Raw genomic sequence first — 71,273 nt, 5'->3', positions numbered from 1 at the left:
CCCTCTGCCTATGTCTCTGCCCCTCTCTCTCTCTCTCTCTCTTTCTCTGTGGCTATCATAAATAAATAAAAAAGAATTTAAAAATATATATATATAACTGCATTTCACAACTTCATTGATGAAGCCACATCTAACCAATGGCATTGGTCAACAATTTGTTCAGTGTACCCAAGAATAGAAGATAAAGGGATACATGTATCAATTTTCTTCTTATTAGAGATTTTAGAGTTTTTATATTCACCATCTAGATTACAACATACCTACTACACCAGAGTTCCAAGGAAATTAGTCAGACCTTAAATTAAACTTTAACCTTGTTTCAAATTAAAAATACAATTTACCACATTAGTTTCATATGTTTCTAGTTCCTGGTCTCAAAAACACTAACAGCTCCTTGACTACAGTAGTTGAAATTCTACTTAGCACTCAATAACTGACAAAACTTTCCCAGCCCCCAGGCAAGGCTAATGGATGGACCCTTTTGCTGCCACAATGCTTTGTAAAGTTTTACAAACTTGTTCCTCCATCCCTTACCAGCCCCCCAAACTCTGAACTCCCCCTAGGGCAATATTGTATTCATTTCTATCCTGACATTTACCCCAAACATGGGCAGAACCAAGCTCCCTGCACACCTTAAGCCTTCGAAACACGGTTGTACTGAATTAATTTCTATATAACCTGTTTCTTGAAGTATAATGTGGATATAAGAAGGTGCACAATCAAAAAAAAAAGTGCACAATCATGTTTGCATGTTCAAAAAGTGAAAGAGAATCTATTCAGCACCCAAAAAGTCCTGCACCACACCACGGTCCTCTCTCCCCAAACAACATGGCTTTTCTGCCTCCTAACACTGTACCTTGGCTTTGCTTGGTTTTGAACTTTGTATGCATGGAATCACAGGAACTCTCTTGGTTTTGCATGGACTAAACACTAGGCTTGTGAGATACCCACACTGTTATGTGTAGCACTGGTTTGTTCATTCTCATTTGCTACATAGCATTCCATTCTGACTGTGTGCTTATTTATTTACACCCTACTGATGATGGACATTTGGGTTTTCTAATTGGGAGATCTTATGAACAGAGTTGCTAGGAACAGTCTTGGATTTTTCTTCCTGCTAAGTATTTACCTAACAGTACAATTGTTCAGCTTGGTGGATCCTGCCAAACAGCTTTTATGGTGGTTGTGGAAATTGACAAACTGACTCAAAAATTTATATGAAAATATGAAAGGCCAAAAAAATACCCAAGACAATCTTGAACAAAGCTGGAGGTCTCGCACTGCTACATATTATAAAACTACAGTAATCGAGACATTGTAGTTTGAACACAGACCAATGGATTGGAAGAGAGAATTCAGAAACAGATTCATAAATATAGGTTAGCTGATGTATGAAATAGGTGACACTGCAATGCAGAGAGGAAAGAATGATGTTTTCAATAAATGGTGCCAGATCAATTGGATAAACACATGAAAAAAATTTGACCACACATTAAAATCAACTCCAGATGGATTATAGATCTAAATGTTAAAAGTAAAACAGTAAGGCTTTGTAAGAAGAAAAAGAAGGAGAAGGAGGAGGAGGAGGAGGAGGAGGAGGAGGAGAAGAAGGAGGAGGAGGAGGAGGAGGAGGAGGAGGAGGAGGAGGAGGAAAGGAAGGAAGAAAGAAAAGAAAGACACACAAAACAATATGACTTGGGGTAGGCAAAAATTTCTTATAAAGAGGACATAAAAGACATTAACCATAAAGGAAAAACGTAATAAACTGGAGAACTTTATTTTTTTCTAGTCCTGTCTTTTTTAAAATTAATTTTTAAATTGGACTACTTTAAAAATAAGAACTGGGGCAGCCCAGGTGGCTCAGCGGTTGAGCATCTGCCCTCAGCTCAGGGTGTGACCCTGGGGTACCAGGATCCAGTCCCACGTTGGGCTCCATGCAGGGAGCCTGCTTCTCCCTCGGCCTGTATCTCTGCCTCTCTTCGTGTGTCTCTCATGAATAAATAGATAAAATCTTAAAAATAAATAAATAAATAAATAAATAAATAAATAAATAAATAAATAATAAAAATACGAACTGTTCATCAGAAGACACCATTCAAGGGCTGAAAACACAGAGCACAACCTGAGAAAGGGTATTTGCAAAACTAGAGCCAACAAAGGATTTGTAAATAAAGTTTATACAGAACTACATATCAATTACAAAAAGACAATTCAATGGGGGGGGATGGAAGAGGAAGACAAGACGAAGGAGAGAAACTTGAATGGGCAGTTACACAACACACACAGAGTATTTCTAAAGGGAGAAGAAATGGGTGGAAATATCAGCAAGGGAGACAGAACATAAAGACTCCTAACTCTGGGAAACGAACTAGGGGTGGTGGAAGGGGAGGAGGGCGGGGGGTAGGGGTGACTCGGTGGCGGCCACTTCTTTTTCTTCTTACAGGCTCATCCTTGACGGGATGAGCACTGGGTGTTATTCTGTATGTTTGCAAAATGAACACCAATAAAAAAAATAAATTTATTTTTTAAAAATAACAATAATAAAAATAAAAAACTCTCGGAAAAAAAAAAAATAAAGAGCCAAGAAACATATGAAAAAGTGTCTAAGATGGGCCGCCCGGGTGGCTCAGCGCTTTAGCACCTGCCTTCAGCCCAGGGCGTGACCCCGGGGTCTCTGGATCGAGTCCCGCGTCGGGCTCCCTGCACGGAGCCTGCTTCTCCCTCTGCCTGTGTCTCTGCCTCTCTCTCTCTCTCTCTGTGTCTCTCTCATGAATGAATGAACAAAATCCTTAAAAAAGAAAGAAAAGAAAAAGTGCCTAAGAATTGCAAACCTCAAGTACCCAGGATGCTCCAGGGAGCAGCTACCATGCAGGAGCCAGGTGGTCGTGCGCACACGAAGGCGAGGAGCTGCAGCTCCCCACACTGCGGCCGGTTGTGAGTATCCATCGGGCCGCTGGATTGGTTTCTCCAGGCCGTGCCCCAACTTTCCTCCGTCCCGGGCTCCCGGGGGAATGGGCTGGCGGGCGGGGGGTGGGGGGGCGCCGTGGCTGGGCGCCTCCGAGATGGTCGACCCCCGGCGCACGCAAACCTCTATTGTCTTCTTCCTCCTCTGTCCACTCGGGCGGGCATCAAGCGCACCCTGGGCCCTGCGGTCACCCGCCCCTTGTCTGCAGGGGCTGTGCCCCAAGGCCTGCAGGGGATGCCCGAAGCCCCAGGTGGTACCGCACGTGCGGCGCTTCCACGCGGCACGCACCTGCGGAAGTCGGCCGGCGACCGCGGAGGACCTGGGCGGCGCAAGACGCGAGCAACAGATCACCAATAATAAGACAGAGCCGCTGTGACGACGTTCGGTGATGAAAGTCACGTGAGCCTCTCTCCCTAACGCTCTTACTCACCATCTTCCGGTCACGAGGTGAGGCGAGAGGATGCCCGCCCGCCCCCAGGTGGCGGGACCAGGGAGGCGGTGACGCAGGCGCGCCGTGACGTCACGTCCCTGGAGGCCAGCGGTCCGCCGTCCGCTGATTCGTCAGAAGGAAGAGCATCCTCCTCCTGGCCGCTGCTGATTCGTCAGAAGGAGGAGCACCCGCCTCCTGACCGGGGATGACGCCATCCCTGAAACTTGGGGAAGCAAAACCTGCAGATCGGAAGGGGAAGGCGGTGTTTTCCCGCTTGGCCCTTGGCGAGGAATAGGGAACGCGTTGGGGGAGAAGGTTCATTGCTGACCTGGCTGGGCTCATGAGCTGTAACCGACATGTAATTCTTATCTCATGCAAAAACCCTAATTTTCCGACTCCTCCTAAATAGGTTCCCGAAATGAATTCCTAGAATCCCAAGCCCTGCTCACTTTTATTTCTCTTCAGGGGGGCAAGTTGCAAGGTTGTCTTCCTGAAAGGCATTGGTCCACCAGAGGTGTACACACAGGCCCTTGGTTGGGTCCACTTGGTTAGTATCTTGTTTTACTTTGATCTCTTTCATCTCCAGGGAAACTACATTTTTTAAATGCATTTGTTGGTGATTTTTCTTGCGGCGGTTCTCATTGTCACTTCACACATTTTGTCCACTTTACTATTAGATTTTTCTTATAATTTCAAAAAAAAAGGCTCCATGTAGCGAGGATATTAATTTTTCACTTGCTACATGCATCACACATTTTTGCCTCGATAGTTTTCCCCTCTAATTTTATTTGTGATGGGTTTTTCCCTTCATACATGAATTTAAAGGGTCTATATAGGAAAATCTGTCCCATCTGTTGCGACCTCTGTATTTTTGCAAAACACTTAGGAAACCTCTTTTCCTTTTCAACATTATAAAAACGGTTATATGCTTTTTTCTAATATGGTTTCGTTTGTTACCTTTATATATTTAAATGGCTTGAAGTTTATTTTAGATGAGGTGTGAGATAGCTCCTAAGGTGTGTGTGTATGTGTAAACTTTTTTCCGAATGCTGGCCAGTTGTTCAAGCACATTTACTGAAGAATGTGCGTTTCCCCTACTCATTTGTGTGTGTTTGGATGATGTAATTGAATAGAGAAATTTGGTACCAAAAGTACCTCCCTGGCCATCTAGTAGGACAGATTGACCTCGAGTGGCCAGGATGGAGCTGTGGACCCGGAGGTTCAGTTGTTCTAACAGAGAAAGGGTGAGTGCCTGAATTACAACAGGCAGGCTCACAGAGGTGAGGAGAGAGGGCTAATAGCCATTGTCTCCCCCCTCTGGTCCCCATACCCCTCACCTTGCTGCCTTTCCCCAGCTTGTAAGCTTCAGCCACCATTAAGGGAGGGAATAAAACCCAGCAGCTAATCATGGAGAATCCAGAATCAGATTACTGCACTTCAATCCTGACTTCCCCACTCACATTAGCCTTGTGATCTCCAGCAAGTGTCTTGATATTTCTCGTCCTCAGTTTTCCCACCTGCAAAGTGAAGATCATTGGAACACCGATTGCTGAGCACATCAGGAAGGATGTAAGGAGGGACGCCTGGGTGGCTCAAGTAGGTTAAGCATCTGCCTTCAGCTCAGGTCATGATCCCAGAGTCCTGGGATCAAGCCTTACATGGGCTCCCTGCTCGGCTTCTCCTTCCGCTTTTACCCCCACTCATGCTCTTGCTCTCTCTCTTTCTCTCTCTCTCTCAAATAAGTAAATAAAATATTTTTAAAAAGAAAGATGTAAGGAGCTAATTCTTATGAAACTCTTATCCTTCTACCTGGCATAAACTAATCTCTACTAGTCCATAATATTAACAGTTCACTTATTTTTTTTTAAGATTTTATTCATTTATTCATGAGAGAGACAGAGAGAGAGAGAGAGGCAGAGACACAGGCAGAGAGAGAAGCAGGCTCCACGCAGGGAATCCGACGTGGGACTCGATCCCAGGTCTCCAGGATCAGGCTCTGGGCTGAAGGCGGTGCTAAACCGGTGAGCCACCCAGGCTGCCCAACAGTTCATTTAAAGGAAAATTGTGACCACCATTTTCTCCATGGAACAAAACTTCAGTCCTATCTTTGGAAGGGTTAGGAGGCCTGAGTGTAAAACAGAACAATGAGAGGAGCAAGTGGAAGGGGCAAATTGTGGAAAGGATTCCAAGTCCAATGGTTGAATGCATTGGTCTAGAAAATGCTTTATTTGGGAGACCTCTATTCTTTAAGATACACTTACATAATAAAGCCTAAGAATAAGGACTACTGTTAGTAAAATAAATTAGCATATTAATTAACGATGGGCTATAGTCCCTCCCTCCTATTTTTAAACCACTTATCTGTGTAGAGCTTCAGTCAGAAGGGGAGCCACAGGTATCTTTCTTTCTTTTCTTCTCCTATTTTTTTGGAGAATGAGATAATACCTACAGTTGATTGACTCCATTAGAGATACAGTACTAAACCCTTTAAAAATTATCTCACATAACACACCCTCTGTAATAATTCTGAGGTTATTAGCATCTGCAGTATACAGACCAGGAAAGGGAGTTTCCTAGAAATAAGGAAATAAGAAATAAGTACTTTGCATGCAGCCGCCATTACTCAGGGCAAAGATTCAATCCCGGGTCTCAGTGATTCCAACACCCAAGTTCTAAAGCCCACAATGAACACATGACTGTTGAGATGGAATTTTAGAGACTAGGAAGTTCAGCTTGACAGATGGGAGAAATTCCTTTCTGAAGGATTTAGTGCCTTCTATTTATATATAAACTGGTCAAGTCTGGAAGGACTTTGGAAGTTACTTAACTCAGCTTCCTCATTGTACAGATGGAGAACCTAGAGCCTAGAACAAAGACCTGTGCCCCAGCCACCTGGACACTGACTACTCCCCACTAGAGTCCCAGGTCTCTTCACCCTGTGCAGTGCTTGTGATCCCCCATATGGCTTTAAGGTCAAAGCCCCAGAGATGGAGTGGAAACACAGTTGGTGCCACACAGGGTTCGCAGTGAAGAAGGAATGGGCCTGGCCCAAGAAGATTGCAAATCAGCAAGGGAGAGGATTTGGGCCCACAAAGAGCAAACAGAGTGAATGAGGAGGTGAAAAGCGCTTTGAAGTCTTTCAAGGGTTCCATCCCTCTGGCCAGAATCTGGGAAGACTTCTTGGAGGAGGTTTGCAGGAGAGCTGGGTCTGCAGCACAAATGACAGGAAGGGCATTCCAGATGGAGAAGGCACACCTAGAATGAACTACTAATCATGAAAGCTAGTATTTATTAAATTAAACCATGCAGATTCAACACGAAATGCCTTATATGTATGAATTCCTTTAAACCCCACATCAGTACTGTAAGGTGGGACAAAAATTATCCCCATTTCAGAGAAAGAGTAATTGAGACACAAAGGATAAGTGACTTGCCCAAGGACACACTGGTCCGGGATGACCTTTCATGACAGCTGGAGTGACTCTTGCATTCTCCACACTTGGTCAGCAAAGGGGACAAGGATGAGGGAGTAGGAGATTTTTTTTTTCTAGAACAGGTCAATTTCAAGTTGACCCCAGGCTCTTCACTGGCCATCTTGGGCCTCCTGAGGTAGACAAGGAATACGCAGTTAATGAGAGTCAGGACCTAGACCCACTGGCCTGCCAGGAGACCTTCCAGAGGCCTCCAGGATTGAGCTAAAGGGTCTTGGATGAAGGACCACAGAAGCTGCCTGGCTTACTCTGAAACCACAATGTCCAGGAACCCATCCTGAGTGATCTTCCACCAACCCCAGGGGCTCTATGGCGCCAGGCCTTAGACTCTGGCAAATATTTTGCAAATGCCAACCATAGCTGTGGCTTAGCCCACCTGGGGGTAGTGGATTTGGAGGTGAGAGCACAGAGTGCCACAGAAGCCCAAGTCTGGTTCCAAGAGCTGCAGGGCCTAGGGCCAGCTCTGACCCTCTCTGGACTTTATGGAGCACCTAGAGGGAAAATCCTGACCTTGTGGAGTTAGGAATCAGTGAAACCACATGGATGAGCACAATGCCTGGAACCTACAGGTGCTTAATAAATGCTGCGTTCTTGCACTGGACCTTACAACTCCTCTTCTTTTTGGAGCAGGCTGAGAGCAAATAGACCCAGCCCAGACTGTGGTTCCCTATCTTCCCTAAAAACAGATCCAAAGGCCCTTTGAGTGTTGAGAATGCTACTGCTAAGCAGTAACATGAAACAGGAGACAACAGTAATGACATGGGGAGTGACAAAGTTCTCAGAACTGACGTAAAGTCACTCATCAGAGGTATGCCTGGGCTGGCTCCATCAGAAGAGCATACAGCTCTTGATCTTGGGTTTATGAGTTCAAGCCCCACAATGGGTGAAGAGATTACTTAAATAAATAAATAAACTTAAAAACAATTTGAAATACGTTTACTCATCAGCTTCTTCCCACTCTGGTGATAGTGGCCTTCCTTGGACTACACACGACTACAAAGGTGGAGCTTTCTTCAGCTCTCCTCCATCCTAGACTTTCTCAAGTGCCATCATTCATCCATTAACCACTTACTGAATGCTTACCCAAAATGCTGGACACAAGACGACTCAAAGGCCAATGGGAAAATAGCCTAAGTATCCATTGATAAATAACAGATAAACAAAATGTAGTATAGGAATACAATGGAATATTATTCAGCCTTAGAAAGGAATGAAATTCTGACACCTGCTACATCATGAATGAACCTTGAAGATGTTATACTAGGTAAAATAAGCCTGCGCAGAGGAACCATATTATATGGTTCCACTCATGCGGGGGACACCGAGTAGCCAAATTCATACAGAAAGGAGAGTAGAGGTCACCTGGGGTTGGGGGTTGTGGAGAGTGGGAGGTTAGTGTTTAATGGGTGTAGAGTTTCAGTTTGGAAAAATGAAAAGTTCTGGGGATGGATGGCAGTGATGGTTGCACCACAATGTGAATAGACTTAATAACACTGAACTATACAGCTAATAATGCTTAAAATGGTGAATTTTATGTTGTGTGTATTTTGCCACAGGTTTTTTTTTTTTTTTTTTATGTCTTTGAGTAGCTGATTGGGTAAATAAACTGTGGTACATCCAGACAATGGAATATTATTCCAGTGGTAAAAAGAAATGAAGCTATCAAGCCATGAAAGGATGTAGAGGAACCTTAAATGGATATTAGAAAGCAGAAGAAGCCAATGGGAAAAAGGCTACATGCTAAATGGCTCTAACTACCCGGCATTCTGGAAAAGGCAAAACTGTGGAGACAGTAAAAGGAACAGCCATTCCCAAAGCTCAGGGGACAGGAGAGGGATGAATAGGCTGAGCAAGCAGGATTTTTAGGACAGCGAGGATACTCTGTATGATACTGCAACAGTGAATACATGTCATTATACATTTGTCCGAATCCATGGAATGTACACCGAAGGTGAACTGTAATGTAATCTCTGCACTTTGGGTGATTATGTGTCAATGTAGGTTCATCAATTGTTAGAAATGTGCCAGCCACTCCAGGGAATGTTGATAATAAGGCAGGGAGGCTGTGCGTGTGTAGGGGCAGGGGATATTATGAGAAATCTCTGTCCCTTTCTTCAATTTTACTGTGAACCTAAAACTGCTCTAACACAAATTCTTTAGAAAGGAGACAGGAGGGGATGCAAACGAGAGCTTTCCTGCTCCCAGAGATCTCTGTCTGGTTGGGATAGACAGACAAGCCAGCAGTTACAAAGCCATGTATTAAGAGATCCCAATTATACAGGTGGCTGCAGGTGTCTCAGACTGGCCTTTCTCCAAAGGCAGAAAGTTTTCTGGAAGCAGGGAGTCCCTTCCGTGTGGGGAGGCCTGCAACCTGGGAGTGGCCATCTCAGTGGGTCCCTGACTGTCATTGGAGAAGTCCCTTTCAATACGACTAGTAGGCCAGTGGGGTCCCAACCTTTCCCACTCTGGTAGCTATCAACTCCTCAACTGGAGTTCACTTCTGTTAAGTGAGCTTTGACCTTAACAGAAATAAATGTCATGGACTCAGCACTCCCCACACTCCCCAGTGACCTACGACTGCTCCTGAATTTCTAACCCGGACAATGGCTCTGCTTCCTCTTTTCAACCAACCTCCTCCTACCTTCTTTCTAAAGCTCTCAAATCTATCTTGACCTTTTCTTGCTCAATTCCAGGGCCCTTGGCAGGAAGGGCTGCAAGGATGTCAGCAGGGCCTGATTCTAATAAGCCTTTTAATTCACCCAGGCCAGTCACAGGGCGGGAGTCAGAAGTGAGAGTAAGATGCCCTGAAGCTTTAGGGACAAGATATGCAAACCAAGAAGAGATAGGATGGCTCTCTCAGAGCAAAGCTAAATTTGATTCAGGATTAAGATAATCTCAAGAAGGAATGTGCCCATCAGAAATGGCTGGGGGCCAGAAGAAAAGGAGTGTCATCTTGGGATTTACAGAAAGAGTAGATTCATTCATTCAATTAACAAAGAGTTACTAAACCTTTACCAAGTACCAAGAGCTGTCTTACGTAGGAGGACAAAGAGCGAACCAAACAGACAGGAGTCCTGCTCTTGTGTAGTTCATATTCTAGGGAGGAAGTCAGGCAATAACAAACAAACAAATAAATACATAATAAAACTTTTTAAAACTAAGAAAAATAAATGATACGTCAGATGATGACAACTGATGTGGAGAAAATTAAGGCAGCAAGAAAAATGGAGATTTCCAGGTCTGGGAAGTGCAGATTGCAATATTTTAAAGGCCTGTTATAATATTTTTATTTTTTTTTAATTTTTATTTATTTATGATAGTTACAGAGAGAGAGAGAGGCAGAGACACAGGCAGAGGGAGAAGCAGGCTCCATGCACCGGGAGCCCGACGTGGGATTCGATCCCGGGTCTCCAGGATCGCGCCCTGGGCCAAAGGCAGGCGCCAAACCGCTGCGCCACCCAGGGATCCCTTAAAGGCCTGTTATGCCAAGAAGTTGGTACTTGAGCAAAGACGAAATGGAGAGAATCCACCATTTGCATGTCTGGAGAAGAGTCTTCTAGGGAAAGGAAGTTGCAGATGCAAAAGAAGTCAGGTAGAAGAATACTTTGGAGGAGCGCAAGGAGGCAGTGCTGGAAGGGAATTCGCAGGTGGGGAGTAGGGTTCAGGGTCAGGAAGGAAGCAGGCAGCTACATTGTCTAGCACCTTGCTTCCCACAGCTGACTTGATATAACTCAAAGGCAGCTCCCAGCACTGGGAGAGGTCGGCACCAATGGATTTTGAGCCTTCCCTTCCTAAGGGCCCATGGGATACGCCAGGCTGTCTGGGGCTGATACCTTTAAAGAGTAAAGGTAACTGACCTCCTGCTTGGTTTCCAGACCCACGAGGTAACCTTCCAGTCATACCTGCCTGCTCACGGACAGGTCTTTCAGAGGAAGAGAATGCCAGCAAGTGGGACATTGTCCTTACTATAAATCGGTCTGTAATATGGCACGGGATGGGATGGGATGGTACAAAGCTATATGATATAACACAACACAATTATTCATATCCCAAAACTCGGATAATGTGATTCTATCCCCAAGAGCTGAAACAGCCCTAAATGGATGGGATCCAGTCTCTAAACCTGCCAGCAGTCTGCCCAAGGCCACAGTGCCCTGTCCACAATCAGCCCACTCTGCCCACTCGACAGTCAGCCAGCCAGCTGCACTTCCCTTGGTACTATTCTGATTTCACCACTCAACTTTTGATCCAAACCACTGTGCCTCATCTGGCCTCAGTTTACTCAACTATAAAATGGGCATGATGCTTCCAACCTCCAAGCAGGCCTGCGGGGTCATTAAGACTCATGACTTCCTATCTTGCCCTTCTTTTCCTTACATGGACCCTCGTCCCTCCTTTGTGAGATGGCTCCCAGAAGTGCCTCCCAGCCTCCCAAGATCTTATCCTCGTGTCCATCTGGCATACTGCAGACAGACTCTATTCTAAAAGGAAGCCTCCATCATGTCTCTCCCCTGAATAAAACCAAACTCCTTTAGCGTGCCCCTCGGACCCCTCACTCTCTAGCCTGACTCGTAAACAGAATATTCATCGTTCCCCCAGTGGGATGTGCATCCTTGCCTTTGCACATTTCCCTCTGGGTCAAATACCCTTCCTCTTCTCTGCCTGATGAACTGCCAGGCATCTTCCAAGTTCTAGTTCTAAGGCCACCTTCCCTTCAAAGCTTCTTTCTGCCTGGTCAGTTCTCACCTGTCTGCCCACAGCACCCTATGCTTTCCTCTATCATAGCACTTGCTGCTACCCTACTTAGGTGTTTTCCCCCTACTCAAACATGAGCTCCTTAAGGATAGCGAAGGATCATCTTCTCATACACCATATTTTATCAAGTTTAGTATAATAAATTTTTATGTAAGATTTTAAGTATTTAAAAAAAAGTTTAATTATATCTAAATTCAATTTGCCAGTATATAGTATAACACCCAGGGCTCATCCATCACATGCCCTCCTTAATGCCCATCACCTAGTCACCCTATCCCTCCTCACCCTTCCCCTTCTACAACCCTTTGTTTGTTTCCCAGAGTCAGGAGTCTCATGGTATATCTTCCTCTCAAATTAAGATTTTATATATGGTTTAAGTTTTATTTATTTAAGTAATCTCTACACCTAACATGGGGCTTGACCTCACCACCCTGAGATCAAGAGTCACATGTTCTACCTATGGAACCAGCCGGGCACCCCCAACAAATTTTTAGTGTTACCATTATTTCGTGTACCATTAAGAAAGAAAAAATGTTGCCAACTCCATCATGACAAGCAGCCTTCTTATCAGTGAGAATTTCTAGTTCATACTTAGTGAAAAAGCTCTTTCGAACTTACTTAGAAATCGACTTTAGTATCACTCATCACTCTCATGCATATAATATATATTTAAATCTAAAGTTAATTGATGAGGCATTAACACATCGTGACTAGCACCTGTCCAGTAGCAACTGTAAGAGCCATCGATTGTAAGCCTATCCCAGCTTCAAAGATGTTAAAATATGAAAACAAAAACAAAAACAACTGTGTCCTAAACTCAAGAAAATACAAACTATCCCTTTCTCATAGATGAGTGCTGGGCCCACACTAGATGCTCAATCAGTGATGAAGGCTTGCTGCTGGTTTATGACATGCTCCCGGCCAATCTAGAGTGAGAACGGTCATTTCCATATTGCCCGGGACCTCTCACATGTATTCAAGGCTTCCAGAGGACAAGTTGACACCAAGGCCACGGTTCAGGAGGTCATTCAGGAAAGGGCCACAGGCAGGGGAACAGTACTGGGGCCTCGGAGGAGCTCCTGGATTCCTGATGAATAAGATGTCCAGGAATGAGATGGTCCCAGGCAGATAGGAAGTGGATGTGAAGTTCCTCAAATCCTCAGATGTTCAGCAGTCCAGCTAAACTATGGGCTTCAAAGCACAAAACCTGAGCCCTTAGAAGTATATTTTTTAGGGCAGCCCAGGTGCCTCAGCAGTTTAGCGCCATCTTCGACCCAGAGCGTGATCCTGGAGACCCGGGATCGAGTCCCACATCAGGCTCCCTGCATGGAGCCTGCTTCTCCCTCTGCCTATGTCTCTGCTTCTCTCTCTCACTCTCTCTCTCTCTCTGTCTCTCATGAATAAATAAATAAAATCTTAAAAAAAAAGTACATTTTTTAGTTAAATGTAAGTTTTGGACACCACATCCAGAAACAGCAACAAATACGGTGCTCTGTCTCAGGCTGCCCTACTCTTCCTCAGTTGAAGCATGAGCTGGAAATAGGACTGTTTTTTGGGTAGTGAGAGACAGGGAAACAGTTATAACCTACGGAAAATAATTGTGTGTTCAGGCCAGAAATGACCCACTGTGTCTCCATGTGAAGGTAATTTTGTTTGAATGAGTTGAACTAAATTCATTTTGGCCAATCTCGAACTTGCAACACACGCTTTGGCTGTCCTGAGCCTTCCTCGGTGCGCAGGGGAGCTTGCCAGAACTCAAGGGAGTTCAGCCAGCCCAGATACCAGCCATCACATACAAGAGGCAGGAGAAGGAGGCTTAATTGTGTCCTGGGAAGAGCCCTGGATTCACAGGCAGGGGCATCATGAGCCTGCAGGGGCTTCTTGGGTAAAATGGGGCCTAGAACACCTTCCCTCTGGGCAGGGGTGACAGTGCTCCATCATATAGCAACCATTAGGGCACGGGGCTGCCCACAGGCCCTGAGTTAACCTTTCAGTTGCTGGATCATAGGGAGGACCAGGGGATTCCAGGAGATGGAGCAGTGTGGTGAGGAGCCCTCAGGACAGTATTATTTACCAACTGCTACAATATCGATATAATATCATATGAATGGCATTCTGTCTATGGACCTCGAGGATTAAATGTGATCACGCAGATGAATGAACAAGTAACTGAAAAAGTGCAGGGGCATCTGGGACTGTGCTCAGGAGTTAAGAGTACTCTCCTCTCCTCTGGTAAATATTTACCGAACATTTGCAGCGTGCCAGTTCTTGTGCCAGATGCTGAAGATGAAAAGCTGATTCAAAATGAACTCTTTTTTCTGAGAGTCCCGTTGGGACTATAAGTGATGGGTGAGAGGCATCTGAGTGGCTCAGTGGTTGAGCCTCTGCCTTCAGCTCAGGTTGTGATCCTGGGGTCCTGGGATCGAGTCCCTCATCGGGCTCCCCGCAGGGAGCCTGCTTCTCCCTCTCTACGTCTCTGCCTCTCTCTGTGTCTCTCATGGATAAATAATTAAAATCTTTTAAAAAAACGAATAAATAGATGATGAGTGGGAAGGGCCTTCCCCAGTGCAGGGAATGTTAGGAGCAAAGGCACAGAAGAAAAACCAAAAGAAAGCAAAACCAAGCAACCAAAACAAAGCAAAAACCCCAAAACAACACAAGTGAGCAAACAAACAAGAAGCAGCATACCTTGTCCTGGAAGCTACAAGCTGTCATTGTGGTCGACATAAAGTTTGAGGCTGGAAACAGCAAGGCATGGAGCTCATGGAGGCATAGAGTGATGGCCAGTCTTGTCAGAGTCGAGCACTGCTCTGTGGGAGAGGGAAGGACGGGCCGCAGCAAGTTGTTTTCACACTAAAATTATCACTCCAGCCTCAGCGTGAGAAGGGTTCCGGGGATTTAGAGTGGAGTCACTGAGGTCATTTAGGGAGTGATTGCAATAATACAGGCAATGATGATACAGCCCAATATAAACTGATTAAATAAGTAAAAAATAGGAAGTATTTTGGTGGAAGAGTGAGAGACAGAGAGAAAAGGGCCAAAACTAGATCAGCGGACCTAGGACTGGAGAAAAAGTGACATATTAAAGACATCCTTAGAGGGAAGGTTAGTAGGATGGCAGATTCTTTAAGAGGAGTAAGGGAGAGTGTAGTCAAAGGGAACTCCCAGGTTTCCGGGCTGGGTGACTAGAGATGACAGTGTTACCAAGATCAGGAATGAGGAATTTCTGGGAAGTCCAGGTGGGCAAGTCTTCTTCACCATCCCACTGGTCTTCCCAAGATTGGCTTTGGGTCACACTCTCCAAGCCATGAGCCAAGAAAGGTAATACTACAGATTCCAATTTCTTTACCACAATCTTTATTTTAATGAGCTCAACTTGTAGTTTATAAAGGTGATAAGGATTCCACCCAGCATTATCATTTTTCCCCCTTTGTTCATGAGGTGGAGCCTGTGTACAGAAAAGTGCATGAATCCTAAGCATACAGCACAGAAAGCATGATGTTCTGATGGTATTAAAGACCTTAATAGGGATCCCTGGGTGGCGCAGTGGTTTAGCGCCTGCCTTTGGCCCAGGGCGCGATCCTGGAGACCCGGGATCGAATCCCACGTCGGGCTCCCAGTGCTTGGAGCCTGCTTCTCTCTCTGCCTCTCTCTCTCACTGTGTGCCTATCATAAATAAATAAAAATAAAAAAAATAAAAAGTTGTTTAAAAAAAAAAAGACCTTAATAATACTCACGGGCCTGCATGCACACACACACACAGACACACAACCCATAAAAATCAAGGCAGACTCCTCTCCATGAACCCTCATGTCTGGAGGATGGACTTTGAGCAGTCATGGGTCTGACCACACCATGAAGACCAACCACCCTATTTCACGTGGAACATAAGACCCTTTGGGATCTGACCCCTCCTCACTTCTTCTCCCTCATCTATGGCCAACACCACTACCACCCCCATCCCAGATCCAGCCCTGGCCTCACTAAGTCTGAGTGCCCTCCAATCCCAACTGCTTGCCCATCTACCCACACCTGTCATAGTCCTCATGCCTATCCCCACTTGTTCGGGTCCATCCAACAGATTCTCTTTAAAGGCTTTAAGGCCCTTCCCAGAGGAAGCCTTCCTCCTCTGTTCTCCTATACCCACTTCCCCGACACACTGCCTCCTGACACACACCCCCTTACTGTGTCCTATTTCAGTGACTGCTTATGTTTTGATTTCTAAACTCCATAATAGCAGTTACACTGCAGTCTCTCCAGACTGAGTCTGAATATTGAGCATCCAGCAAATGTCTGTTTTGGAAGGAAGGAGGGAGGGAGTGACGGAAGGGAAGAAGGAAAGAAGGAAGGAAGGAAGCAGGAAGGGAGGGAGGAACATGTGAGAGAATCCACTCTTATTCTCCGTTCCTGAGGCTGACAAAAATGTGCTTGCTAGGGAAGGACAGGAGTGAGAGGCCCGGCTGTGAGTCTGAACTCTACAAGTGACCAACTGCAGATCAGGGACAAAATCGGTTAACTTCTGTGAGCCTCGGATTCCTTCCATTTTTCAAATGTCCATGATCCTCAAGCCAAGAATTTAGAATCATAACAAATAGTATGTTAGCGATCTTATTCTTCTATTTCCACCGTCTCTCATTTGGTCTCCACTCAAGTGAATAGAGACTGATGCAAACCATATTTCTTTTCTTTTCATTTTCTATGCCCCAAAACGTACAACCGAGGCCAGTGAGGGAGAGGAACAAGAGATGCTGAATTCTTTCTACACATGATACAATCGAGTTAAATAGTATGGGGTTTTAATTGTTCTATGTAGGAGCTGCATCAATAGCTCGGCCAGCATGGGTCTGTTGGCCCCCTGTCTTCCTCTACAAGGGCATGAGCCCTAGACACCCTGGAGGGTAAACCAGCTAACCGCCCTGCCTCACTCCCTCTCTTTTACGAGCCTCCTCCATTCAGACCCCATTTTCTGGTACACAATTCATTTTATTAAGCGGCTGCAGCTGCAATTAGGAGTGGGAGAATCGAGGCATGTGTTTGGGTTCGAGATGTGTCTTGTGTGATTTTTCAAATACTTTGGGTTTGGCAAAGGCCAAGACACATTTTGTCAAGTTCTTTTTCCCCTTCGTTTTTAAACCCGTGTGCATTCAAGAGAAATGTGGTCCATCTGATTCTTATTCGTTTTCGCTTAACTCAACAAAAAGTTGTCTCAGAAGAGCTAGAGAATGTCCAAGCAGCAAATCCAGCCTCTTTCATGGAAGTCTCATTAGAATCTCTTTCTCTCAACCCCACAACAGTTTGATATTCTCCAAACAGGCCAAGAGTTTTCATTTCTTTGTGTCTCTGCGCCTGCTCCCTAAACTGGAATGCCCTTCTTTTTCACCTCCTTCCCTGCCTTCTGATGCCTCTGAAGACTCTCTCCCTTGCCTAACTTGCAAAATAATCCGCAAGGTCCTCTGAGCTCCTGCTGTACTTGTAGCCCTAACCAAGCCCTTTGTTCATCCTGCTTTGCGTAAGTCTATTGTTAAACCAGGTCAGACAAAGCCCTCCCCAAAGCCCTCCCCGATGTCTGCTTCCGTGTGAAGCCCTTGACCTTAATTAAAAGGCTTCGCAAGAAATGGAAGGCAAAAATTGGCATTTGTGATTAAAGCAGTTGCCAAAAGTTTTGTGGTCTAACATCGTCCCTATGTGGGCTCCAGGTGAGAAGTGAACTTGGGACTTGTAGACCTGAAATAACAACAGGTTTCTTCCTCTGTGATAAGAAAGGCTATGGAACTCAGCTTGTTCCCTTTTTGCCTTGGCTACCAGGAAGCTTAGAAGCAGATCTGATGTTCAGTCATAGCAACTGCACTGCGTGCTAGCTTCCTTCTTCTTTTTTCATGGACTTGGTTTTCTATTTCTATATAAAGGAAAAGAAAGCATATCAATCACTGTGAGTTACTTCAAAGTTTTGCACAGTGCCGGGGAAAAGGAAAAAGTAAACACAATAAGAAGCTATCCGAGGGACACATGGGTGCTCAGTGGTTTGGCACCTGCCTTTGGCCCAGATCCTGGAGACCCAGGATCAAGTCCTGCGTCGGGCTCCCTGCATGGAGCCTGCTTCTCTCTCTCTCTGCTTTTCTCTCTGCCTGTGTCTCTGCCTCTCTCTCTGTATCTCTCATGAATAAATAAATAAAATCTTTAAAACAAAACCAAACAAACAAAAAAAGAAGCTATTCGAGATGGTTTCCAGTGCGGGGGGAAAAGTAAAAAGTAAACACTCTAGAAGCTATCAAGATGGTTTCATCTATGGAACAGATCTGCTATTTAGGAGCAATGGGGAAAGTTTTTGCTTTCAGTCTTAGATTTTTTTCATCGACAATTTGAATCTTTTACCATGTGCATGTTTTAGTTGATACAAACTTAATTTTCCTTAAGATTTTATTTATTTATTTGAGAGAGAGAGAGAAAGAGCACGCGAGCATGAGTAGGGGGCAGAAGTAGAGGGAGAGGGAGAAGCAGATTCTCCACTGAGCCAACATAGGATCCCCAACATAGGGCTTGATCCCAGGACCCTGAGATCATGACCTAAGCCCAAGACAGACACTTAACTGACTTGAGCTGCCCGGGTGCTGCCAAACTTCATTTTTTAAACTTAAAAACTAATTAAACTTGATCATTAAAATCATAATGGTCTCAATTCTGACACCCATCCCCCCCACACACACACACCAGGAACACAGCCTACGTCACTCATATTCTCTGAATCTGCCTTCATAGTGCAGGGCATTCTGTACAGAACCGACTTTACCAAATGTCTGTTAAGTGGATGAGGGACAAAGTTCATCCAAGTGAATTTAGAAGCCAAAGAGAGAGCCCCCAGGCTCTGGATCTCTAGACAGTCCTGAATACAAAGCCTGGCTCCAGCTGGCCGCATAGCCCTGAGGCCAGCTGTTACTCAGATCCATCTCAACCCCAGCTTCCCCATCTGTAAAATGAAGCTTTAACTACTACTGACTATTACTGTTTCAGGATTGTCCGGAGGATTGATTCAAAGAGTAGATGCTTGATTAGGGCTAATTCCCTACTTAAGAGTATTTTACTTTTTCCTTCCTTCCTTCCTTCTTCTTTTTTTTTTTTTCACTTATGAGTTTTCAAAAAATACATTCTATATTTCAAACAGGCAACAACTGACCACCAAAAGCTTCATCTCAGGGGAGCGCAAGCGGAGGTATGTGGGTAGACTGTCATTGGATGGACAGAGCGTGCTCTTCAGAACCAGATAAATGGGAGAAAATGAAATTTTAAAAGAGAGAGAATCCAAGCCCAAAAGCAGACGAACGAAATGGCCTTGAACTGCTAGTCACAGAAACCAGTTTAGATAGACAGAAAAGATTCTGCTCTGTTGCTGAATGTAACACAAGTGATGGAAGAAACAGGTCAGCTTCAGTTTTTAACATTCTAAATTGCCCTAGAGTTATAGCAGAATGGCTTTTATAAAAATAGAGTATAAGTACCACTCACAGGACTCAAGAAGACTTTAAATGGCACCCAGAGAAACACTGATTATTTTCACTGTTGTGCATTTATTGTATTATATGGTATAAAACACTGAGCTAGTACATCCAAATTGTGATATTACACGTATCATGAAATATATTTGAAAGTTTTAAAAATGAGTGGGTTTAAAGAAAATATTAATCATATCATGACTGGTAAGATAAATCTATGACAAAACATTTAACACTGTTCTAGGATCACTGAAAGCATGTAAAGGACAACATTAACATGTGCATTTTGAATAACCATTTGATTTAAGGGAAATCACGACACTGGGCCCCTCAATTTTCTCCCCCAAAAGACTTTTCCAGAGATCACCAATCCCACCTATACACTCTACTTTGGTGCCCCTGGATCTCACACATTCCACCTACACTCTGAACTGTCCTACCACCATGTTTTGTTTTGCCTGAACCCCACTCTGAGGAGTTGGGCATCCTCCCTGCCAGGTACATCTCAAACAGAATCAATCCCTCTCTCTTCTGGGCTCCCAGGCAACCTTTTGCATCCCACTTGCTATTATGACACTTCCCACCTTGCACTACAATTTCTTTCAGGGGTGTGTCTCTTGGGTGATGTCCTGTTCATCTCTGGGCCTTAAGTCCCTAGCCTGAGGCATTAAATAACTTAAAAAATGAAATACTCTTAAGAATACCATTGAGGCCATGCTAGTTACAGAAATGTAAGGCACAAATACTGGGTCTTAATCATTCATCAGGGATCAGAGTTCACAAAGAGAATATGACTTTCATCTACCCTCCTTAGTCACCCCAACCAGACCAGCTGCCCCTCTTATAAGCTTTGCTACACTGTGCATCCTCCGTCCCAGCAGTTTCTACAATTTGCTATTACCTTTGTGATCATTTAATTAATGTATTTCTCCTGACAATACTGTAAGCTCGCTCTGAGTAGGGCCACGTCTATCTTGTTCACCATGAAAGTTCCCAGTGGCCAGCACTGAGCCAGACACATAGCTGGCAGTCCCTAAATATCAGCTGTATGAAGGAGTGAATGAATTTTTCTCCCTGCACACACACACACACACACACACACACACACACACAAACACACACACTCACAATTGGACTTCTAGCACTTACATTGTTGTAGAGATCATTGAGTAGACAGATGGTTGACACAGAGACCAGTGTAAACTCTCCTGTTTGTTTTTCAGGCAGATTACAGCGGAAACATGATGCTTGCCAGCTAGAAGGGGAGAAATTCAAAATGGTAAACGGAGTAGTCTCCTCACAGGGCTCTATGAGGGCTTGACAAACAACACGGAGCCAAAATAAAGTTTTTAAAAGTATATTCCAGCAAAAGAGTATTGACCGTGTGCTTTCAAGAATTTTCCCAGCCATCAGGAAGAAAAACGTTAAGGGCTGGAACTTTAGGAGGACGAAGGCAACCAGGGAATCCATTCTACACACTGAAAACTGCGCTTAGCTGGGCGAACACTGGGCCCCCCAGAAAGAAAAGAGAAGAAAAAAAACAATCGGTGTTATGTGAAAATGAAGGCAAAGCCGCTCTAAGAACTGCTTTGGTCTGGCCAGACAACAGATGTTTTAAAGGATCAAAGTTACTTTGCAGCAGAGCTGCCGGGAGAGTGAAGATGAAATGTTTCAGTCTTGAGAACTAGCAGGTTCCTTGCTTTTTTCATTTCTCAGCACTGCAAATATGTAAGGCCGAGGCCATCCAAAGTCAAGAGCAGATCCAACCATGCAGGTTAATCTCGATGCTTCTGGGCTACGGGGGACTTGCTCCTTCTGGCCTTCGGGTTATGGTGGAAGAGGCCAAGGTGCAGACTGAGTGAACGGCTGCCCCAGGCTCACATGTGTGGCAGCCGAACCCAGGCCAGAGGTCAAGCCTTCCGGCTGCGTGGCCTGGGCTCCCATCCCTACGTACCCTGCTCCGTGGCTACACAAGACGGAACACCAGGCCTCTGGCCCGCCTCAGCCGGTAGGCCAAACAGCAGAGCTGACTGGCTGCGGCCTTGCTTTCGGGTCAGCTGTTATAAGCGCACTGGGTTAGCTCACCTATGGTCTATTATCTCTCCATGGTTTTCCTATCCCGCAGGCATTCTAGAGGCATCTGCAAATGGTGCCAACTTGGAATACGAGCCGTGAGTACTACCTTTCCCTAAATATCTACTGGTTTCAGGCAACCTGAACTGATCATGTCCCAGCGATCTTGAATACCAGAAAGAGTATTTTGGCTGGTCCCCTGAGTTCTTTGAGGGCAGGAACCACTTTTTATTTATCTGTGGCGCCCCAGTGCCAAGGCTACTGTCTAGCTTACGGTAAAACAGCAAAATGGGAGGTTGTCTTAAAAAAAAAAAAAAAGTGCGCAGGACCTGAAATCCAAGCCAGAAAAGAGCTGTAGTTGAACCCATGGCCAGGAGCTTGCAAAGGTGCCCAACCCTACTGGCCTCAGTACCCACACCCATAAAATCACACAAATGCCAACTCCTCTACAGAATTGCTACGCGGGCAGAGGGGCTAGCACTGTGTGCAGAACACCAAGTGCAGGAAAGGCTCTGTCAACCGTAGCCCTCCGTCCCTGTGGAGGCAAGGAAGGGAGGGATGAAGTCAGTAAAATTTTGAATTGGTTCTTTTCTAGGAGACAAGGGAGAAATAAAGAAAAGGGAACAACAAATGCAATTGCCCAGCCCCTGAGTGGTCAGACTTTCCTTTGCTATTTATTGTCAGAGCTTCGAGCCCTGCTTGAAAGCCGGCCCTGCCTCATCCCGACTTCTGCTTCATCTCCCAGTGAAGTCATAAAGATGGGCTTACGCTCTGTCTATTGACACAGAGAGCCTGTGAGTCACAAATTCAACAGGATGACTTTGCTGCAGTGTGATTGACTGGAAAATGTGCCCTCATCTGAACGTTTTTTTTTTTTTTTCAAGCAAATGGACATGCTTATTTTTGCAACATGGAGTGCAGGCTCTTTATTTATTTGACGTTGGTCTCGGTGACATTCCAGCCGGCCCAGGGAGGGCTCCCACGTTCATGATTTGCCTTATGAAATGACATATATTTTCCTCCCTCTCTCCCCTTCTCCCTTCCTGCTGACTATTATATCTAAAGCAAACAGTCCCAGCACAATAGTTAGATTGCACTTGAATTTGGTGTTTACTTGACATTTACACACTGGCCATGCTGGACTGTTCACTCCTTCCAGAACAGGGGCTAAGCCAGCAAGCATTGTGCTGGACTTGTGCTCAGGCCTGAGCAACACAAGATCCCAAAACAGTGAGATGCCGCCTTGAGAGTCGCAGCTGAAGCTGCCAGTTTTCACTCTTAGCCTGAATTCAGCGTTTGCTGCGGGGAGGAGGTATCAGAGGGTCCTCAGGCTTCCCAGGAGGCACCCCCCTTCCCCACACAGGGCCGCCTGGGCCTGCTGATACCATTCTTCCTCCCTTTAAATCCAACTCCCATGCTGCCACAGTGTTCACTGTTAACAAATCTCATCTGGTCCCCAGAGTCAAATCCCCTGGGACTGGGTGCAGATTACTAATTTGATTAGCTGAATCTCCAGCTCTTCCCAATTCCTCCTTGTAACGGAGTTAATAATTCCTATCTCGGATTATTGCCGGCATAACACACGCAAAGTACCTGGGGCAGGTTGAAGCCCTTAGAAGGTGCCCTGAGACACTTGATGGGATGAGCACTGGGTGTTATACTATATGTTAGCAAGTTGAATTTAAATAAAATTTTTTAAAAAGGTGCCCTGAAAATGCTATTTCTCATCCTTCTTCCTGAGGTGCATGCTCCCAGCTTCAGAAGGGAAGGGGCTCCAGGAAGGGCAGCTCGTGGGGTTCCCGTGTCGGAGCAGCTTGATGCAGGGAACACTTGTACTTGGCCAGGAGTCAGGACAAGCGTTCGGTGGTTGCAGCTCTGCAGGCATGTGGCATGGACTAGTCACCTCCACTCCCTAGGCTTCTGTTTCTGTGGGTGCAAAGTGGAAGCCGACGACGATGACGCTCTAACACTGTACAGTTTCTACGCTCTCGGAGTGCGAAGGAAGCCCAAGCCAACTGCCAAAAGAGGCTGACGAGCCCCAAAGCTGATATACGTCAATACCAGCGTTTAAAAGGAGTAGGGAAGGAATGAGATCATAACCCTCAGTGCTACTCAGCATGTGAGGAAAACAGTACCTTGATGCTTTGCAGATGGGAATATAAACTGCTGATGGGAATGTACATTTTTTGAGGAACAGCTTGATAATATCTGATGATGTTAACCTAATGAAACAATTTCCATAAGTTGAGCCTAAGGAAATGAGTGAGTATGTCTAAAGGTGCACATAGGAATTTTGTAATAGTGAAAAAGTGGAAACAATCTAAATGTCCGTCACAAGGGATGGATTGATACCAATATTAGGAAAAGTATGAGTGTTTAAAAGTATAAAGTATGTTTATATATTAACATGGATATCTATGGTAATACTATTAAGTGAAAATAAAAGCGAATTTACAAAGCTGTGTGCAAGTGATAACCCATAATTTATTGAAAAATAAATTTTTGTCTTTATATATGTATAACAATTCTGAAAATTTATACACCAAACTGTTAATCACAGTCATAGCTGGATTGGTAGGATGCGGATTTTTTTTTTTTTTTTTTTTTTTTTACTTGAAACACATTTAGGGGCGCCTGGGTGACTCAGTCGGTTTTGCATCAGCCTTTGGTTCAGGTCATGATCCCAAGGTCCTGGGATCGGGCCCTGCATCAGGATCCCTGCTGGCAGGGCGAGAGCCTGCTCCTCCTTCTCCTGCTCCTGCCTGCCATTCTTTCTCTCACTCAAATAAATAAATAAATAAAACCTTTAAATACACACACACACACACACATAGATTTTTTTTTAATAGCAAACATTAACTTTTGAAATCAGAAAAATAAATCTAACTTTAAAAAATAAAATAATAAGAGGTATCTGGCTGTGTCAATCAGTGGAGCCTGCAACTCCTGATCTTGAGGTTGTGAGTTCAAGCTCCATAGGGCCTAGAGTTACCGTTAAACAACAACAACAAAAAAAAGTAAAATAATAAAAGGAGTAAGGGATTTTTGTTTGAGCATGGTGTACTAAACATGTTTTCTGATGCTCCTTCCAAGACCCCATTTAAAATACAGTAAAATAATCGAAAAAGCAAAACCAACCAGGACAGAGGGTGGGAACTGGAAGGCAAGTGGACAAATGGCCACAAATTTAGATCACAGAAAGTGGAAAACAAAGCAGACTGATTTCAAGGTACAGGACCCTTGGAAGGCCCAAGAAGCGGAGACACCAAGTTACCCGGAAAGTTAAGTGCATATGGGAGTGAAAACAGAATTACTGTTTGGGAAAAAAAAATAATAATTATTGCTTGAAAGCCTATGTTAGCAGCAATTGGGAAATCCACTCATCCACCCATCCACCTATCCATCCTTCCATCTATCCAAGCAGTCGGGCCCTAAGATTTCTCCCTAGCCCCATGCAGCTGGGTAACTGCTTTCTCACTCCAAGCTGGGCAGAAGATTAGACGTTTACTCTCCAGAGAACTTGATGTAAGAACTCTGGATTCAGGGAAGCCCCACACAGCTGAGGACAGGAACAAAGATGACTAAGGGGCAGGCTACGTACAGAGTAGTGATGCCACAGGCCTCCTTCCCTGCGTGGGCTCTAAGAACGCTGTCTCACTTAGCTTGCTGCATAACCCTGGACTAGTCACTTAACCATTCTGCGCTCCACTTCTAAAATTGCAAAATGAGGTACAGTTACTAAACACATTTGTACTGAACACCTATGATGTGTCTTATAACTGTACCGTATTCTGAAAATAGAGTAAGTCAGGCTGAGTCCTCGCCGCTTGAAGCCTACATACTAGAGTACCAAGGGCATCAACCAACCTCACAGGGGTGCTGTGAAGGGGACAGGACTTACTGCATATATAGGCCTCAGCCTAGTACTGGCTACAGTGTCTCATCGTTGTGAAGTTAATTATTAATTTGAAAGTCACTACTTAGCTCTGAATCCTGAAGGGAAAACATAGCAGATCCTTCTAGTTTTCTTCCAGGAAAGACGGTGTTAGAATTTTGCCAACATTATCAGCTGGTACGTAATTCTTCAATTATGAACTTGACCTTGAAACCCCCCCTCTGCCCAATCTAGCTCTTGCCTGGCATATGAAAGGTCAACTGTCACTGTCTTTCTAGATTTGACATAGCCCAAAAAGCCCTTTGCAAGTCATGATGTGCACCATTACAAACTGATACAGGGCCACACTTGACAACAGCATCTTTGTGAAGTTTCAGCTGAGGATGTTCCTTAGTGGTTGCATCTGCAGGGATGCCGGGACATTTGGGGGGGAAGAAGATTCTGTGAAGAAGTATTTTAGTCTTCTTTCTTATTTTTAAGTGATCTCTATGCCCAAGGTGGGGCTTGAGCTCTGGCCCATGAGGTCAAGAATCTCTTGCTTCACTGACTGAGCCAGCCTGGCACCCTGGCTTTTTGGTTTTCAAATCCAGACACTGTATCATTTCCCCGTGTTGGGGACTGCAGAACCCATTTCAAGTTTATCAGGGGGAGAATTGTGTCAGGTTTCACTGCCAGAGGGGAGAAGCAAACATTCATGGTACCTTTCATAACCAAATAAAACCTCAGCTTTGGGAGGCAGGTATATTCACAGTCCCATGACACAGATCAGGAAAGTGGAGTGGAGCCGGGTGACATCACTCACTCAAGGTCATGCAGTTAGTAGGAGGCAGTAAGAGGGCCTGGGTGGCAGCCCCAGCCATCTCCCCCAGAGTAGCCACACTCACTACTTTCAGTTCAAGCCCTTTCCTTCCTCTCCCACAACCCTTTGAATTCGGCCAAGACACCCCCTTTCACTGAGTTATAACAAGAAGGCACAGAGAATTCAACTCAGATGGTGACACTGTAAACTGCATCCAGATAGCCCAAAGACCTTGGCCAGTCCTTTAAGAAGCCCAAAGGAGTTGCTATTTGAATGGAAAACCAAGTTTGCTGAATGAAACAGAGAACATTGAAATTCAACAGTTCAGTGTTTCCCATAAACACTTGGCTCTGAGAGCTTTGTTGGGTAAATGTAGCAACCAGAAAAATTCATCAGTTAACTGACAACATAGACTGAATGCAGTCTGAATAGATTACCTTCTTGAATCTCTATTAAAATGCTGGGAATTCCTCTAAGGTTAGGTAACTCTTCTTGGGTTTCCTCTTTCAAAAAAGCTTCTGGTCATCCCTTGATAGACGAGCGTGTGTCTAGATTTGAGTTATCAACTTTGAAAAATGCATTGACCACAATGAGATATTTAGTGCTGCCAGAAATTAATTTTGGCCTTTTTTTTTTTTCCTTTTTTTAACACTGGCACTGGCCATCCTCCTAGCTAGCACTATCCACACCAGACAGTACGTTAAAATTGATTAACAAACACAGTGTTTGTGAAAAAGAGTCAACCGCAGGCACAGGGTAATCAAATGCATTGTTATTATTATTTTTTTAAAAATCATTTCCTTGGCTCAAAGTACATAATGTCAAATTGGCAAAAATAACCTATCCTCTTGTCCGGCCCACAAACGGAGAAGAAAATTAAATACAGAATTGTTTGTTTCTTGTTTGCATTTCTCAGGGTGTGAAGCATTCATTTTTGAACCTCCAAATCCCTAGACTTTCCATAATGCAAATTTTTTTTTTTTTACCTCCATTCTGACTCAAACCAAGGAACCATGTTTTCCTACGGCTGTCCTACTCTAAGACTCTAAGGGACTAAGGCTTTTAAATTAAGAAAATGGAATCTGAGAACATGTCTTAGTTCTTTCCCCTGCTCATTCTCCCCAGGAAAGAGTTTAACGAGCCAGGGGAATTTGGTGAACCAAGTCAAGAAGAAAACTCTAGCCATGGGTTTTTTTCTGTTGATTTGCCTTGTTTGCTAGTTCTTTTACTCTTAGATGCTATTTTTATTTTCAGATGCATATAGTATCAGAAGATTCTTTGGTGCTTATAAAAACAATCATGCTCGACAAAGCTGGTAAACGTCAGACCCTAATCTTTTAAAAGAAATATTACCACCATGTATCCTACTTTTAAAAGATACTACGCTGTACTTAAACAGCCTAAAGAGAGGGGTTTTTGTATCTTCTTAGCGTCTCAGAATAAGACAAAGACTCTGAAAACCTGAATTTAGCTAACTGTTGCCAGTTCAAACAGCTTTAAGATAATCCCATTAAGTTTAGAACTTCTTTTTAAACAGCTTAAAGAAGGTAGAACTTAAAATTTGGGAGCTCAAAATGTCACTTAAGTGATCAAACCTAAAAGTTCCTGAGAAAGATTTTTAAATTTCTGAGAATTGATTTTTAAATGTCTGTGACTCATTTTCTGCTCTAAAAACTTCAATACCCAATGTTTGGGTTTTGAAAGGCAATGGATTTGGCTACAGAAAAGAGTTGACTCTCTCTCCATTTGGTTTTGGTTTGGCTTTTGGTTATTTTTGTTTGTGTTTTCTAGTTTGTTTTATTACAATGCCTTGGCCGGGGCTGTTCTCTCACTGTTTGTCTGTTTTGTGAGGGCAGAGTTATGAGGGACTTTATTTTCTGTCTGCTTCCTAGCACTTTTCAAAGAAAGAAAAGAAGTGGGTGAAGGGAAGAGAGGGTCTGGAAAACAGAGAACCAAGCCAGTGAACTCTGAACCAGAGAAAAACCTTACTGACAAGATAGGGAAGAACAAGGCTTCCAGATGAATCATTTCACCAGGGCAGCTTTGCTTCTTTCCTTCTAAAATGCATACTCACTGGGCATTTGTCCTAAAGATGCCACAGTGGAACAGGAGCCACGAACAAGTAACCAGATCATGGAATCCGCTGGGTAAATAAATGGCAAAGCAGAGTCACCACCCAGCTTTACTGGAGCTCAGAGGGAAGAGGACTAACCCAGTTGGGGACTGGTAGCCCAAGGGATAATAAAAGGGGCTCAGGAGTTTGAGGATGAGGAGAGCCCCCAAGGGGAAAAAAGGCATTTCAGATAGAAAAAGAGCCAATGAAGAAAACACATCGTGTATTCAGACTTGAGAGAACATCCAGTTAAAGTTTAGGGAGGGTGGGGTCAGTCCCTGGAGATGATTCTGCAAAGTTTGTCGAGGGCCATGGTAGGAAGAGTGTGGTACAGGAGGCTAAGGAGTGATTTGTGATAAAAATGGACTAGATCTAGCAGGGAAATTCCAGTGGGACTTTGGGGGAGGTGGTGGAGAAACAGGAGGAGGAAGACAACAGTTTGGAAGGCACCGCAAGAATTAAAAGCCACAAACGAGGAGAGCTTGAACCAAGGCAGCCCAATTTTGTCAAAGGTAGCGGAGTCATTTAGGAATGGAAATGGTTGAGCTCTGGGGATGCCTAAATGCCCAGGGCAAAGAAAATGAGGGAGGAGGGTACCTGAGTGGCTCAGTTGGCTAAGCATCTGCCTTCGGCTCAGGTCATGACCCCAGAGTCCTGGGATCGAGTCCCACATCATGCTCCCTGCTTAGGAGGGAGCCCCAATTTCTCTCTATCAAATAAACAAAATCTTAAAAAAAAATAAAAAGAAAATGAGGGAGGAGTTAAGGAGAATCTAGGTTTCTAGTTTGGGAGGCTGGGGAAGTGATCAAACAACCTAGGAAAAATTAGGATACGACTGGGTGGACTGAAGCTCTTGACAAAAAAAGGGGATTCATGAGCCTCCAATGGAGGGCTGAAAGACCAACTTCCTGCTGAAGTACAGTATTCATTCATTCAACAAACACAGAGCATCCCTATGTACCAGGCAGGCACTGTATAAGGACTGGGAGATGCAGCGGTGGGCAAGCCAATAGCTCCCTTCCTTATGAAGTTTATAGTACCCTGGAGAATACTGGTGACAGTAATCCTATCATGCAGGGAGCATCAGGGGCTGCGTTAAATACTTTACCTGATAATCTCACTTATGATCTCATCAATTTAAGAAGTAGGTACCATGACTATCCCCATTTTACAGAAGAAACAAGCAAAGTGAGGCCAAATAACCTGGCCACCTAAAATCAGCAGAGCCAGAAAACAAACCCAGGCAATTTAGTGCTTAAGCCCACTTTTTTAACCTTTCACACATGACCAAGGTGAAAAAGGATGGAGTTTCCAAGGAATAAAAGTGGAGGCTGAGAAAAGCTTTGCCACCTTCTGAAAAACAAAACAAAAACAAAGCAAAATAAAACAACAACAAAAAACATTAAAAAAAACAAACCACCCCAGCTTTTCCTGAATCTTGAGGCAGTTCTGCAGACAACCCAGGCCAGGGTGCAGCCAGGCTCCCTGGGGAGCTGTTATTTGCCCAGATCTGGTGCATCCTGGATGCAGAGTCCTTCATTTGAAGCATGTTGAGCCTTTTCAATCAATCACACTCCTCCAAGTCTCCACTCCGGTCAGTAACTGACGGCTTCTGTCATCTTCTCCCACCTGATGTAGTTTGTGTTGGAAAAAAAAAAAAATCTTTAAAAACAAAAATCTATTTTATAACTACAAGGACATTAATAATTAACATCCATACCACAAAACTTGTAATATCAGTTTGCTGAAATAAAGTCACCAGTAAGTATGTAATTCTTCTTTAAAGGGTGTCTTCTATTATTATTATTTTAGAGTGCAATTTAGTCATCAAAGGTTTACTCAGCCTCATGTTTATAAATTATACAGGGCAGGGATTTAACTCTTCTGGACCTACCTGTTCTGAAAAGAGGGAGGGTCATAACCCTGTTGTCACACCAGGCACCTGCCTTGAAAGGAGATGATCTGTGAATTTGAAATTCCTTACACTTTTAGAAATCCAGGGCAAATATAGAGATTTCACTTTTTGATGCAATCAGAGGAATAACCAGGTAGTTGCCCTCCACAAAGAGACACTGGCTTTACTCCTCCTGAAGGCTGTTTGGAAACTACATCTTTCTAATTGAATTTCAGAACCTTGTCTTGATTATGTGACATAATAATAGTGTCTTTCCAATTCATCTGTGTAATATTGTTTTTTTTTTTTTTTTATTGTGGTGGTTACTTTTGTTGGAGGGGAAGGGTTATTACTGCTTTAGATAAAGCAGAGCAAAGCAGAAAAAAACCCCTTCATGCACTGGCTAGTTAAGTTAGAAACTCCAAGTCCTGATTTCCATGTTTACATGCCCAGGGTAATGGCTGCTAGTCAAGGGCTCATCCAAGTTCACTGGGGTTTAGGAACCTAGGCCTCCATGGAAAAGTGTGTAAGTTTTCCATGCAATCCTCGAGTTCTGGGATCCCAAGAAATTTTTGCCATCACAAATGAAAGGAGTGTGTGTGTGTGGGGGGGGGGGGGTAGCAGGTGTCTTCCTTTCTTGCTTCCTCCACTTGAAAAGGGCAATGTTTTTAGAGTAACTAGCCTGCTCCTATGGGGTGAGGTCGAACCCTCCAGGCCAGGGGAGGGTCGGCCTTTCCCTGCCAAAGTATTCCCCACCCCCCACCCCACCCCCAGCTGCAGGCCTTGGCCAAAGGATGCAAGTCATCTTCACTCACATCCAAGTCTCCAACTCTCGGGACCTAGAGGGATTCCTGTCGTTGGCAGAGAGAGGGCCGAGCGGATTCACTCGGGATGAGATGCATTCCAAGAATGCTTCCGTGGCCGGCAAGAAGCGGAAAAATCAGGGATAATACATATTCTGGGGAAACCTAACAGGTAGCAGAATCGGGGGCACTCCAACAAACAGGTGACATCGACTTCAAGCAGGAGGCAGCCCTGGGCCCGCGGTGAGGAGGCCCCGCGAGCCTCCGGTGCAAACCCAGCACCTCGCAGGCCTCCGTTGGGGAGGCGACACCGAGCACCACGCTCACGTTTGGGAGATGAAGGAGGAGGAGGAGGAGGAGGAAAAGAAAGGCACTGCTTGCAGAGACGAGGGCGAAAACATTTCCCGACTGGAAAATTACTGATCACGAACTTAGGGGAGCGTGGGGGTGGGGAGGCAAGGCTGCAGGCCCGAGTGAGCTAAGGCTCCCGTTTCCTCTTCTCTTCCCGGCGGGCGGGAACGGCCGCCCGAGCCCGTCGGGCCCCTTTCGGGAAGCGGGGTCCCGCCGCGCGGCTCCACGTCCTGGCACGTGGCCGCTCTCCAGCGAAGCGCCCCTGGGGTGGGGGGGGCGGGCGCTCGGCCCTCGGACCCGCGCCACGGAGCGCGCGCCCCGCAGACCTTTATCTCGCCGCTGCCCCCCTTTATGACTCAGTGTCCCCATCCGTAGAGCGGAAAGAGGGTGCGAGGCGTAGAGCGCTTGAGCTCCGCGGGCTGGAAGGCGTCCGCCGCGGCGCATCGGCCTGGAGCCCGCGCGCCCGCAACCCCGCGTCCCGCCCCGGGCGGCCTCCCTCCGGCTCCCACTGCCGCCGCAGCGCCGGGCGGCCACGGCGAGCCCCGCGGGTCCAGGCCCGGGGCCCGGCAGGGCCGCTGCGCGCGCAGGGGAGGGACGGACGGCCGCGTGAGTCACGCGGATAATCGCGCTTCTCTCCAGCGCGCAGACTGCGCGGCGAGCGCGGCCGGAGCGGGGGTGGGGGCGGGGCGCGGAGGCCGCACCGACCCCTCCGCCCCCGGCGGGCCCCTCGGCCACGGGCTTCGGCCCCGCAGAGCGGGCCGCGGCGACGCACAGCTCCCCGGCAGCCCGCGCCCCGCGCCTCGCGCCCGCGGCCCGCGCCCCGCGCCCGGGCAGCCGCCGCCGCCGCCGCCGCCGCCGCCGGCGTCAGCGCGGCTCCTGCCCGCCAGCTGCCGGGCTGGCGTCACGGCTCGGCCCGGCCCCGCCCGCGCCCCTCCCTCTCCCCCGCCCCCACGTGCGCCGAGTTTGTTTATTTAGCTGCCATGGCAACGCGCGGGGGGGCCGCGGAGGGAGGGGAGAAGAAAGGGAGGGGCGGGGCCTGGCGGCGGGCCGCGGCGCACCGCGGGGAGGAGGCGGGGTAGGGCGGGAGCCGAGAAGTTAAGTAAGGAGCGCGCGGCGGCCGCCGGCAGTTCCCCGGCCCGAGAGAGCGAGCGCGGCTGCGGGCGCGCGGGGAGCAGAGGCGGCGGCGGGCGGCGGCGGCCCCGGGAGCCGCCAAGCGCCCCTCCCCGCCCCTCCGGCCCCCCACCCACCCACCGCCCGCGGCCAGCGCCCATGGCCGCGCGCGCCCCGCTCGGCCCCCCGGACTCCGCGCGCCGCGCCGCCGCCCCGTCCGCAGCCCCGCGCCACCGCGGCCAGTCTCACCTGGCGGCGCCGCCCGCCCGCCAGCCCGGCCGCGGCCCCCGCGCCCACGGCGACCGCCGCGGCCCCCGCGACCGCGACCGCGACCGCGACAGCAGCGGTGGAGGACGCCGCTGAGTCGGAGGGAGCGCAGCGCAGCTCGGCCACGGACCTACTTACGCGCCTCGGCTCATCGTCTGCTTTTACGAGTTTACAACTTTTCTAAGAACTTTTGTGTACAGAGGAACTTTTCAAAAAAAAAGCAAGCAAGCAAGCAAAAGGCATCTCCCGTTTATATTTAATCCAAAGGAGGATCTCGGGCAGTTTGGGGTTTTTGGTTTTGGCTTCGTCTTTTTTTTTTTTTTTCTCCTCTTCGTTGACTTTGGGGTTTGGGTACCCCCACTGCTTCGGACTCCCGAGGACCTTCCGGGCCCCCACATTAATGAGGTAGGTGCGGCGCGGGGCGCAGGGAGGGGCGACGGCCGCGGACCCGGGGGCCGCGCCTGGGCGGCGTCGGAGCGCGGCCCCCTGACCCCCGCCTCTGCGCCCCACCCCGGCCCGCAGGCAGCCACCTGGCGAGTCTGACATGGCTGTCAGCGACGCTCTGCTCCCGTCCTTCTCCACGTTCGCGTCCGGCCCGGCGGGAAGGGAGAAGACCCTGCGTCCAGCAGGTGCCCCGAATAACGTGAGTGTGGCCCCGAAAGGGCAGGAGCGTCCGGGGGGCTTCTGCGGCTGCGGTGGGGACGGGCGGAGCCCCGGGGTCACGGGGAGGCGCCCGGCGCGGGCAAGGAGCGGCCACCGCACGGGCCCGGGCCCCGCCGCGCTCCCGGGGTGGCCTCCGCGCCCTCGGCCCCGCGTACGTGCGTGTGGTCCGGCCGCCGCGGAGCCGCCGGGGGTGCGCCCCGGGCCGGCACACGTCTCCGAGCGCTGGCGGCAGGGCCGGCGCGGGGGCCACCGGCCGGGAGGCGGGTGCGTCCGCGGACGCCGCCCGGGCCCGAGCGAGCCTGGCGCGTGGGCGGGGGCTGCTGGCGGGGGCGCAGGCGGAGCCCCTCGGCCACCCCGGGATCCGGCCGGGAGGACCCGGGCTGCCGAGCCCGAGGCGCCGGCTCACACGCAGTCGGGCGGACACACGCCCACACCCTCCAGGCGGACGCACCGCCTCCCCGCGGGGCCCGGGGCCGGGCCGGGACTGCAGCGCGGGCCCCCGCAGCCGCTCCCCGCCGGCCCGGCCCCGCACCGACGGCCCCTCTCCCGTCCTGTGCCCGCAGCGCTGGCGGGAGGAGCTCTCGCACATGAAGCGACTTCCCCCGGTGCTCCCCGGCCGCCCCTACGACCTGGCGGCGGCGACCGTGGCCCCCGACCTGGAAGGCGGCGGAGTCGGCGCGGCCTGTGGCGGCAGCAACCCCGCTCTGCTACCCCGGAGGGAGACGGAGGAGTTCAACGACCTCCTGGACCTGGACTTCATCCTCTCCAACTCGCTGTCCCACCCGGAGTCCGTGGCCGCCACCGTGTCCTCGTCGGCGTCGGCCTCGTCGTCGTCCTCGCCGTCGAGCAGCGGTGCGGCCAGTGCACCCTCCACCTGCAGCTTCAGCTACCCGATCCGGGCCGGGGGGGACCCGGGCGTGGCGCCGGGCGGCGGCGGTGGCGGCGGCGGCGGCGGCGGCGGCCTCCTCTACAGCCGGGAGCCCGTGCCCCCTCCCACGGCCCCCTTCAACCTGGCGGACATCAACGACGTGAGCCCCTCGGGCGGCTTCGTGGCTGAGCTCCTTCGGCCCGAGTTGGACCCAGTGTACATTCCGCCGCAGCAGCCGCAGCCGCCAGGTGGCGGGCTGATGGGCAAGTTCGTGCTGAAGGCGTCGCTGAGCGCCCCCGGCAGCGAGTACGGCAGCCCGTCGGTCATCAGTGTTAGCAAGGGCAGCCCGGATGGCAGCCACCCGGTGGTCGTGGCGCCCTACAGCGGCGGCCCGCCGCGCATGTGCCCCAAGATCAAGCAGGAGGCGGTCTCGTCGTGCACGGTCGGCCGGCCCCTGGAGGCCCACTTGGGCACCGGACCCCCTCTCAGCAACGGCCACCGGCCGCCAGCGCACGACTTCCCCCTGGGGCGGCAGCTCCCCAGCAGGACTACCCCGACCCTGGGTGCCGAGGAACTGCTGAGCAGCAGGGACTGTCACCCCGCCCTACCACTCCCCCCGGGCTTTCACCCCCACCCCGGGCCCAACTACCCGCCCTTTTTGCCAGACCAGATGCAGCCACAGGTCCCACCGCTCCATTACCAAGGTCAGTCCTGGGGATCCGTATAGCTCGGGGGCTGGGGAGCCCTGCGTCAGCCGGCCCTCCGGGGGCTCAGGGGACGATGCTCACCCCACCTTCTCCACCCCTAGAGCTCATGCCTCCTGGTTCCTGCATGCCGGAGGAGCCGAAACCAAAGAGGGGGAGAAGGTCATGGCCCCGGAAAAGGACAGCCACTCACACTTGTGATTATGCGGGCTGCGGCAAAACCTACACGAAGAGTTCTCATCTCAAGGCACACCTGCGAACCCACACAGGTAGGAGAACAGAAGCTGCCAAAGGGGCGCGGGGGGGGGGGGGGGGTGTCAGTGTGCAGGCCAACTGGGCACTTCTCAGGGGCTCCCTTGGGATGTGGGGTGCAGCCTATCTCCTCCATCTCCTGGATCACAGGACAGAACAGAACAGCAAAGCAAACTGGCGCCTCCTTTTTTGCCCAAGAGCCCTTTGCTTGATGGATGGTATCGGTGCTTGAACCTGCGCAGTTCTGTTAGGCTTTTGAAAGGCAGGGAGATTCCAGGCTGCATTTGGGCCTCTCATACCTGGTTTGAGCGAGCCACTGCCCTTGTTATCAAGAAATGACACTTTGCGCGGGCCCCTGGCTGGCTCAGTCAGTGGAGGGTGCAACTCTTGATCTCGAGGTTGTGGGTTCCGGCCCCAAGTTGGGCATAGAGATTATACTTAAAAAATAAAATCTTAAAAAGAGAAATTCCGTGCTGTGGTACAAAAAGTACGTTAGGTCTTGTTATCAGTTTTTAATTTTTCAAAACAGACTTCGCTGGTTGTTCCCAGATTCGCACTCCTTTTATTTTTCTAAGCTTTCATAAGTAGGTTCTATTTAAATTCCAAGAATTGAATGGTTATGATTGCTAAGATTGTGGTTTAGGATGGTCACTGCGGAGAATTTCCATGTCACCTAAGTGTAGGTACATAAGGTCGTGTAGGTGTAGGATTCATTAAAATACCAGAAATGCTTACGCAGAAAAAAGTCGGTGCTGGTGGCTTCTACCCAGTTGTGGTGGATATAGGAGACTATCTCTTGGTTTGGGTGGAAGAGACAAGTTAGCTCCCAAATTCATTCCCTCCCCTGTGACGCTTGGCCTCCAAAGAGTGAAAATGTTAGCAATATAGAAGTGTAGGTCTCTTCCCCTAAAAAAAAAAAAAAATCAAAAAGAATGCTTTAAGCTTAGTATTCCTATTTATGATCTGAAATTTAATAGGGCCTTGAGGGGGTCCAGAAACATTGCTGGCTTCTTTCAGAGTGGGGTGCTTGGGGAGTTGGTTTGGTATTTGGCCTCCAGTTTTAGCCAATTGTGCATTACTCGACAATGGCTTCAACAGGGGGGGCCGTTCTCTTCCTCTCCCAGGTGAGAAACCCTACCACTGTGATTGGGACGGCTGTGGGTGGAAATTCGCCCGCTCGGACGAACTGACGAGGCACTACCGCAAACACACCGGGCACCGCCCCTTCCAGTGCCAGAAGTGCGACAGGGCCTTCTCCAGGTCGGACCACCTCGCCTTACACATGAAGAGGCACTTTTAAATCCCCAAACAGTGGATGTGACCCACACTGCCAGAAGAGAATTCAGTATTTTTTTTTTGTTTTTGTTTTTACCTTTCACACTGTCTTCCCTCCCACCCTGGGGAGGGGAGGAACCCAGCTAGAAAGCACTACAATCATGGTCAAGTTCCCAACAAGCCAACTTGTGAGTGGATAATCAGGAGACACAGGAAACCAGAAGACAAATCAAAGAAACAGATGGGGTCTGTGACTGGATCTTCTATCATTCCAATTCTAAATCCAACTTGAAATATTCCTGGACTTACAAAACACCAAAGGGGGGTGACTGGAAGGTGTGGATATCAGGGTATAAATTAGATCCATGAGATGGGGGGAGGGAAGACCAGAATTCCCTTGAATTGTGTTTCGATGCAATATAAGCATAAAGATCACCTTGTATTTTCTTTGCCTTCTAAAAGCCATTATTATGATATTAGACGAAGAGGAAGAAATTCAGGTACAGAAAATGTGTTTTAATAACCTAAACGATGGTGCTTGGTGAGTCTTGGTTCTAAAGGTACCAAATGAGGAAGCCAAAGTTCTCAAACTGCTGCATACTTTGACAAGGAAAATCTATTTTTGTCTTCCGATCTACATTTATGACCTAAGTCAGGTAAATACGCCTGGTTTACTTTAACATTTTTTATGCAGACAGTCTGTTAATGCACTGTGGTTTCAGATGTGCAATAATTTGTACAATGGTTTATTCCCAAGTATGCCTTAAGCAGAACAAATGTTTTTTTCTATATAGTTCCTTGCCTTAATAAATATGTAATATAAATTTAAGCAAACTTCTATTTTGTATATTTGTAAACTACAAAGTAAAAAATGAACATTTTGTGGAGTTTGTATTTTGCATACTCAAGGTGAGAATTAAGTTTTAAATAAACCTATAATATTTTATCTGAACATTGTTTTTGTTCTGTTCTTCCCCCTGGAAAAGCATGTCACAGAAAGTTCAGTAAGTACTGTCGAACTTAACGTAAGGCTGGAAGCTGAATATTGGAGATCACAGAGGTAAACCGAACCTGGTTTAGGTTGCTCTTCCCCAAACGTACGTAAAAGTACGCAAAAGCAATTTCCTTACCTGAGTGTGAATCTCCAGGTAGGAACGGCTCAGTTTAATAGAAAAGTAGTCATCAAATACATAGTTCCAGTTTCATATTTTAAGAGATCCCTGTGGTTTCTCTTTAAAAATTAACGAAAATATAAAAATCGTTCTCAGGGGGCCAGCCTTGCACTCAGAACAATTTGAGGAACAAAAGAACCTTCCCACAGCAGAGAACCCTAAGAATGTAGTTCCACAGTGCCCTCCTGAGGATTAAAGGATTCATTTATGCTTTGTGTTTGTGTGTGTGTGTGTGTGTGTGTGTTTTGCAGAGACTAGTTCTAGTCCTAAAGAGGTCAGAACCAGATTTTCTGGCAGAGTATTTTAAAACTTCACCCGTCCTCCGTAGATCCTGCAGATTGAAACGCGTTAATTAGAAATGACTCAGTCACAAAACCTACGCGTAAAGTGAATTTAAGTACATCTTTGGTGTTTTTGTAAGCCTGTAGCGTATTTCCAAAGTTACTCAATTTTAAAATTGTACTGATCCTTTTTTGAGGTGAGCACACAAGAGTGAATTTTGTTTGCTTCAGTTACAAAATGGAAAAAGCACTTGTGACACTTGTTGACCCTTCATGCGTTCGTAATGGTGATGCGGGTGACCAGCATGGTCAAGCAAACAAGCTGACTGGCCTCTTCCTTAGGCTGCTTATTAACTATCTATTATATGTCGTGTCCAGAAGTGTAGGGGCATCTTATAAACAAGAGAATAAATTCAGAAGCGCCTCATGGTGGATCAACTGTTTTTTTTTTTTCCCCTTGGCTTTTAAGAGTCCAGCATGACTGGAAAACATGGCATGTGTCTTAGCTTAAAAGAAAACAGGTGCATTGATAGGATGGAATTTTATGTGGCCAAGAACATATTCAAAGCATATTTAATGACATGGAAAAATGCTCGTGGTATGTTAAGTGGAAAAAGCAGGATCTAGGAGTATAAACAGTATGATTCCAATTGTATAAGTTGGTGTGTGCATTGAAGGAGAGAGGGAAGCAACAGAAACTTTAAGAGGAAGGACTGGAAGGAAATGCCAAAATATTAACCCTGGTTTTCTCCATTTAGATTTTCTACCGTTTCCAAATAAGTATTTAACGTGGGAGAACCGTTTAAGAAGGCAGGTGCAAATATTTAGGCTTTATTTTTAAAAGCAATTAAAGCTATTTAAACAAGAAGCCTGCATTGGAATGCGTTTTTCTTCGTGTTACGTTGTGGTTGTTGCTGTTGTGATCCACCTTTCTCTCGTACGGAGACGTCGGGCACAGGGTTGTGTACAAAAAGTGTTTACTGAATGGCTGATACCATCTTCATGTTGGCCAAGTGCCTATTCCCTCAAAAAGGAGAAACATCTCCAAATAGCAGAACATAATAAGATTCTTCTGATGTCATAGGGAAACATCACTCACATGAATCTTTTCTAGCCCGAAAAGGCAAGCTTCAATAGCGACGATGAAAAAGGAAGATTTTCCAAAAATGGCACGGGACAGAACGATGCAATGTGCACAAATAGCCAAAACTATTTACTCTCATACCTATCAGTTCTGAGCGCTAAGGTGTCCTGTCATTACCACATTACAGAGCCGTTTATACTGTATAATAAAGAGCACCTAACAATTGAGATGCCTGCTTATTACATTTTCCTTATGACATTTAATTTTATATGTCCTAGATTTTAACTTGTGCACACACAACACAAAAGAGGAACAATAGTGTTGCCTACACATCAACAGACTTTTTCGGTCTCTCTCTTCCTGTCCAGCAAAATAGGCTTTCTCCCTGAAAACCTGCTGAACCTCCCTACAATTAATAACGTTTCGGTTTGTTAAAACAGGAATCTTCACCATCTCAAGTAGGATGGTCGAGGGAATCTTTTTTTTTTTTTTTCCATTCGAAAATTGTTCCAACTTAGAAACATGTGATGTTATTTCATATTTGGAGATCAACAATGTTTACATATAATTTCTTTACATATAAGAAAGCCCCCAGGGATCCCTGGGTGGCTCAGCGGTTTAGCGCCTGCCTTCAGCCCAGGGCATGATCCTGGAGTCCTAGGATCAAATCCCACATCGGGCTTATTTATTTTATAAATAAATAAATAAAATATTAAAAAAAAAAAAAAAAAGAAAGAAAAGAAAGGAAAAAGAAAGCCCGGGTGATGCAGTCCTTTTGCCACGGAAGCGAGTCCACAGGGAAACTTAAAACAAGCTGTGATGGTACCTGTTGTATTTTGATATACGGGAGTAACTAAATTTAGCAGGCCTGGGTCAGCCACCTGTTCTATCGTATGTTCTGGCTTCTGAAGCCCCATTCAATGCGCCACCACACATACCTACGTCAACTTGTCCATATTCTGTTTCTCCCCCCTCCTCCCTCCCTTAAACACCCATAGACACCGTCCAGTCCTCCACAAACCTTTTTAGCTTACATATTCCATTCTTTAATCATTTTATTATGTATTTTATTTATTCAGACTTTCTTAGCACCTTCTAGAGACGAGTGAATAGTGACATGTTTTTGCAGTGCTAAACTGACTATATCTGCCTCCTAAAGTTTGTTTATGAATCTATCACTCACCGTTCACGTGCAGAGTCATCCCACTCATATTTCATATAAAACCACCAAGAGCTCTCTACATAATGGATGCTGTGGAATATATCACGGAATGATCTACCTGTGAAAATGCAAAGGAACTACTGCGACAACCAGGATGCCGAATGAAAATAAAGCCTCAAAATAAATAAATAAACAAATAAAGCCTCTTTTTTTTATATATATATATTAAGTGAAACTAAAACGAAAGTTGGAAGCAAACACTCTTCGGAAGCCTTTACTTTAGAACAAAAAAGTAAATCTTGAATAAATTCCTTAACATCTGAAAAACTAATAAATTCTTAAATCCTGATGAAGGCACCTAGAGCTTCAATGCCCCTGTTGCAGTCAAAATACAGAACTACCCAACAGCTGCCGTGCTCGCATAAATCTTTCAGGCTGATATCTAGAAGGCCTACCAGAGCTGGTTAGCTCAGTTGGGCAGAGGAGGGCGCATAGGGTAGGAGCATCAATCAAACTGCTTCTCTGGAATCACATACAGCGGGGGCCACCTTTCTAATTGTTTTCCACAATACCGTTGATGTAATACTTTTTCAAATCGCCTCAGTCTTCTCCGGCACCCTAGACAAGTCAGCATGTTGCGACCTGCCCTCCCAAATGTCCTTCGCCACTTGTTCTTAAAGGAAAAGGAGGAAATAAATACAAACACAACTTCATAACAAAAAGTAATTTCACATTTCCAGGATCCCTTTGACATCTGATTATAGGTAGCAGAGCATTTTTCACTGGTACCACACAATAATTATAATGATACCCTAAAGCGTGAGGGTCATTTGTCATCCTTTTATGTCTCTTTTCATCTCCGTAGTGCATGATATCATCTAAAGAGAGCAAGAGACAAGAGAAATAGCTCTATCTACATAGGTAGGTAGGTAGGTAGGTAGGTAGGTAGATAGGTAGGGAGGTAGATAGGTAGGTAGGTAGGTAGATAGGTAGATAGATCGATAGCTGGATGGAGCCTCAGGTGGAGGTTTGGCAATGATCTAAAATCAATTAGGACAAATAATCAAGCCTGTCCAGCCCAGGGGGTTTGAGTGGGGTAATAAAACCTACATCACCTATGATACTTGAATCTGTACTCACTGGCAATGGATCAACACATTACTGAATGGGGCCAGCCTGCTGCGACACTCGGATGCTATATCTACAATACTCCCTTTTTTTTTTTTTTTTTTAATTTTATTTACTCATGAAAGAAACAGAGAGGCAGAGACGTAGGCAGAGGGAGAAGCAGTCTTCCCGTGGGGAGCCTGATGTAGAACTTGATCCCAGGACCCCAGGATCACAACCTGAGCCTAAGGCAGACACTCAACCCACTCAAAAGCTAAACTGGGTAAATGACTTTACAGAGGTATCAAAGGAACTCTAGATCTACTCGCTGAAAGCTAGAGAGGTAAGTGAACCGGTGCAAGCCACGAAGCAGAGTCTCTTAGACATGACAGATGGAGGGGATTTTTTTCAATCAGCAGACAGCTTGTCTGACCAGGTCACTTTCTGCTGGTGTGTTAGTAACCCCTGCCTTCTGCACACCCCTATGAGACCTATGAAGCCTTTACATTCTACTTTACCTCAGTAGGTCCTCACAAAACGAAGGTAGGGGTGGGATTTTATGAAACGGGAAACTGAGATTCCCTGTATGAATTAGTGTTTGGTTTTTGTTTCTCCTTCTTGCTGACATACTCAAAGCATTTCTCTCCTAATACTTCAGTCTTCAGTCTGCTGGACGGGTACAGTTACATGCAAAATGGATACACCCCAGCTCAGAAGGATTTTTCTAACATCCAATATTATCCTCTACAGAGTCAAAAGGCCCCACCCAGACTTTCTATCTCCCAACCAATGTGCTATTCTGAGGTAGACTGACAGGGAAGCCTGATTTCCCACACACCTTTCTTGAGCTGGTCACTCTAACTATGAGCACAATCTACTTGTAGATGGAGGTGGAAGAAAGAGTTCCTGTTTTTATCTCCAGCTCTGGCCTAGCACATGGCTCTCCTGGTCAAACAGATCCAGCCACTGCCTCCCCTACTCCTTAACTTCCCACGATCCCCAGTTCCTGGTGGGTAAAGATGGAAATGGTTAACCCTCCAACTCTGGCCCCTACCTCGTCTCCAGTATCCTCTCCTTAAATATCCAATTACTTCTTAATTGTGCCAGCCATGCTAAACTACCCTTGACCCCCAATGCACCGTGCCTGTTTCAGCCTCTGAGCCTTTGCTTACAGATACCGGTCTCTGCTGCTTCTGGAAAAATCCATAGTCTCCTGACAAGCTCCTATATATCCTTCAAAGCCCAGCTTTTATTTAAAGTCTCTTTCATTTGATTGATGTAGATCTGTCATTAAATTCTTATCCTCATATACTACAAAGTTTTATGGGTCTGGCTCCTCCAACAGACAATGAGTTCCTGAAGGGCACTGGAAGTTTTCCTTATTTGTCCTTGAAAACCCAAAGTTACTGGATTTAATTGAAAACAATCAGTTATTGGATACTTAGCCCCAAGTCCTGGCATCTCTTTTCAGAGGACTCTTTCTTGCCAGGTGACTTTCTTTCTTATTTTCTTTCTTTTCCTCTTTCTTTCTCTCCTGAGATTTTATTTATTCATGAGAGACACAGAGAAAGAGGGGTTCCTGTGGGGAGTCCGATGTGGAACTTGATCCCAGGACCCCGGGATCACTATCTGAGCCGAAGGCAGATGCTCAACCACTGAACCATCCAGGTGCCCCTTGCCAGGTGATTTTCTGCATTGATTCTGGAAATAATTTTGCTCATTTGGGGGGGTTCGTTGTGGTTTAGGGGAGGCAGATGGGTGTCAGATGATCCATAGGAAGCGGGACCACTAAGCATGGGCTTCAGGAAGCCAAAATTTGGAAAAAGGCAAGATTTTATCCTCATCCTAGGAGGTCCATTGTGTCTTTCTTTCTTTTTTCTTTTCTTTCTTTCTTTCTTTCTTTCTTTCTTTCTTTCTTTCTTTCTTTCTTTCTTTCTTTCTTTCTTTCTTTCTTTCTTTCTTTCTTTCTTTCTTCTTTCTTTCTTTCTTCTTCTTCTTCTTCCTTCCTTCCTTCCTTCTTCTTTCTTTCTTTCTTCTTTCTTTCTTTCTTTCTTTCTTTCTTTCTTTCTTTCTTTTTTAATATTTTATTCATTTATTTGACAGAGAGAGAGAGAGAAGGAGCAAGAGGAGTGGCAGAGGCAGAGGGAGAAGCAGATTCCCTGCTGATCAGCGAGCCTGATTCAGAACTTGATCCCAGGACCCCAGGATCAAGACCTGAGCTGAAGGCAGACATTTAATGACTGAGCCACCCAGGCGCCCCCACTGTGCCTCCTTTCTAGGGCAAAATTATAAGTGTCTTGTATGCCTATGTCAATGAAGTTTTGTTTGATTAAATCACACTTTAAAAGCTTAACCAAGGCGCTTTAGGCTGTAGGATCTTGGGTGGCCCAGTCTACCCCAATAAGGAAGGGTCATCCATCAATGGCTGTGCAACCACCACCCACCTGGTCTGAGGCTTTTCAAGCTTGAAACTCTCCTTGCTGCTTGCATGACAGTAGTTTTCTGACTTCTGAACATATCTACATAAACTGAGTCGAGGACACAGTGCATGAACTTGACAAATGCCTCCTCGCTGGCTCACAGAGGAATGGGGAACAGATTGCAAACTGTAGAACTATAAAATTACGTAGACTTTGTAACAAATAAAGGCATAAATAAAATTACAGACTTTCTGAGCAGAAAAGTGTCTTCAAGACCATTAGACTCCAGGAGAAAATGGAGGCCCACCTAAAAAACTAGGCTTGCCCAAGGTCACATCAAGTCCAGATCAGAACACCAACCACTGAGTACCTCAGTCTCAGTTAATAGCCCAGCGGCAGACGTCTGTATCCTGAGAACCCAAGGGAAGCTTAGGTGGGAAATAAAGAATTTAAAACACACCACGCAAAAAGGATGGTTTTAAAAGGAAAGTTCTGGTGCTCCCTTCAGCAGCCCAGAGACTAAAATTGGAACAACACAGGGAAGATTAGCATTGCCCCCTACGGATGGCATGCAAATTCATGAAGTGTCCCATATAACTAAAAAAAAAAAAAAGAAAAAAAAAAGAGAGGGAATAAAAAACATTCTAAATTCAGTGTAACACTGTGAGCTGATGTCCAAAAAAGTATTCCATTGTTCTCTATAGTTCTTCTGTTAGTGTTGTGCTGACCAGCCAGCTAAGACAGGTACTATGATACTTAGCACTGTACCCTTCTATGGAGAACACAGGAGCCATTCCATAAAAGTGTTACTATATAATTCTGGCTTTGTTCTGCTTCTTTCTCTTCCCATGCAATTCCATTCAAACACATACAATCTGCTCAAAGACCTACTTGACCAGCCACTGGTGCAAAGGGCAAGGGAACCAAAAATGAACAAGCATATATAAATATACAAGTCTGCGGATATTTTTTTCCTGGTACAATGGCTCCATAGGGGGGTAGAAAGTGTAGCTTAAGTGAAAAGCAGCATCCTAGCCAGTAAAAATTATTTACCTCTCTTAGAAAGTGATTGGATAGTTCTCTGACAGACTCAACCACATTAACTACAACGACATATACCATTTTTTTCCCCTACAATTTTCTTGATTGCTTATTATTTTAGATACATCCAACTTGTTTATCAGGTGCATGTTAAAGCATGTTAAAACGTGTTATTCAGGTTCAGCGTGGAGGTTTCAGCCTTATTCAACAGAATATTTCAAAGTTGTGTTGGAATTAATGATTCAGGTAAAATGAAGCTTAATCTGCAAACCAAGACACCTTCATATGGTTTAGAGATTGTATATCTGGACCAGGGGGACAACCTGATTTTGTTTCAAGGACAATTAACTTTATAGCTAGGGAGCATAACTGACATCTAAGGCTCTTTTGGTGCCAAAGATTGTAGACACAGAGGAGGCTTTGCCTAAGGGATTCTTTGCATTAAAGACTTTGTTAGGCAAAAGCCACTCTGGCTTGGGAGTCTGATTTGCAATTTGTGCCTTTGTAAAAGGATTAGACGATCCCTATTGTTTAATGTTTGGATCTCAATTTGCATTTGGAAATGGACGACCTCTTCCAGGTTTAGAGTTCTTTATTTTCATTTTCTCCTCCTGATACACAATCGATACTGTACGTTAAAAAAAAAAAAGTGATAGAATGGCTTGGCCGAATGTTTGCACTGATTAAAGGGAGTGTGATAGATTGATTTTCTGTATGAACCGTGGAGTCTTCTCGGGCCCTGACAATACTGATTGAGTAATCTCTTTAGGAACTGAGAAATAATTCACAGGTATAGGTACGCACACATTTCATTTATTTCCTTAATCAGAATACACGGGCACTTTGTTTAAAAACAACCAAAAAAGAAAGCATTACAGTGGTCCAATCAGACACTCGGTCTACAAAAGGAAATGACATGAAAAAATATCCTCCGACCGCCTCAGGACACATTTGAACACTTCTGTCCAACGTCTTCCTTTATAAATAAAGGTTTGAGAAAAATTATTTTAGGATTGCGATAACAATACTCTCAGCTGTACACAATATTTAACTACCTGTCCCTTGGTAAACAACTTTTAACTAATATTTGCTTTGACAGTATTCCCAGATTGGCAACCTAAAACCTAGAATAGAAACTGCGTGAGGAGGGACGATTTCTTAGGTTGTGGGCTTAGGACGTGTGGTTTATTTGTTTGTTTGTTTTCTTTTCAACTCTTCAGTTTCTTGCTCCTTTATCATCATTGACCACAGGAAAGCATTTCTTGTGCGTCAGGATGAATGTGCTTGGCATTTGGAGTTGCTGGTTGAATGAGCTGGAGGTTGACGGAAAGTATGCGCATTCATCGAACACCTATGACATGTCCAGAATTTTGCTAGGTGTTTAAGAATTTATTATCATACCCATTTTGTAGCGGAGAAGATTGAAACCCAGAGGAGTCAAGTGACTTGTCCAACATCACACACCCTCTCCTGTGATCAGAACTCTGGTCTACCTGGCTCCTATCCCCAGGCTCTCTCAGCCACATCAAAATTGCCTCCCAGATAAAGTAAAGCTAATTTCATTTGGAGGATTATCTGCTCCTCACCTCCTTGGGATGTGCTTATTTTTTAATCTAAACAGGGGATATGTTTGGTGCACTGGAAGCTCCATGGACAAGACTGACCTTACCCATTGCTCTTGCTAATAGAAGCAAGTAATCTTATCTGTCATTCTATTAAAAATACACCACATTCTTCTATGCTCCAGTTTGGGAAATGACTCAAGAAAGGACAATCTGCTTCTGCATCACAGCATCCCCACTGCCTCTATAAAATCATCAAGAGTAAATAAGCCATTGCTTTTCTTCTCAAATATTTCATTCACTGATTCCAAAGCCCTTTATACATGTAATCAGTTAGAACAGAGACTAGCAGCCCTCTTGATAGCCCAGCCTAGTGGAGGTGAGCCTAAGAAAGTGTCTGTTGCCGAAGATCACACGTTCTGAAGCCCCCTTCATTGGAGAAGTTAGCTGAAAGGAGTGGCCCGTTGGCATGCTGTGCTTTGAGCCCACGTCCTCAGTTCTGTCCCATGGGAGACACTCCCTCTTTGCCATCTTCCAAAGTGCTCTGCCAACATTCTCCTGATGCTCCCAATATCTGAAGATAATCCCTTTTCCCCTAAACGGGATCTCAACCTAAAATAGATCTGAGTGTATGCCACAGGGTATGAACAAATGACTCAGAGAGCCATTTCAGAAGCAGGGAAGACTCTTTAGAACACAGGAGCCCAGTCTGGAAGCTAGCTAGTACTCAAGGAACAAGCGAATGACAGCTGGAAAGAAGTTCCAGAATGTGTCACCTGAAGGATCCTCTGCACAAGGGAGGCGGCTGAGGCCTAAGCACCCCACACTTATGTCACTGCAGGAACTCATTCTAGCCCGACTTCTCCAGGTCCTCATCCCCAGCCGGCACATGAAACTGTAAAGTGGCCATAAATTCATAGACAAGACCTAGGGATCCCCTAACCTGGCAAATGGACAGATTTTTAATGTGTGGATGTGATTCAGCAACGGGGATGTCAGAAGGGAAATGAGTCTCTCCTAGAAAATGTGTTGAGCTGGCACATTTTCTACATTCAGGGGTTTTGTTTTGTCGCTGGTTGTTTCCCCTGTTGTTCATTCATATCATCTGACTTTGGTTTGTATTCAATTCTTTGTGTCCAACAGTAGGGCAATGGTTAAGTGAGTCCTAGTACATCCTTAGGATGGACTACCATGCTCCATTAAAACTATCTGGTAAATAATAAGAGCTAACATTTATTGAGGTTTGCTACATGCTGTTCCTATATTCAGCATTTGACATACACTTTTCTCATTTAGTTCCCACAATAGCCCTGTGAAGTAGGCGATAGTATTCCCCTCACTTTAAGGCGGAGGAAACTAAGGCAAAGAGAACTTAGAATCACATAACCACTGAGCAGCGAGGCTTGGAATTATACCCAATTCTACAGAGCCCCATGTTCTTGAGTCATGGATTATTATTCTACACACAAAAAGACTGTTCTGAAATTAAAGAGACACGGAAACACCATGTATATATAGTCAGGCCCAACTTGGTAAAGCATTCGTGTGTGTGTGTGTGGGGGGGGGGGTATATTTCCATTGAGAAAACTTTAGAAGGACCATTCAAACATCAATTGCTTGGAGCAGCCTTCCCTGACCATACTGAAAGCCATCCCACCCTGCCTCTGCTGCTCTCTATCTCATTCACATGCTTGATTTACTCCTCATGGGACTTATCATTACTTGAGATGTACACATATGCTGCATCCATTTATTGTTTAGCTCCCTGCTAGAATGAGGGGTAGGACAACTTTTGGTAAAATGCCTGGCAATGTTGCAGGTACTCAATAAATATTTGTTGACTTGCATAAATGCACCAAACCCTTAATGTTGGTGGTTTCTTCCTCTCACTGTCAAAGAGGAACACTTTAGATTTTTTTTTCTTTAAGTAGGCTCCACACCCAATGTGGGGCTTGAACTCATGACCCCAAGATCAGGAGTTCCATGCTCTACCAACTGAGCTAGCCTGGCACCCCAGAACCACTTTGGTTCTTGATACTTAGATGGATTAATTAGAGGGTTTGTTTTGTTTTGTTCCGTTTCCTTTAAATCTTCTGAGGCAAAAAGAAAAAAAATTCATTCCACTTAGTGATCAAAAAGATAAATCGGTCTTCAAAATGTAAAAAGTTGATCTCCCCCATAGGGGAAGGTTCTTTAAATTGCAGAAGAGGAGGCCATTGGAAATCTCCTTAGATAAACCTGCTTTGAGTCAAAAGAGACTCATTAATGTTTCAACTGCTAATCCATTTAGTGTCCTATTCATTTAGATGGCTTTTCTGAGCACCCCCCTGGTGGTTTTAGAAAGATAAACCTTCCAGTCACCGGGCTCAATTGGGCAAAAGCAAAGGACAATTGACTGCAGATGAAGGGATTGACTCGGTTTTTGAGATGAATGGATAGCTGCCTATCTGGCCAATGTGAAAATGAAAGAACACTTGGAATGAACAGATAGCAGTTGGTTATGTGTTATCCCAATTAGAAGCTCTCCTTTCTCCTCTAAAAAAGATTAGGCCCCCTGTGAATAGGAATCTTGTCTTTAAGTCCCATGGCTTTGACCTTCCTTTGTACTGTCCTACTCACTTGAAACCGAGCGTGGCAGTTGTTTGAGGTTTTGCACTCTCAGCCACGTCCTTCAGAAAGGCAACTCTTGCCCCATCAGCAGCCCCTCAAACCATCTAGAAGTCAGGAGAAAAATATCCTTGCATTCCATGCTGAGGAGGGGGCTGCTTTGGCCAGCTTCCCTCTCCCTTCCCCAAACAGAACCAAGCTCCTATATAAAATTCATAAATTCTTGGCAGGAAAGAAATCCTCCCATTGGAAGGAACAGATGTTCTACGAGTAACTTTTGCCATTATACTCTGTTCTAATATCGTAGTTTTAAAGTGTGGGGGGATGTTAACTTTTTTTAAAATGTCAACATGTTCTGGGCAGCTTTTCCATCTCCATCTGTGGCATACACATCACCAATCCTCCTGCCGCCCCTTTTTAAATTTCCAGAGACTAGTTGGGAATTGGAAAGATATTTAAAAAGCTGAAAGCGGAAAATTCACTTGAACAAGTATGCTAATGTATAACCTAATGCAGAAAGTAACATGATGTTTCCCTCCCAGTTGTAAATCTCGGACACTTTCTTTCCCTCGTCTTCTTAGAACTTGGGAGGGGTCTAGGAGACTTTCGGTTTTTATTTTTATTTTTCTAGGAGACTTTTAACAAGGTAATTATGGCCAATTAACATTCGGGGGTTATTACTGGTAACAGGGTTCCAGGGGAGCGACCTATTCATAAAATTCCCTCTCTAAAGGGAGCCTCCGTCGGGCTCCCAATTCGGGAGGCTACTAGGCCGTTTGCACTTCGTTATCACCTCGTTAAACTGCCCACCTAGAATGCCAGGGTCCCAGGTGGCCGCGGGGAGGGGTCAAGGTCAGCGGAGGATGCCTCCTAACTCGCCTGGCGCCCGGCTGCTCCGAGGGTGGGGGGCTCTGTCCTGGCCCGCGATGCCTGCTGGCAGGGATTTCGGGGAGGCCCGGGGCGCCCGCGGGCTGGGGCCGACCCCACGCGCTCCGGCCGCCTTTGGGTTCAAAGTCGGGATTCGGTGAGCGGGCTGCGGGGGGGCGGACCCGCAGCAGGACACGGGGGCCACGGGCGCGGTGGGTGCGGCCGCCGCGGACACACGTCCAAGTGCGCGGGGTCCCCCCATCCGCGCGGGTGGGAGCCCGACGAGTCCACGTCCGCAGGCGCCCCGCAGGCCCCGCGCGGGGGACCGGCCCCGCGAGCGCTCGGGCCCAGGTGCAGGGGCGGGGCGGGGCGGGGGCACCCGGGGGGCGGGGGGCGAGCGGGGAGCGCGGCGGGGAGCGCGGGGACACCCGGGCCGGGGAGCGGGGGAGCCGGGGAGCCGGGGAGCCGGGGAGCCGGGGAGCGCGGTCTGCAGTGCCCCCCGCCGGACGCCGCGCGCAGGACGCTCCGGGCCGGGCTCCAGGGCCGCGGAGTCGGAGGTCGGGTCCCAGGGCGCGGCGCCGGCCGTCCTCCCCGGCCTCCTGCTCGCGGGGACCCGGGGCGCCCCTCCCTTCGGCTAGTGGGGGGACCCCGGCCGGGACCTACGAAATGGAGCCCGTGCGCGCGGGGCCCGCGCCGGTGCTTAGGGACTCAGTACGGCGGCAGCGTCCTCCTCCTCCTCCGCCCTCGCCCCCGCCCCCCCTCCTCCTCCTCCGATCCTCTTCCTTCAACTCCTCCCCTTCTCCTCCTCCTCGCCCCTCGACCTCCCCCTCCTCCTTCTCCTCCTCCTCCCCTTCCAACTCTTCCCCATCTTCCTCCTCCTCAGCTTCCTCCTCCTCCAACTCCTCTTCCTCCTCCCCCTCCTCCGCCTCCTCATCCTCCTCCTCATCGTCCTCCTCCTCCTTCCCCACCCCATCCCCTCCTCCTCCCTCCTCCTCCCTCCTCCTTCCCCCGTCCTCCTCCTCATCTTCCTCCTCTTCAAACTCCTCCTCCTCCCTCCTCTCCCTCCTTCCCCTTCTCCTCCAACTCCTCTTCCTCTTCCAACTCCTCCTCCTCCCCTCACCCTTCCACTCCTCCTCCTCCCCAACTTCCTCCTCCTTCAATTCCTCCTGCTCCTCCTCCCCCCCTCCTTCTCCTTCTCCTCCCTCCCCCTCCTCCTCCTCCCCCTCTTCTCCTCCTCCCCCTCCTCTTCCTCCTCCTCATCCTCCTCCTCCTCCCCTCCCACCTCCTCATCTTCTCTTCCAACTCCTCCTCCTCCCTCCTCCTCCTCCTTCCCCTTCTCCTCCTCCAACTCCTCTTCCTCCTCCAACTCCTCCTCCTCCCCTCGCCCTCCCCCTCCTCCTCCCCTCCTCCTCCTCCCCCCCCTCCTCCTCCTCCTCCTCATCTTCCTCCTCTTCCAACTCCTCCTCCTCCCTCCTCCTCCTCCAACTCCTCTTCCTCCCCTCGCGCTCCCCCTCCTCCTCCCTTCCTCCTCCTCCTCCTCCCCCTCCTCCTCCAACTCCTCCCCTCCTCCTCCTCCAACTCCTCCTCCTCCCCCTGCTCCTCCTCCCCCCCCAACTCCTCTTCCTCCTCCCCCTCCTCCTCCTCCAACTCCTCCTCCCCTTCCTCCCCCTCCTCCTCCTCTTCTGGCTGGGCCTGGGATGGGGGCTCACTGATGTTGCCTCTTCTCCGGTAGGTTTGGGCAAGGACAGGGAGGGATGCTTCTCTCCCCTCTGAAGGGGAGAAGGAACCTGAGCGCCCGGCTGGGATCCAGCCTTCCTAGGCCGCAAGCTCCGCCTGTAACTGTAAACTCAGAGTCCCTTCTTGGAACTTAATATCCTCATTGCAAAATAGGAATAATCGTACCCAACTCACAGAGTTGCTGTGAGATAAGAAATGCAGAATTCCTGGCACATGGTTGATGCTCAGGGCAAACCTCACTTGGAGCTGGCAGCCGCAGATCCCAGAACACCTGTGCCTGCAGAACCTGGTAGGTCCCTATAGACGCAGGCAGTCAACACACCCAGGTTCTCTTTTCTTACAACACATAGTAGGTGCTCAGTCAGTCAATATGCCCTTTATTGAGCACTTACTATGTACCTGTCTGACCCAGCCAGCTTGGGCTGCAGGAGACTTTAATTGCGGGGATCCCTCTACTTCATCTCGCCTGGAAACTCCTTCCAAAGACACCTCACATCCTTTTTTGGAAATTAGTAGTGTGAGAAATAAGAATGCACACTCCTGACCGTGGAGTAATAAATAGAGTGTACAGTCAGAGGACCCAGCTGTTGGGGGCACCCCTACCAGTTCCTGGCTGTCTTCATCTTGCAACTTCCTTGAGCCTCAGTTACCTTATCTTTAAAAACTGAGGCAACAACACCTTCTGGAATGGACCAGTGTGAGGATGAACAGATACATGTGTATGAAAGCACTAAACACATCATAGGTGTTCCGCAAATACTAATTTCTTATTGGTTTCAAGCACCAAGCAGGTGCCCAATGAATACTCGTTGGATTGAACTGGGCTTCCCTCTTGGCAGAGTTCTGGAAGGGGAAAGCTTTCCTTCCTTGTCCTCCACTTTGTCAAATGTCATGCCCTGTGATTTGCCTTTCCAGCCTGCTTTCTAGAGTTTGGCTCCTTGCATGTAGGAAGAGTGATGGATCTTTCCAGAGTTCAATGCCTGGGATTGCCTCTCGCAAGCCTGTTCTGAAAATCTATCGTGTCCCATTTTCCTAATGGGAAAAAACCAAAAACACAGCATCCAATCTTTACAGGGGCCCTGGCAGTCACATTGCACTATTGTGTCTCTTGTATTATTTCATCTTTAGCACAGTTCATTTTCCAGATGGACCCCATGGAGGCAGAATGAAGGACACAGAGCTCATTTCCACAGCACAGAGCCACCTCTTGGTCCTGCCGCATCTCTGCGCTGCTCTCCTAGGTTGTGACATGGGGCTGCTCGCTGGCCATCTGAGCAAGCATTCTTAGAGGCTCTTTAGAAATGATTGGATACAGGGTGCCTGGCGGGCACAGTCAGTAGAGCATGTGACTCTTGACGTTAGGGTTGAGTTTCAAGCCCCACATTGAGTGCAGAGCCTACTTTAAAAAAAATAGAAATGATAGGACGTGAACTTTCCCAATACATAGCGCGAAGCAAATTAAAGTTTTCCTATATTGTGACAAGGTGTGTGAAAGCTGTTACTTTATCCAAACCATTCCTGATGGGGACCTTTGTTTAAAGGCTGTCCTGGTGGCTTGGGAACAGTGTCTTTGGCTCTCTGACTCACAGAAAACAAAAATAAGTTACTATCAGGTGATGGTCATACTTAGAAGCCAAACTAAAAATGAGAACGTTTGTCATCCTCGAGAGTAGGGCAGTTGGTTGGCACTACTAAGTGCCAGGCTGCTCAAAATGTAAGTTTTTCTTTGTGTCATACTTTTTTTTTTTTTTTTTTTTTACAAAATCTATTTACTGAGCATCTGTTAATTAATTACAGGGTGCCAATTTCTATGCTGGGCAGCACACAAAGGGCTGTTATGTGGGCTCAGTGTTTCAATGTGGTAGGAGAGGTGCATGTAGTAAGCGACCCAGTAGTCACCTCTCTGCAAAACAGGGATAATCACAGCAACCATTCGATGGGGGCTTCTGGGGTCAGCCCACCAAAGGCATGAGTGAGAAGCAGTTGCTGAGGGCCCACCCCCAGGCAAGCTCTCATATAGTTTTGTTAGCCTCATTTTCAGACAGAGAAACTGAGGCTCTGAGAGCAGAGGAGATTTGCTGGTTCACAGTAGAGTCAGGCTTCACATTCAGGGATCCAATTCAAAGCAATTTCCTATGTCTTCTTCTAGCCCAGGGCAAGTCATTGCCACTTTTAAAAAGCCTTGTCTTTAACTGGTCTCTCTGTACAGTGGGAATTAAAGTTTGCTGAGCTGTATACTGGCCCTTTGGCTTCTGAGCTAAACCATGTCCAATGCCACCCCATCTCCTCCGTGTTTCAGTGTTCCGTAGAGTTCTACTGGAAGAGGAGTATGACTTCCGGTCTCTGTTGTTTTTTTTTTTTTTTTTTTTTTTTTTTGGTGCTGAAACCCGGGATCGAACCATCGGTCTCTGTTTTTATGCTGGAAGTTGAATGAAACAATATCCCTTACTCGCTCCCAAAAGGATTCATTTTATTGAGCAAATAAATACACCGGGTATCCCAAGCTCTTTGGGGACAAAACAAGTTTGTTGTTGTTGTTTCTTATTCAGTTTTATTGAGATACAATTGTGCACCCAAAACTGCATATATTTAATATATAAAATTTGATGAGTTTGGTCATATGCATACACCCATGATTCCATCACCACAGTCAAGGTAATACACATATCCATCACCTTCAGAAGTTTCCTCGGGCCCGTTTGTGTGTGTATGTGTGTGTGTAGTTTTTGTGACAAGAATAGTTAACATGGGATCTACACTGTTCACAAATGTTTAAGTGCACAACACCATATATATTTTTTTATAAATTTATTTTTTATTGGTGTTCAATTTGTCAACATATAGAATAACACCCAGTGCTCATCCCGTCAAGTGCCCACCTCAGTGCCCATCACCCAGTCACCCCCACCCCCTGCCCACCTCCCCTTCTACCACCCCTAGTTTGTTTCCCAGAGTTAGGAGTCTACCATATATATTTTTTAAGATTTTATTTATTTATTCATGAGAGACACAGAGAGAGAGAGAGAGAGAGGCAGAGACATAGGAAGATGCAGGCTCCATGCAGGGAGCCTGATGTGGGACTTGATCTCTGGTCTCCAGGATCACGCCCTGGGCCAAAGGCAGGGGCCAAACCTCTAAACCACCCAGGGATCCCCTTCACAACACCATATTGTCAACTACAGGCAGTGGGTTGTACAGCAGATCTCTAGAACCTATTCATCTTGCATAACTGAAACTTTATACCCATTGAGCAACACCTCTCCATTTCCTTGTCTCCCAGCCCTTGGCAACCCCACTCTATTTTCTGCTTCTATGTTTGTCTCATATAAGTGGAATACCTCATATTAAGTGAAGTCATATTATACCTCATATAAGTGGAGTCATGCAGTATTCATCCTTCTATGACTGGCTTATTTCACTCAGTGTGATGTCCCCCAATTCATCCATATTGTCACAATTGTTAGAATTTCCTTCCTGATTTTAAGGCTGGATAATATCCCATTGTATGCACATAACACATTTTCTTTATCTGTTCATCTGTTGATAGACATTGGGTGGTTTCCATATCTTGGCTATTGGGAATAATGCTGCAATGAACACAGGAGTGTGGATACCTCTGAGAGATCCTGATTTCAAATATTTTGGGTGTATACCCAGAAGTGAGATTCCTGGACCATTAGTAGTTCTATTTTTAATTTTTTGTGGAACCTCTAAACTGGTTTCCATAATGACTGAACAATTTTACAGTCCTATCAACAGTGTACGAGGGTTTCAATTTCTCCACATCCTTGCCAACAATGGTTGTCTTTTGTTTTGTTGATTTTAGTTTTGGTTTTGGTTTTGGTAATAACCATCCTAACAGGTGTGAGACAATATCCACTTGTGATTTTGATTTTATTTCCCCTATGATTAGTGGTGTTGAACACCTTTTCATATACCTAGTGGACATGTGTGTATATCTTTGGAGAAATGTCTATTCCAGTCCTTTGCCCCTTTTTAAAATTGGGTCATTTGGGTTTTTTTTTTTTTTTTTTTTTTTGCTATTGAGTTGTATGAATTCCTTGTGTGTTTTGGATATTAACTTCTTATCAGATAAAAAGTTTGCAAACGTTTTCTCCTTTTTCACACTGTTGATTGTTTCTTTTACTGTGCAGAAATTTTTGATGATGTAGTCATGATGAAGTCTTGCGTGTTTATTATATTGCCTAAGTTTTTGGTCTCATATCTAGGAAATCAGTGCCAAGACCAATGTCAAAAAGATGCTTAATAAATATTGGGAAGGAGTGGGTAAATGACTAAGGACACCAGCGTGGGAGAATCGAGTGTCGCGGCAGGTTCTCACTTTGAGTGCAGCCCTCTTGCGAGTGTGCCCCAGCCAAGCCCACAGCAAGAATGCCATTTCTCCCCAATATTGGCCCCAGCTGCTGACTGTCACAGTTGGTGGCAGCTAGTACATGAAGAGGGGATCTGTTAAAGGTGAGGTAATCTGAAAACTTCAGGACTTGGGAGCAGTAGTAACTGTTGTCCTGTTCTGGCATATAGGAAGTAGCATTTAAAAAAAAAAAAAAAAGATTTTTATTTATTTATTTGGGAGAGAGAACATGAGCAGGGGAGACAGAGAGAGAGAGAGAAGTAGACTCCCCACTGAGCAGGGAAGATCAATCCCAGGACCCAGGGATCATGACCTGAGCCAAAGGCAGATGCTTAACCGACTGAGCCACCCAGGTGCCCTCAGGAAGTAGCATTTACATCAGCAGATGGCTTTCAAGTTTGTCCAGGTAACATAACTATTTTGACTTTCTTTACAAAAGACTGTGTATTCTGGAATCCCTAAATCTATCATTCTGTGCTTCCTCACATAACATCTGCCTGATTGGGTAGCACAATTTTTTAAATGGCAGGCCCAGGTCAAATCCCCACTCAATCAGGGCATGGAACCTGCTTAGGATTCTCTCTTTCCTTCCCCTCTGCCCTTCTCCCTCTCTAAGGGGGAAAAGAATTAAAATCTCCATCTCCACTTAGTCAGAATAGCCATGGGGCCCTGTAGAATTCACTGAACCACTCTGAACCTTAAGTTCATCCTTTTTCAAACGGGCAGTTAGAGGGACAAAAGGAAACAACCAATGGGAAGTGTCTGCAAACACCTGCCTGTTACGGATATGAATTCTGGAGCACATTTGAGAAGCCCTACCTGACTTTCTCCAACTCCTCCAAAACACAGTCCCCCAAAAGGTTCCCAGTGTTCATTCCCTCCCTCCCAGAACTGTGCTTAGAGAACCTTGACGCTGGAAGCCCAGACTCAAGTGCTGATGTGCCTACTTTCTAAGGGCGGAGGACTCGGTTAGGTTACCTAACCTGGCTAAAACTCAGTTGCATCATCTGCAAAATGGGGAAGACAATAGGCCTGTTAACAGAAAGATTGTTACCAAGAATTAAATGGGATAATGCATACAAAGTGTTTAACATTGTGTCTGCCTTGTAGTTCGCATTCCATAGATGTGCACCTATTTTTATCAGTATTATTATTAACTGGGTCAAATTTCTTGGATGTTGGGAAAAGGAAAGCAAGCTGAGCTTCACTCACTAATGCTGATAAAGCCATCTCTTCGAAGAGATCGTAGGAGTGAAGCTTTTCTGGCCCCTGATGGTGGATAGTTTCTGGCTCTTGCTGCTCCACCAGTTGGCTCTGTGTCCTTCTGTCTAAGACAGCCCCCTCCCCCATCTTTAGGCCTCAATCTTCCCCTTCCCTTACTGGTCATTTGAAGGAACTGGTCTAGATCTCAAACAGCATTGAGTATGCTCTTTGCTAGCATTTTGGAGGATCTCATCCAAAAATTCATTTTTCTTCTGTCCAATTCTGATTCCTTGCCCTGAAAGCAGAAAAGAATCCGAATTAATTTCACTCATCGTGGCTACACGTTGTGAATCCCAAGGACCAAATCTGGTGTCTTGAGACAAGACTCCATACAGTCATAACCTCTTACAAATCAGCTGACAAGGGACACCCAGGTGGCTCAGCGGTTGAGCATCTGCCTTCAGCTCAGGACCAGGATGTGATCCCTGAGTTCCGGGATCAAGTCCCCCCACTGGGCTCCCCGCAGAGAGCCTGCTTCTCCCTCTGCCTGTGTCTCTGCCTCTCTCTGTGTCTCTCATGAATAAATAAATAAAATCTTTTAAAAAAACAACAAATCAACTGACAAAACTTGGAATATAGATGGTATAGGAGACAAAAGCCCTGTATCAGTGTTAATATATGAAGTCAGTCACTGGAGTTGAGTGTCCTTACCCCAGTAAACATATGCTGAAGTGCTTAGGGGTACAAAGCCATCATGCATGTAACTCACTCGGAAAGAGAGTAAAATCTTAACAATAGGTGAATCTGGGTAAAGGGTAGATGAGGTGATTTGTCCTTATTTTTTTTTCTGCAACTTTCTGTAAGTTGGAAATTATTTCTAAATAAAAATTTAAAAATAAAAGCCCAATAAAGGACAAGAAACCTCTGACTGTTTTGTTAATCCTTCTCCAGCTAACGTGAGTGCTATAAAGCAAACAGATGAGGTTCTGGAGTAAAGGTTTGCAAGCAAATATTCCATTATAAAATCCTGACTTTCCAGGAGTATGCAAATCCTATTCAAGCCAGTCGCCTGATGGGCTCTCAAGCCGTGTCTTCTATTTCTGCTGCTAATAGTTGCCAGGTATGATTGAATTAACCTCTGGGGGCTCACACACTAACTGGCGTGCTCAAGGTCACACAGCCAGCATGTGGTGGACCCTGGCTTTGGGTCTGGGGACATCTGTCTTCAAACCCAGTGCCAGTGCCTTTCCCCGACCCCACGTGCCAACACCGGCCCTGCCCTGCAGGGAATTTACTACGTTTCCAGGGGACAGTACATACCTACATAAGAAAGAGACCAGATCTTGCATATAAATCATATATGGGATTGTAGAAACAGCTGTAAAAATAATGGGATCACTACAGAAAGATTAAAATGGAGTGCATTTCAGTCATAGAACGGGCTTTGTGAGCTTTTTGCAGGAACTCTGCAGACTGTATCTGCAATTGAAAGGAAACCCCTAGATGTTTTATAAGGGATGTGTTTCAAAACCATATACACGGGAGGAAAGAAAAATGTTGGCATTTGTGACCACATTTACCATTTTGTATCTGACCTTCCCAAACGCAGTTACATCACTACATCATTGTTTTGTTGGCTCTTTCACTTCCAGCAGCCTCGCTGGGCATTTTCATGATCCGTACAGGTGTTGGCTGACAATTGATTCCAAGTTCCCCTTCCTGGGGAATTCAGACCTCCTCTGGACAAATGATGGATGGGCCATCGTAATCCTGTTTGGCTCAGAAAGGACCATCCAGCTGAAGTGAGGGCGGAGCTGATTTCTAGAGACTGTGACAGAAACGACACTGTCCATTCAGATCCCCTCACCAGAAGGTTTTATTTATTTATTTATATGTATATATGTATGTATTTAACTTTTTATTTTTTTCCAGAAGTATGTATGTATGTATGTATGTATGTATTTATTTATTTATTTATTTATTTATTTATTTATTTTAAAGATTTAGCTGGCTGGTGTGGAGATCTACTCTTTTTTTTTTTTTTTTAAAGATTTTATTTATTTATTCATGAGAGACACACAGAAAGAGAGGCAGAGACACAGGCAGAGGGAGAAGCAGGCTCCACGCAGGGAGCCGGATGTGGGACTCGATCCCAGGACCCCAGGATCACACCCTGAGCTGAAGGCAGAAGCTCAACCGCTGAGCCACCTAGGCATCCCATTTTTCCAGAAGTTTTTAAACAGAATCATCCACATTTCCTAAGACTAAATCTCTGGCACAAAAGCCAATGAGAAAGTCTTCTACGGAAGTTCTTCTGGGCAAATTCTCTGATCCTCGGGTTCCTTTTCCCATAAGTCGAGGTTAATAATATGCACATGGCTAGTTTCCTGCAAAGACTCGAGGAGGTAATGGATATGAAAGGAGCCACACCGTATACAGCAGGCACCTGGCAGTTGTACCTGTAGTAAGAATAACAAGAGCACTGGCCATAATAACCTTTTCTTGAACACCAGGTGCCAGGTCCTATGCGGAGCATCTGATACATCGTGCTAGGGGGACGCTATAGAAAAGCATGGCTGAATGTGGCTTCTAGAGTTAGCCTGGGTGTCAGTACTGGATCTGTCACTCACCAGCTGTGATCCAGAGCAAAGACTTCAACCCACCTCTACTTTGGTTTCCTGTTTGTAAAATGCAGAGAGGAATGGTGCCTTCTGGGCAACCCATGTAAAGTACTCGGTACAGTTACAGTGCTCTAGGAGTGTGGAGTGATTTGCTATCATTAGCTCATTTGCTTACCCCAGGAACCCTTGGAGATCAAGACTGTTACTACTTTCATCCACAGATGAGAGAGCTGAGGGCTGGGGAGACCATCAGAAGTCTCTGCCCAGAGTGTCGCAGAACCCCAATCTGATCCCAACACTGGCCGACTCCAAAGTCCTTACGTATGGACTTTGCCTGCTTTCACCGCCTCGCCTGCCCTTGGCTGTTGGAACACCAGGGCCCATTATCATTGTATTCTGTGTACCTTTATGGGATCTGCAGCAGAAATTAGAGTTCAAGTGTTTTTTTTCCAGCCTCAGAGAGGGAGGGGGAAACCTCCCAGGTCACTGCTTCAAAGCAGCAAGGTGCAGTGTGGCAGGCAGGATGGCCAGCACCCAGGTCTCCTGAAAGGGGGGGCTTATTACAGATGTCCATTCACGACTAGCACCTCCAATCAGGATCTCTGCAGAGGGACTAAGAATTAGCATGTAAAAGGTGCCCCCAGCTGATTCTTAGCTTTAGGAAGTTTGAGTAGATTTCCAAGGCCTTAGGTCTAAAACATGCATATAAATCCCAGACCATGTATCTTCTTGATTTGTAACGAGGATAAGAGTCCCCATTCTCAAGGGGCATGTGTGTAAAGGTGCCTAATAGTGCATGCACTATTTTTCAAACTTCAAAAAAATGTGGCCTGTGGTAAGGAATGCATTTTGTATCACAACCAGTACACGCATACACAAATGTGTGCGCATGTGTGTAAGTGCAACAGATCCCACAAAGCAGTACTCACACCCATACTTCAGGCAGTGCCTCCTGAGAGTTCCTGATCAAGCCAATTCCGATTTAGGAAAAAAAATGCTGGTAGAGATCCTCCGTGGCTTTTCTGAATAAATAAGTGCCCTTTATAAAATTCTCACGTGTGCGATTTCAGCACCTTTTGGATCTTCACAATAACCCTGTGAGGAGGGGTAAGTTGGTAGCTGAGGAATCAGGAAAAGAAGGAACTAACAGATCTGGTTGTAGGGTCTTCCCTTCAGCCCACATGACTCAATACTCTCCCCAGTGTCACCTCAGATAAGCCTCTCAGATGGTCCCCACAGGACTTTTTGGAAACTGGGGTTGAGGTCACTCTCATTTTTGAGGGTCCTGGTTTATTTTTAAAAATGAAGAAGTGCCAGGGATGCCTGGGTGGCTCAGCAGTTGAGCATCTGCCTTTGGCTCAGGACGTGATCCCGGTCTGGAGATCGAGTTCCCCGTTGGGCTCGCTCTAAGGATCCTGCTTCTCTCTCTGCCTATGTCTCTGCTTCTCTCTCTATGGATAAATAAATTAAAAATCTTTTTTAAAAAATGAAGACGTGAAAAAAAATGAAGAAGTGCCAAAGAGGAGAAGAACTATCATATTTAACAAATCAATGCTCTGACTATACAAACACATCAACAGCAATGACTGCACATATTACCCTTATTTGGAAAATACATCAGAAGCCTATGTTTGAGGCCATTCGTGTTGTGGGACCCTAATCAAATAACCTTCCCATGTCCCCCACCCCCGCCCCCTTGATTGGGGAGAGGTCCTCATGGCCAAACACGTTTTACATGAATTTCTCTTGATAGAGGTTGTTGATATCTTGCTGGGACAGGTTCCCTGCAGGCTGGGGAGGGAAGCCAGCCATCAGTGAGAGCCAAGGAATGAGAAGAGCTGAAGTCATGGACAAAGTGAGTAAAAATGCTTTCCCAAAGCATGGCTCTAAAAGGCAAGAGTGAACCAGGTAGTAACTATAGCACAGGCTGCTTAAAGGAGTATTGATGTGAGGTGAGAGAGACCGAGCATACAGAAAATGATGGGAGGACGTAGCTAATGGACAGGTTGAACTTGAAGACATACAGAAGGAATTAAAGTGGGGAAAGATGGGGAAATACGCAGATGCAGACTCCAGAATCAGATGTGATGGGTGAACCGCATCACTGTGCAACCAAATAACAGATGAAAGAGTCTCCTGATAAGATTTTCCAAATAATGCATGAAAATGAAATGCTAGAATTAGAATATCACCATTTTGCAACCCCTGGTGGATGAATAGACATAGACATTGAGCATCAATGGCTGTGAACATTAAAAAAGAAATGAAAATAAGACATTATGTGTTCCCCGATGAAAGAATGCAGTGTTCCCCGTAGGATTGCCAAAGGGATCGGTTCTGTGTCTGATGAAGACTGGGTCCTTACTTTGCGAGAACAGGGGACGGAGGGAAACATTGAGCTGCGCCAAGAGCATGCAACCAGCAAAATTCAGATTGGGAGAAACCACAGGTAGGTCTCTAGAGTTCTTCAAAATATAAAGTATATGGACGGGAAAAGGACAAAAGAAAAGCCCACAGAAGGAAATAGACGTCAGAGATATATCAAGGTTTTAAAAAGCAAAAATAAGGGGCACTTGGATGGCTCAGTGGTTGAGTAGCTGCCTTTGGCTCAGGTAGTAATCCAGGGGTCCTGGGATCGAGTCCCACATCAGGATCCCCATGAGGAGCCTGCTTCTCCCTCCCCCTGTGTCTCTGCCTCGCTCTTTGTGTCTCTCATGAATAAATAAAATCTTTTTTTAAAAAGGCAAAAATTATTAAATTGTTTAAATGCCTAATTAGATGATAAATTCAAGGAAGTGGCTAATTTTAGAGAGAAGATCAGGGCTATGACTAGGATAAGGCATGTAGAGCTTCTGGGGGGATGGCAACGGTCTTTTTTTTTTTTTAAGATTTATTTTACAGACAGAGTGCATGTGTGCATTGGGGGAAGGGCAGAAGGACAGACTCTTCCAAGTAGAGTCCTCACTGATGGAGGACAAATGGTCCACAGGGTTCTTTCCCAGGACCCCAGGATCATGGCCTGAGCCAAAACCGAGAGTTGAATGCCTAACTGACTGAGCCACCCAGGTGCCCTGCAAAGTTCTGTTTCTTTTCTTCTTTCTCTTTCTTCTTCCTTTTTTCTTTCTTTCTTTCTTTCTTTCTTTCTTTCTTTCTTTCTTTCTTTCTTTCTTTCTTTCTTTCTTTCTTCTTTTCTATCCATTTATTCATGAGAGACACAGAGAAAGAGGCAGAGACACAGGGAGAGGGAGAAGCAGGCTCCATGCAAGGAGCCCCATGCAGGACTGGATCCCAGAATCCCGGGATCACACCCCGAACCAAAGGCAGCCACTCAACCACTGAGCCCCCCAGGCGTCCCTGTATCTGAGCTTTATTTTACTAGGTTAAACATATCAGAGGCAGCATCCTCTGTTTGCTGTGCATGTGGCTTGAAGCTCTGGCACCCAATGCCACAGTGAGGATGTCAATGGCAGCGGTTCTTCAAAGCCCTTGAATTCTACAGCGCCACCAACAAGGAGAATTTATAGCCCAACACAAGAGAAATTACAGAGGATTTAGAATCAGGTAGCCTGGACTAAAGCCTCCTGTCTACACGGTTCACTTGCTGTTTTCTACCTAATAGTTATGCAATCTCATGTAAATTCCCCAGTCCCGTGGTGCTTCAATTTCCTCATGTATCAAACAGGAATAATGTATTGTTGTGAGGATTAGGTAAGTGTGTGCAATGGTATACAGTAGATGCTCAAGTGATGCTATTACTATAATTATTTTTATGAGTCAAAGAACAGGCTGGCCAGGTTCTCGGATCTGGAAAGTGTGTGTGAGTCCTCTACCATGTTGGGTAGTCATTCTGATTGTTCCCATAGTTGCTCTAAGCCCACTAGTAGTTTCTCTTCCTGTCTTCTGCTTTCTCATGAGGACAGGCCCAAGCAGGGAAGCATGGAGTCATACTTTTGAGTGCTGGGAGCATGTGATGGTCTCCGGGGTATCTTTCCCTGAGGACGTTATATAAGGAATCAATGAGTCATTACAAAATCAATGACAAACACCTTCATTGACTATTCCTTTCCTGTCTGGGATTCTGGACTTGGGGCATATGGGCCCATCTGCAGGAAGCCATCTACTCTCCGGGACCCATCTTGGGCCAACAGTGCTGAGGCTACCAGGACCTTCTGACACTCCGCCTCTTCAAAGACAAATCTGGTTAACATCTTGCTCCTCCAGGAGACATTTGGCAATTTCTAGAGACTCTTGGTCATCACAACTGGGAAGATGCAACTGGCATCTACTGGGTAGAGACTAGGTATGCTGCTAAACATTCTACGTGACTCAAGACAGATCCTTACAGCAAAGAATTATCAGGTCCAAAATGTCAATAATGCCGAGGCTGAGAAACCTTGATCTAGAGGGAAGTGGGCAAGGAGGCTTGTGACCTGCAACCTCCAGGTCCCGCCCCAGGCACATTGGCCCAGGCCCAGTTTACAGACAGAACGCTTGAGGCTTTGAGAGGTTATGTGGCTTGCCCCAAATCACCAAGCTGTGGGGGAGGTGGTTTCCTGACTTTAAGGCTCATTCTCTGTTAGCTATCACCTCCTCAAGATTTCCTGAAAATTGAGATTTATGACAGTCCTTTCAAATATGACCTTCAAAGGACAACCTGCACCACAAGAAGGAAGTAGTGGTTCCCCCACCTTAGGAGTGGCTCATAGAACAAACTCTCACTGGTCTCCCGTTCCCAGCTCTGAGATGATCCAGCCCAGCTTCTGAGTGAGGCACACAGGCCCTTACAAGTTTGGGTCCATTCGGTGCTCTGACCTCCCATGACAACTCTCTCAGCTCCCGCCTGCACTTTTAGGGCTTCCTCTACACCCCACAGTCTCACAGCCATGCCTTTGTTCACTGTTTGCCCAATTGGTCCCCATTCTACCTGAGGGTGCCAGGTGATTTTAGGGGGATAGAGGCATGGCTGTTTTTCCCTTGAATACTTAGGTATTTGTTTTAATGTGCAGCAGGAGAAAAGAAACTGGGAAGCAACCCCATGACACAGTGTGTGGTTTTAAAATGAATGACTTCAGGTTTAGAAACTGTCAATTCAACTTATCACCTAGATGTTGTACAGGCAGCGGTAAAAATCATGAAGGTGGTGTGAAGAGCCCGAAGTGTGTCTTTGCATGAGCTCTTTCTCGGCCCTGATACCGCCGCGCCGCCCCCCCCCCACCCCCCGCCTGCTCACAGCTACCTCCCTGCATCCCAACCCATCACAAGACTCCCCAGCTCCTGCCTACTCACACTGGGAGACCCAGCTGAGGCTTTCATTCCAGAAGCTTTTCTGACCCCCGCCACGCTTCCTACCAGGCTGGGTCAAGTATTTCCTTTGTGAATTCCAGCAGGCAGGACACACAGCTAAGCTGACTCTCGAGTCAACTGCCTACTGAGCCCAGCCTGAGGCCCAGTGCAGGAGGCTCGGAGCAACTGCCGAACAGCAGGCATAAAGCACAGCTCTTTACTGTGAGGTTCCCGTCTCCACTTCAGGCAGAAACGAGCTCCTGACCAGAGCAGAACCTTAGTGACAAGCCAGGGCCCAGGGCGTTTCAACCTCCTCTCTGCAACTCATCCTCATGGGGGGTGTGTGTGGGGGGACCGTGCACTGTGTAGCGTGGTACCCCAACGGAGTCTACACAGCCTGTTGCCGCGTGCAACTCAGGACTTGGGAGACCTCATTCTGTTTGCATTTGGTCAAATCAATTTTTCCCCTCTGAGCGTCAGTGTCCCCATCCATGAGATGGGACAGGGGACGGATACCCACCTCCCCCAGGTTGCCATGAGTTTTGACCTGAGTGAACGGCCGTGGAAGCATTTTGTAAACCATAAACACTTTTGAATGAATGCAAGGGGTTGTTATTTTTAAACTCACAAATGAGGACAGCCTGGTGCTCTGGGGTTTTCAATGTGATGCTGTGTAACTAGAATAACCGGATTGCATGTTCGTGCATCTATACATGCGTGCGCGCACACACCCTGCTTACAGAATGTGGTTTTGAGGCCTCTTTGAGATCCTGCAAATGCAAGCAGCTCAGAGAAGACAATTAGGACACTACTTTGCCCTTAGAAGGACAAAGCCTAAGAGGAGAAGCTCAAGATCAAAATCCAGGAACGCTTTCTTCCCTTCAGACATTCACTAGCACTTGCCTGAGTAGCTCCTCCGAGCCAGGCCCTGACAAGTGAGACCCAACCAGGGATGGGTCTTTGCCCTCGACAATCATCTATGCCAGCAAGAAGGACCCAAGCATGAAGAAGTACTTCCATGCTGAGCCATGAGGACCAGGACTCACGACACACAGGGTACTGCAGGAATTCCCGGGTGTAGCCCCGAGTCCTGGGGAGCCAACACAACAGATGAGAAAGACGTTTTTAGAGGAAAGACACGGAATACTATTTTACTAATCATCTTATACATGATTTCCTGGAAAAATAGAATATCTTTATTTTTCAGAGGTGTTTTTAAATTGCCTAAGTGTCTGGGGAGAGGAACACATTGGCAATGAGAGGCACAGCTTTAGGCCCGAGCCCTTCTAAGGCCCGGAGCCTATGTCCGGTACTTCCAGGCGCGGCCCCAGTGTCGAGCAGAATGGTCGGTGCAACAGTCGAGGCTGCAGATAAATGCAAGGCCAACATCGGCACACTCTGACAGCAGCAGACACTGCCTGGTTGAGTCCTGTGCGGGGCTGGAGGGTGCACGCTGGCTATGCGTCAGCAAGTCAGGCCACAAAGGGGGAACCTGTGATGCCTGATGCCGAGACTGCCTCTGCCCCGAGCCAAGAGAGACGAGGGAGACCTGCCCAGAGGATGAGCTCTCAGCCACTGATGAAAGCTGCTCCCTGCCTGCCAGTCGTGGCTTCATCTCAAGCACACCCTAGGGGCCACCGTGTGGGGGCCAGACGAGCCGGGACCTGATGCCACAACTTTGTGGGTCCCTTCAGTTCCCATCCTCCCAATTCTGGGCTCCTCTGGACCAGGGCCGGATGCTTTATCTCCAAGTTCCTGGCACAGTGTAGGGACTCTGAGAATGGTTGTTGCATGAATGCAAGACTGGAACAGCATCATAAATCGATAGAAGAGCCGGAGGGCGAACACCACATAACCCGAAGCCTTGCACTCTCAAGGGTTACAAGTGGCTCTGATTTAGAGCTCTCTCACTTAGTTTATCCGAGAATTTCCATTAGGCATTTCTGCCTTTTCATGTTAAAAGTATTAATATTACTAAGAGGCAAGATCTATGTACTACATATGTAAATCATGAAATGTAATTTAAAAATGGATACCCTTAAACCACCAGCCACCTCAAGAACTGGGACATTTCCGGTACTAATGCGTTCACCTGGGAGAGCCTCTACTAACTCCCCCCTGGAGACCCTCGCAGACCTTTTTTTGCGGCCACTTTCCTGAACTTTCTGTTGGATGTTCCATTTATGATTTAATGGTTTCACTCCAAATGTATATAGAAAAAAAATCTATAATTTGGTTTATTTTGTTTCACTTGTTTTGAGCTTCATAATAGGGAAAATACTCTGAAATCGTATGCACCTTGCTTTGTTTATGCACTAGTTCCATTAATTGAATGCGGCTATAATTCACTCATGCTCCCCTCTGAGGAGTATTCCATTATGTAATTATACCATCATTCATTCATTCATTAATTCATTCACCTGCTGATGGACAGTAGGCTTGTTTCCAGGAGTTTGGCCCTATTTACATTGCTATGAACACTCTGTGTGTATTTTCTGGTGCACACGATTAGGGCTTCATCTCAGGTATATACCAAGAAGTAGATTGTCGGGTTGTAAAGTTTCAGAATGTTTAGGAGCTGGTGGAGTATAGCCATGGCCTGAAACTCAGAGCTGTCTGAGACCTGGCCCAGAATACTCTTCAGCCTTGCTCCCCTCACGCCTGCCACGGTCACCCCTCCATGTGCCATATCCAGAATGCTGATTTGCCCTGCACCCTGGGCTCTAGGACTTTGACCTTGCCTAGAGCGCCCTTCTAGCCCCTCCTCCATCTCCTCTCTTCTCTCAAAGTTCATCTCAAAGCCTCACCTCCCTGCCCGATGGCCAGTCTCCTCTGCACAGCTGCACTCTTTGCTTGGGTTCAGGGAGGGAATATCCACTGCTAGCCTCAGCTCTACTGTCTCATGGAGTTGTGATTTTAGACAATTTTTTCATCTCTGAACCACCGACCCACACCCCTAAATCAGGCGGGAAATGCCACGACTACTGAATATTTACTGAGGCCAGGCCTTCTTGTTTTTATGTGCATTCCGCAATTAACACAATGTGGTATCGTGTTGTCGTTAGGGTCATACGCTTTGGAATTAGATCATCCCGGGCTTGAGGATTAAGTGAGTCAACATATATAAAAGACTTAGCACAATGCCTGGCACATAGAAAACGTGCAGCAATTTTAAGCTGTGGTTAGTACTCACGCCCTCATAAAGGAGTCACTTATGAAGGAGTCACTATTTTTATTCCCAGTTTACAGAATAGGAAACTGAGGCACACAGAGATTATACAGCTTGCCCCAGGTATTCGGTTGAGTAAGGATTTGCACCTTAACCACAAGCCTAAGCCCCTAATGACTTTCCCTAACTACAGCTTGAAGATGAGAGGCTGAAAAGAAAGTATTGAAATCAGAAAGCAGTTTCTTCTTTTCTGTCTGTTGAATATTTATTTGGCCAAACTCCTTTGGCCGGTGCTCAACTCTGTATTTTCTCTCTTTAAAAATGAAGACTTTCAGACAGAAAAGCCTGGCTATTTTTGCATCTCGTACCTTCCTGGTCTAGCCAGGGCAAAAAAAAGATGCATTTAAAACGGTCACAACGGTTCACTTAGGGGGATCCTCCTTGCTAGGAGTCACTCCTGCTTTCTGTCTTTCTCTCACCTAAAAAAAAAAAAAAAAAAAAGTTTATGAAGCAATAAGCCAACTCTATAAACATGTTTTCCAATTCACTACCAGCAGTCTGGTGAATCATAAAGCTCCTTGAAATGAGTGTGAATGAGGACCATCCCAACAGTGAAAAGATTAGGAGACTTTAGGGGCTCCTGGCTGGCTCAGTCAGTAGAGCATGCGACTCTTGATCTCAGGATTGTGAGTTCAAGCCCCATGTTGGGCATAGAGCCTGCTTAAAAAAAAAAAGAAAAAAAAAAAAGGATGAGGACACTTTGGGTTTTAAAGTGGTAAATAAACTGGTAATCAGAAGCCTTCAGATAATTTTGGTCTTTTAAAGAGTAAATGCTCTGCTTGAGTCTTCCCTGGCCTTTGCACCCAGGTATTGGAAGCCCTTTTCAACAGGATTTGGTGTTTGGGGTGTGTCTGTGGGGGAAACCGTAAAGTGCCTCCTCTCAAAATTCTGATCGTGGCCTCCTTGTAGGAAGAAGCTAGGCTGAGGGAGGAGGGGGGGATGCAGCTGGGAAGGGGAGCAGAGTTGTCCCCAGGGCCACCGAGGAGCAGACCAAGGACTGCACCCCTAGGCCCCACAGCCAGCAGAACTCCAAGGAGCCACCACACCTGTGGAGTGAGGCAGAGGGCGCGGGAGGGGCCCCCACCTGCTGGAAGAGTGTGAGTGGTCACTTCAGGGGACTTAGGGGGGGCTGTCCAGCAGCCTGGCATCCAGATTTCACAGGACCTTAGCCCACCAGGTGCTGAGACTCTGACCCGACAGCTCCATCAAAGCCAGGCTTCTCTGCCTCAAGCTCAGGGCTCTCTGTTGTGAACTGTGCTCTCCCTCAGCTCCTCATCCTCTCCTACTGAACCCTTGCCCATCAAACACCAACTCCCCACGTGCCCCGGCCTCCCAGCCCCTCGTAACCACCGGTCCACCTTCTGTTCCTAGGAATTTGAGTACCCTCGGTACCTCACACAAGTGGAATCACGCAGCCTTTTTCTGTTTTGTGGCTGGCTTATTTTACTTAGCAGAATGTCCACAGGTTCACCCGCGTTGTACCATATGTCAGAATTTCCCCCCCCACACCCTTTTTGAAGGTTGAATAATAAGGACCCCTGGGTGGCTCAGTGGTTGAGCGTCTGTCTTTGGCTCAGGGCGTGATTCCGGGGCCCTGGGATCCATTCCCACATCGGGTTCCCCACAGGGAACCTGCTTCTCCCTCTGCCTGTGATTCTGCCTTTCTCTGTGTCTCTCATGAATAAATGAATAAATATTAAAAAAAAAAAAGGCTGAACACTATTCCATTAGACATATTCCACATTTTGCTTATCCACTCATCCATCATTGGGCACTTAGGCTGGGCCCCCCTTTTGGCTATCATGAATCATGATGCTACGAATGTGGGTGCAGAATATCTGTTTGAGACCCGATTTCAATTCTTTTAGGTATATATCCAGGACTGGAATTACTGGACCATGCGGTAAATCTATGTTTAAGTTTTTGAAACCTGCCGTATTGTGTTTCAGGATGGCCACACCACTTTACATTCTTTTTTTTTTTTTTTTTTTTACCACTTTACATTCTTCCTAACAGTGCACCCATGTTCTAATTACTTTAGATCCTCACAAACACTTATTATTTGCTATTTTTGTTTGTTTGTTTTTTCAGGGTGGCCACCTTGATGGGTGTGCGGTGGTAGCTCATTGTGGTTTTGAAGCCACTAAGTCGTAGTCATCTTTTACGTTAGTTGCAGGTCCTCCACCAATGAGACATGGGATTAAACCTGGAGGGATTTTCTTGGGAGAAACACCTGTGAGGGAAAACCAAGAGGGAGCGACGGGAGGCTGGGGGGGCTCTGGGGGTCAGAAAGGGAACAGAGGGCAGCCCGGGTGGCTCAGCGGTTTAGCGCCACCTTTGGCCCAGGGCCTGATCCTGGAGACCCAGGATCAAGTCCCACGTCAGGCTCCCTGCATGGAGCCTGCTTCTCCCTCTGCCTGTCTCTCTGTCTCTCATGAATAAATAAATAAAATCTTAAAAAAAAAGAAAAAAGAAAGGGAACAGAGTGGTCTGTGGGCAGAACAAGGGTGGCCACGAGTCTGACCCCAAGTGAAGGAGACAAGGAAGGAAGTTGGGTAGAAGCATCCTCGACTGCCATGCAGCCTCAGGAAGGTTCAGCAAGGTTGTCAGGGAGACCTTGAGCCACTGTCACCTCGCAGAGGAGTCCAGCGTCTCCCAGGGTCAGGGCTGCCATGGTACGCCAGGCCATTGACTAATGGTTAGGAGCAGCCCGTGGAGAGTGCAGCGAGTACAAACACAGTGAAGGATTTTAGACCAGCTCTGGGCCAATTACAGGGAGTGACTCTGTAGTTGGAAGCCTAAGTTATCCAAGGTTAAATAGAGTACGGTAGGCCCCTAATCTGACTCGACTGGCGCTTTTTATAAAATGGGGAAATTTGGACACAGACTCCTATCCAGGGACAATACCGTGTGAAGATGAAGGCAGAAATGGGTGATGCTTCTACAGACCAAAGAATGTCAGAGATTGCCAGCCAAACCCCAGAAGCGAGGCGAGAGGGAGACAGGGAATGAAGTCTCCCTCACGGCCCCCAGAAGGACCCAACCTAGTCTTGCCAACACTTGGATCTCAGACCTCGAGTCTCCAGAGCTATGAGATGAGCCATTTCTGTTGTGTGAGCCACTCGGTTTGCAGCATTTTGTACGGTGGGGCCCAGCAGATGAATAGAGAAGAGGAAGAAACCCGGTTATCACGGTGATCACATTGGGTATTTACTTTTTAAGGAGCTCTACCCTGCTGTATGATGACATTAAAGAAAATTATGTTACTAGAAAAAAAATAATTGCTTATCAGGAGATTATTCTGATGTGGCAATACACAAATGTTTTCAA

General features: G+C 46.6%; 1 protein-coding gene, 2 long non-coding RNA genes and 1 other non-coding gene across 4 annotated transcripts; 3 read left to right on the top strand and 1 right to left on the bottom strand.

Annotated features, from left to right (window-relative positions):
- The first annotated feature begins 19,738 nt into the window (after nt 1-19,738).
- LOC112650479 (uncharacterized) lies at nt 19,739-22,076 on the top strand. The gene is made up of 3 exons (XR_003130217.3): nt 19,739-19,859; nt 20,352-21,136; nt 21,797-22,076. It is a non-coding gene; the product is annotated as an uncharacterized LOC112650479 (long non-coding RNA).
- Nucleotides 22,077-23,747: 1,671 nt separating this feature from the next.
- On the bottom strand, nt 23,748-31,336 carry LOC118350301 (uncharacterized). Its single transcript, XR_004803826.2, has 3 exons — nt 30,718-31,336; nt 29,903-29,954; nt 23,748-29,637 (listed from the first exon to the last, which is right to left on the bottom strand). It is a non-coding gene; the product is annotated as an uncharacterized LOC118350301 (long non-coding RNA).
- Nucleotides 31,337-32,467: 1,131 nt separating this feature from the next.
- On the top strand, nt 32,468-37,147 carry KLF4 (KLF transcription factor 4). Its single transcript, XM_025432729.3, has 5 exons — nt 32,468-32,838; nt 32,956-33,076; nt 33,660-34,668; nt 34,773-34,937; nt 36,045-37,147. The coding sequence occupies exons 1-5, from the start codon at nt 32,834-32,836 to the stop codon at nt 36,218-36,220; spliced, it is 1,476 nt and encodes a 491-aa protein (XP_025288514.1). The 5' UTR covers nt 32,468-32,833; the 3' UTR covers nt 36,221-37,147.
- A 6,769-nt stretch (nt 37,148-43,916) lies between these two features.
- LOC118350357 (U6 spliceosomal RNA) lies at nt 43,917-44,020 on the top strand. The gene has a single exon (XR_004803995.1). It is a non-coding gene; the product is annotated as a U6 spliceosomal RNA (small nuclear RNA).
- The last annotated feature ends 27,253 nt before the right edge of the window (nt 44,021-71,273 follow it).

The sequence above is a fragment of the Canis lupus genome, chromosome 11 (genome assembly GCF_003254725.2).
Source record: "Canis lupus dingo isolate Sandy chromosome 11, ASM325472v2, whole genome shotgun sequence".
Lineage (NCBI taxonomy): Eukaryota > Metazoa > Chordata > Mammalia > Carnivora > Canidae > Canis > Canis lupus.
Note: the sequence above shows the minus strand (reverse complement) of the source record. Positions and strands in the feature narration are given on the sequence as shown.

Excerpts from the sequence above, each read along its gene's own strand:
- KLF4 (XM_025432729.3), top strand. Across the intron at positions 34,669-34,772 it reads CCCACCGCTCCATTACCAAG|AGCTCATGCCTCCTGGTTCC; the intron begins GTCAGTCCTGGG and ends CTCCACCCCTAG. Across the intron at positions 34,938-36,044 it reads ACACCTGCGAACCCACACAG|GTGAGAAACCCTACCACTGT; the intron begins GTAGGAGAACAG and ends TTCCTCTCCCAG.